The following is a 72,089-nucleotide window of genomic DNA, read 5'->3' as shown; positions in this document are numbered from 1 at the left end:
ACAATTCAGACCTAGTGATAAAACCAGCAGAAACGGGAGGCGGATTGCCGTGATGAATACATCCCAATATGAAGCTATGGTGTATGACCTATTGAACATTAACGCTATTCGTGCAATATCCCACAACTTTAATGCAAAACCATGTTTTGGACAAAACTAAAAAAGGCACTTGAGAGCTAGTGGACCTCCTTAACCCACCATTTTCAAAGATACCAACCTTCTATAATCTACCCAAACTGTATAAACATCTGGATAACCCGCCTGAAAGACTGACAGGGTAATTCATAGAATTTCGCAGAAAAGTGTCTCAAGCGGCTGGCGCAGAGTGTCCGCGTGCGATTGTCTGTGCCAGGCACGTGCGCTAAAACCGATTTCCGCGCACAGCGTATTCATGGATTTTAGGCTCCCAAACCAGCCGTGGCGCAGAGTATCGCAGCGACCCTGCAGCAGCGCCAGTAACGCCCCCAAGAACGCCCTCGCGCAAGGAAAAGCCATCAAAATCGCTAAATCATCGCAAAGGGCTGCGCTAACCCTGGACCAGTTTACAGGGCTGCCAAGCAAGGAACGCAAAGCGGGTAACCTGCATATCAGGGGTACGCGTGAAGTTATACACGCGATTAGCCAGGGTACGTGTATTACAGGGGTACGCGGGAAGTGTAACACGCGATTGGCCAGGGTACGTGTATTACAGGTGTAGGCGGGAAGTTATACACGCGATTAGCCAGGGTACGTGTATTACAGGGGTACGCGGGAAGTTTAACACGCGATTGGCCAGGGTACGTGTATTACAGGGGTGCGCAGGAATTATCACACGCGATTTGGCTGGGTACGTGTATTACAGGGGTGCGCAGGAATCATCACACGCGATTTGGCTGGGTACGTGTATTACAGGGGTGCGTGGGAATCATCACACGCGATTTGGCTGGGTACGTGTATTACAGGGGTGCGTGGGAAGTCACACGTGATTAGGCTGGGTGGGTCCTCACAGGTGTTCCCTGTACACCCTCCACGGCCCCTGCAGGCAGCCTACAAAACAGGGGACTACCCTGCACACCTGCTCATGTCCCCCTGCACCCCCACCCCCCAGCAGTGCAGGGGCAGCCTCCACCAGGCCCCCACCCATGTCTCCCACCACCCCCACCCCCCCAGTCACCAGGGGCAGCCTCCACCAGGCCCCCACTCATGTCTCCCACCACCCCCACCCCCCAGCAGTGCAGGGGCAGCCTCCACCAGGCCCCCACCCATGTCTCCCACCACCCCCACCCCCCAGCAGTGCAGGGGCAGCCTCCACCAGGCCCCCACTCATGTCCCCTATCACCCCCACCCCCCAGTCACCAGGGGCAGCCTCCACCAGGCCCCCACTCATGTCCCCTATCACCCCCACCCCCCAGCAGTGCAGGGGCAGCCTCCACCAGGCCCCCACCCATGTCTCCCACCACACCCACCCCCCCGCCACCAGGGGCAGCCTCCACCAGGCCCCCACTCATGTCACCCACCACCCCCACCCCCCCAGTCACCAGGGGCACCCTCCACCAGGCCCCCACTCATGTCACCCACCACCCCCACCCCCCCAGTCACCAGGGGCACCCTCCACCAGGCCCCCACTCATGTCCCCTATCACCCCCACCCCCCCAGTCACCAGGGGCACCCTCCACCAGGCCCCCACTCATGTCCCCTATCACCCCCACCCCTCCGCCACCAGGGGCACCCTCCACCAGGCCCCCACTCATGTCTCCCACCACCCCCACCCCCCCGCCACCAGGGGCAGCCTCCACCAGGCCCCCACTCATGTCTCCCACCACCCCCACCCCCCCGCCACCAGGGGCACCCTCCACCAGGCCCCCACTCATGTCTCCCACCACCCCCACCCCCCCGCCACCAGGGGCAGCCTCCACCAGGCCCCCACTCATGTCTCCCACCACCCCCACCCCCCCGCCACCAGGGGCAGCCTCCACCAGGCCCCCACTCATGTCACCCACCACCCCCACCCCCCAGTCACCAGGGGCACCCTCCACCAGGCCCCCACTCATGTCACCCACCACCCCCACCCCCCCAGTCACCAGGGGCACCCTCCACCAGGCCCCCACTCATGTCATCCACCACCCCCACCCCCCAGTCACCAGGGGCACCCTCCACCAGGCCCCCACTCATGTCACCCACCACCCCCACCCCCCCAGTCACCAGGGGCACCGTCCACCAGGCCCCCACCCATGTCTCCCACCACCCCCACCCCCCCAGTCACCAGGGGCACCCTCCACCAGGCCCCCACCCATGTCTCCCAACACCCCCACCCACCAGCACTGTGGGGCACGTGGCCAGCAGGCAGTCAGGCAGCAGCAGATGGCAGGTGGGAGCGTGCTCAGGGCTCTGGGGGGCAGTAATTTGGCCTCCTGGCCAGGAACGTGGTCTCTCGTGTGTGAACGCGTGGACAGCCTGATAGGGAGTGAAATCCCACACGTCAGCGTGTGAATCGAGGAAAGGCCCTTAGCGCGTAAAACCGTCAACAGCATATGCGCGCCTATAGTCACCTGCACGTGCAGGAAATTGTTGCGTGACACGTCCCAGTGTCAAAGCGTGTGATTGGTGAAAATGGATCTACACGCAGAAGTGACAAAGCGTGTGATTGGTGAAAATGGATCTACACGCAGAAGTGACAAAGCGTGTGATTGGTGAAAATGGATCTACACGCAGGAGTGACAAAGCGTGTGATTGGTGAACCTACACGCCGCGTAAGTGACGCTGTACGTGTGGGCCTGTATATAAGGTACATGTAGAACACCATTTCCTTGTACGTGCTTTTCGTGGAGAGCGAGTGGGTGAATTCTGTACTTCTTGTCGTTTCACACGCGATTTACTTCACGGCGTTTCCAGTTCCAGTACCTCTGACAGCTTTTTCTCTTTTTTCCTCTTGTACTGGTTTACCTGGGCCTGTTCCCTCAAACAGTGTCCCCTTCTACTGTTGTCCTGTCTTCTCAGACAGCATACACATCTTCTTTTGGCGGGGGTATTGCCAGCCAAACGCGCTCATTTTTCACGCTCTTTTACCTGGCAGACGGTGAGTCACGCACGTATCCAAGTTCTGTGCTTGCCCCGTGTGTAGCCTACCCCTTCAGAGGTAATTCTAGGCTGCGTGTGACACGCATACGTTCATTCTTGTGTTACTGGGTGCCACAGCGTAGTGCAGGTTTTTCTTTCTGCACACGTGGTCTAGGAGGGGTTGCGTGCACGTCATCTCCCTTATTTCGGCCTCCTGTGCGTTGCGTGACCCGTCATCTTTCCCCAGGGGTTACAATCAGCCGTGCTAGAGCACTAGGGTACAATTACCATCTGGTACCCAACCCCTTTGACCCCCAATTGCCCAGGACAATTGTCTACAGCCACTCCCATACGCACATTAATATCAGTGCCATGGCTGGGAGGCGAGGATTCCGTAAGGGTGGCAAAGGTGGAAGAGCCACAAGTGGTGGCCGTGGTGGATCCGGTAGGGGACGTGGTCGTAACTTGCAGGGTGAGCCTGTCCCCCCATGTGTGGAGGACCAGTCAAGGGCACCCATCATCCCCCCCTCCCCCCACTCCCCCCCTCCCGTTGAGGCTGAAGTGGCTGACACCATCCATGCTCAGCCCTTGTTGGACCAGCCCATTGTGGCACCAGACCTGGCTGACTCCATGGCTGACTTCCAGGTCAGCAGGGCTACGACACGTGCGCTGGTGCACGTTGATGCTATCATGCCACGTGGATCTGGGGCAGCAAGGTCATCTGCTGCCCCAAGTAGGCAGGGCGGAGCGGCTGCAGGGGCAGCTGCAGCTCCATCCACCCCAGCTCTCACACACCCAGCCAGGACAGTGTCCGTCCTAGTCCATTCTGCTGACATTCCCCATGACACCATTACACTTGAGCCAATGCCTGCACCAACTCCCATGCTGAGTGTGCAATCCCACACACCTGATACAGAGCCCACCAGGGCTCCTGCCCCTAGTGTCCAGAGCGGCGCAGGACACTCAGGATCACCACCACCTTCCAAGCGGAAGAGGAAGAGTGCTCGTCCGGCACAGGCTGATGCCCCCGACACGGCTACACAGTCCGGTCCGTCGAGGAAGCCCAGCTTCACGGATGTGGAACTGAATGCACTTGTCGAGTATGTGTCCGGACATGATAACGAGATGGTCATTGTTGCAGGATCCAAGACCACACCTGCACAACGCCAGGCACACTGGCAGACCATTGCGGACATCGTAAGTGCCCTTGGAATCGTGAGGCGCACAGCCAATGATTGCTACAAGCGCTGGAATGACCTAAAGCGCAGGGCAAAGAAGAAGCTGGCCTCAAGTCATGCCGCAACTCTAGTGACTGGAGGTGGGTCTCCAGTAGAAGACATGGAACTCACTCCACATGAGTCAGTCGCTGGGACCTACGTCACGGAGGAACAGATCCAAGGCGTGGGAGATCTGCCTGATTACGAGGCATTGTCCGGTGAGTGCACATGCATGTGTGTGTCATCCATGTGCATGGTGTGTGTGTGAGGGCATCTGTTTGTGTGCCAGGTGAGAGTGTGTGCGCCTGAGTCGAATGGGTCAGCCATGTGCTTCATGCAACACATCCTGGGCAGCTGCATTTCGCCATTGCAGTATCCCTTCTGCCAACAGTAGACATCTAGCCCAACAGCACCCAAGTTGGCCTTGAATTCTCACCTTGCCACTACATTGTTGATTATTTTCCTATGTTCAATCAGACAGATTGTATGCATTCCACCACTTATACTAGGCATTCCTCAGTCCTCTAGTCACATGTATGGCATGGCCATGGTAAAGTGGAGTTACTTTGTTACCTGGATATCATATGTTCACACATGTCCCTGTGCAATTGGACCATATTGGACTGGCAGCTCCAGGTGATAAAGCAGACCTGTCAGAATTAGAAAAGCTATTGCATGTGGGAACTGGACAGAATGAATAAGTGCTGCCCTCCTCTCCATCTACACTCAATAGCAATGGCACATGCCATCTGTGTGATGGCATGTGTGTGTCACCTGGCAATCACAGGGCAATGTGTGATGTCACTGCCAGGCAGCATGCATGAAATGTGTTCATCTTCCATCTTTGTGTAATGAGTGTGTGCCATTTGCCTGCCCTTCATACGCAGTGAGGGTGCATGCATGGGAGGGTATTAGTCATGTGGGACATGTGTCAATCAAGTACTGGTTCTCTTGTTTCACAGCCCTCATTGTGTGCCATGGTGCTAATGCGGGTTTCCATTTCTTTGTCATTATGTTATTGCAGGGGAAGACGCACCTGATACTGCTGGGGTTGTGGAGATGGTGCAGAGCCAGGAGGGGTCTGAGGGCCGACCAACCACCAGTGAGGGACGTGGTGTGCTGGTGGCTGAAAACCCACAAGTGCTGCAGGTCGTGCTCTCAAGGGGTGTCTCTGGCTGCACCTCCCCCGAGCTGTACTCAGCTGTTGACTCGGATGATGAGACCTACGTGCCGTCGCAGGTGAGTGTTCCAGGGAGGGAATCTGTTCTGTCCCACCCACCTGCACCAGGGTCAGAACCCTCAATGGGGATGTCAGTGTTGGCAGCTAGGCCTTTGGTGGTTACGGATGCAGGGTCACACTCCGCGACATCTGATCCTGTTCCTGGGCCAGCAGATCAGAGGGGGAATGCAGTCCTGCAGCCTCAGGCAGTGCCGGCACAGCAAGGCGCAGTCCGCCTTGCCCCAGACAGGTGTGGTGCCCGCCGACGTGGTGGCCGTACGCCACCTGGCAATACCGTATGGGAGCAATCCATTTACGGTATGGCTACCCAACAGGCAGCATCATCCGAGATGATGGCTCAGGCCATGGATAGGGTAGCCACTTCCATTGTCCCCCCTGAAAGGCTGATGGAGCGACTAGAGCAGGCAACCGACTCCATCTGCCAGTCACACAGGGAGGACATGTTGGCGTCCAACAGGGACAGGCGGGCGGCACTGGCGACTCTGCAGGAGGCCATCTCCATAGAGTCCCAGGGCCACAGGGAAGCCCTGAGGCAGGAGCTACATCAACTCAGGACGACTCTTGTTGAGCTAGAGGCTTCAACACACCAAAGGACAGAACAGCAGCTGGAGCGTCTCACCCGTACGCTCTCAGCTGAGATGCAAGCAACGAGGGCGGAGGTCCGGGCATCCCGTGAGTTGTTGCATGGGGACCTCCGCACCCTCATCCTCCAGAACGAGACCTACCACACCCGCATGCTTGCAGCCATGGAGGAACAGAGTAGGGCCTTGCGTGGGCTGCCTCCCATAGTGCAACCACCTCCGGATGCAGCTGCACAGGGTGATAATAGCGACAGCAGTGATACTCCCACAATAGGGTAGCCGTGTGGGCCATGAGCCCATGGAGGTGTTTTTTTTTCCCAGGATCCACACAGGTGGTTTCTGGTGTGCACCCTGACCTCGGACCTCCTGGGTGGCCTCCCCAACCCCCCCGGCCCCTTTAATGGCCATTTTTGATTTTCTTTTTATTTTTATATTTTTGTAAATTTTTATCTTTATTTTTATTTTTATATTTTTCCCAATTTTTTGGGGACACATTGTTGGCTTCCGTGGTTCCTGTGGGCATACGCTGCATTGTGGCTGGGCACATGCAGGCTTGTCATGTATTAGGTTCAGATGCCTGGGTTTGAGTCACACACACCCCTCCAGCTTCCCGTTTCCATGGGCTTGCAAAGGGTGTGCCCAAGTGACATTGAAGTACATGGTGACATTGGACTCCCACTACATGTGTGGGTAGTCTAGTCAATACTGTGTATACATTCCTAGTGCATATTGCTGTTGTGTTGTACACTGCATGTTGCATTGATGTGTAACTCATCATCTGTGTCTGCCTCCCAATTTGCAGGTCCCTTCCTCATGTCTACACAAGGCCCTCTAGTCTGGAGATGGGGTCCTTGTTGGCAGCAGTGCACCTACAACTCTACATGGCACCAACACTGTTCAGTTGGAAGTGGTGGGAGTGCAGGCATATCCAGGTGGTGAGACAACTGATTTATTACATTACTGAAGTCATGTTTATGGTAGTACGTGCTCAAGTATGTTGTTTGTCCTGCATTACAGTGAGCATTTCAGGTGTAGGAAGTTTCAATTGGGGACACTGTACATCGCAACACTTGTCACGTTGTGGGGATTACTTTGTTTACCTGCACATAGCATGACATGGCACGGTGTGTTGTGTGGCGGTGCTGGGGATGGGTTGGGTGACATGGCACTGTCCTCTTGTTGCATTTAGCAAGTGGGTATTAATTTTGGCTGCTTGAATGTGTTCCTTCACAAAACTGCATTGATGTAGTGTGTGGGTAGGGATGCACACATTGTAACACTTCCAGGTGAACAATCTCAGGCTGATATGCTTTTCACGGTTGAATCTCCAGATATTCAGGATCAGTGTCAGGTTGAGTCATCATTGATTGTCAGATGGAATGTGCCAGGCCAGTGTGCACTCCACAGGGGAGTGAATACTATGTGAAGTAATTAGCCACTAGCTGTGTACGGGCTGCCTCCCCTCGTGCCCTTTCCCCTCCCATGCGCAGCGGCTGTGCATGTGGTTGGGGATGTGGGGCCACCACCATGTCCACGGGCAGGCCCCGGCGTGTTGCAACGTTGTGCAGGACACATGCTGCCACTATGATCCTGCACACTACTGGGGGAAGCGTATAACAGCTGCCCGCCAGAACGGTCAAGGGAGCGAAAGCGTGACTTTAGCACTCCGAATGTGCGCTCCACTATGCCCCGGGTTGTAATGTGGGCTGTGTTATATCTTACCTCGGGTGGCGTGGTGGGGTTCCGAATTGGCGTCATCATGTGGGGGCTGAGAGGGTAGGCACTGTCCCCTGTGGAGGTGGTGATTGGTATCATTGGTGGGGTTGTGACCTTGCTCAGTATCCAACATGCATGCATGTGCAGTGGCATACATACTCACCGAGAAGCCATGTATCGCCATGCCGCCCAGCATCTATGTCCCGGCATAGGGTGGACATTCGGTAAATGAAGCTGTCGTGGGTGGACCCGGGATAGTTGGCATATACTGAGGTGATGATTCCCTTGGCATTACATACTACCTGCACGTTGATGGAATGCCAGTGCTTGCGGTTCCTATAGATGTGCTCAGATGCCCTGGGGGGACGTAGAGCCACATGGGTGCAGTCGATGGCACCTAGCACTTTGGGGAATCGTGCCTCTCCGTAAAAACCCAGGGCGGCAGCATGCCTTTCAGCAGGTGTTCTGGGCAGGTATATGTGCCTGCGGACTGATGGGCGTGCAGTGATGATGTCCAAGGCCTGGTGTAGGCAGCGTGACTGGGTGGCCTGTGACACCCCACCCACTATGGCACTTGTCCGCTGAAATGATCCAGTGGCTAAGAAGTGCAGTACATTGAGGACCTTCTCCAGGGGGCTGAGTGCTTGAGAGCACAGGGTGGGTGATGTGAGGTCATCCTCCCACTCACTCACCAGGTCCAGTATTATGTGTGGTGGAAACCTGTGCCTTCCATACACCTGGTCATCAGGCATCCCGAAAAGGCTGGTTCTGGGTGTGAATATTCTGGCCCTGACTCTCCTCCTCCTCCTCCTTTGGTAGCCCACTGCCACTGCTGCTAGGAACGGTATGTTCATCCTGGCATCTGGCTTGTTATTTGAAAAGTGCGCAAATTAATGCTTTGCGCGTGTTCTAGGCGAGCGTGTGACCCGCGCACCCCTGGAATCTAGTTCCCACTCCAATAGCGTGTGGAAATTCCCACGCAGCAGCCATACAGGTGCGCTGACGTACTTGCGTGTGTAAGTGCCCGCGCACCCCTGAAATACACGTACATAGGCCAATCGCGTGTACGCGCACTTTTGTCCAATTACACGCAATGAAATACACGTACATAGGCCAATCACGCGATGACACTCTGACGTGCAGTATTTCCACGCGTGTTCCGTCATCACGTGCTGAGTGGGGAACGCCCGTGCGGGTCACGTCAGACGCGCTTACGCGCTGAGGGACTCTGGTCCAATTGAATCGCGTATGCGTGCTGACGCGCTTACGCGCTAAGGGCCTTTCCTCGGATTTCACGCTGAGGTGCAGGATTTTCACGTGCCAAATCACTCCGTATCAAGCTGGCCACCCGAAAACACACGGAACACCACGCTCCTGCCCAGAAGGCCGAGTTACTGCCCCCCAGTGCCCCGAGCAGCCTCCCACGTGCTATCTGCTGCTGCCTGCCTGCCTGCCTGCCTGCTGCCACCGTGCCCTGCCATTTGGTGCCTGCACATCACCCATCTGCAGGGGTCCAGTTGCTGTGTCCACCCCTGCTGGAACTGAAGACTCCCAACTGGGATTACATCGCTCCACAGCCCAGCCCCAGGACCCAGTTGCCCACCCACACCTGCCTCTGGGGTTGCCATGTCGGGCACTTCCACATCTGGCACCAGTGGCAACCCCAGGCCAGAAGGGCAGAGGGGCACCAGCTTCACTGCCACCGAAGTTGGTGTCCTGGTGGAGCATGTCCTGGGGCAGTATGATGCCCTCTTTGGATCGTCCCGCGCCAGCAAGGAAGGACGGGAGAGGATCTGGGCCGACTGTGTGGTTGCCATCAACGCGGAGGGGGTGGCAACCCGCAACGTCCAGAAGATCAAGAAGCGCTGGGAGGACTTGAGGTCCAGGACCCTTGTGAAGGCCCGGCGCCTCGTGGAGGGGGGCCGGGGCCGCATGAGTTCCATCCAGAAGAGGGTCCTGGAACGCGTACGCCCAGCGCTCCACGCCCAGGTCCTTGAGAAGGAGGCCCGTCTGGAGTTGAGCGGTATGTGTCCAAGCATTACTGTGTGAGACAGGGCATGTTGCGGTGTGCTGGTTCTATGATACTTGCCTGTATGTGTGCCATGGGCCATGTATGCATGTATGTGTGCAGGGACATCATGGTAATGCATGTGCGACCAGTGATGTGTGACCCACATGGTTGTTGCATGTGTTGAAATGCGGCATGGGGAGCCCTATGAAGATTTTGGACATGAGAGCATGCCAGTCTCTGTACCTGGACATGGATGGGGGTGAAGGATGGGTGCTGATGCCAGGTACATATATGGTAGCCATGTCTGTGTGCCTGACCTGCGTGTCTGTGACTTGTGCATGCCATGGATGCATGACACATGTGTGTGACAATGCACAGATTCAGTGACGCACCCAACTTACCCTTGTTTCGCCTGTGTTCGGTGTGTTTGTGGCCAGATGGATGTGACTGAGGTGAAGTGTGTGCATGTGATATGCATGAGCCATGATGCATGTGAGTTACATATCATTGAATGTTTCTAGAGTCCATTGGACATGCATGGAAATGTCCATGGCATGCACCATGCCTGTTACTGTGTGTGTTTTGCCTGGACTGACCCATGTGTTGTGGAGGGACATGATGGAAGTGTACTTTGACAGTGGTGCTCATCTGCTATTGCTTCCTGTCTAGGGGACCATTGTACAGTAGCCTGATGCTTGTGTCCTTTGTCTCCCTCTACGCAGCGGCTAGTGAAGAAGAGGGCGGAGACGGCGCTGTGGAGCAAGGCGGCGGGGATGCCCCCACGGCTGCAGCGGAAGGGGTGGGTGAGCCCCCACAGGGGCCTGCTACGGCGGGAGACGGTGAGGAGCCATCCAGGTTGGTGGTTTGCACAGAGGAGGAGGAGGCCGACACTGGTGCACACATGGGGCCTGGTGGGAGCATCCCTGCTGGTGCAAGTGGTGCAGTCCAGGGCCAGGGGCAGGAGGCAGCACAGGTCACCGTGGAGGGGCCTGTGCATGTCACTGTCCCTGACCCTGTGAGTGCACCACCATGCACCAGCAGGGATGCCCCGTCCCAGGCCCGTCCGCAGGTAGAGGGGATGTCCATGTCACCTGACTCCCCTCCACCTGCGGACGTGGTAACCCCTGGCCGCGTGGAGAAGGTCCTGATTGGGGTCGCGATGCGCACGGCTGTGATTCGTGATGACGTGCGTGCTTCCCGGGAGGAGCACGCACGTCATCACGAAGTGCACCGTGCCGACGTGGCCCAATTGGGATCGGCCATGTTCGGGGGTTTCCTGCATGTGTTGGCCAATCTGACGGCCCTCTCCTCCTCTGTGCAGGCTATCCACCGGTCGTTCTCCTTGCCGTCTTCCGGCCCAGATGCCACCAGGGCCCCCTGTGGACCTGCCCCGACCAATGCAGCCAGCTCGGTGGGGATCCCATCCCTGCCACAGTTGGGAGTCGGAGGTCCAGCAGGGGTGGACAACACAGCAAGTGGACCCCAGCAGATGGAAGATGTGACGGCATCATCGGGCAGGGCACGTGCACGACGGCGTCGGTGGTTTCCATCAGCCTGGATGCCGTCGTGCTGGCAGAGGCAGTGGCGTCGGAGGCAGCAGCGGGCTCGACGTGGGAGGCATCATGGCTCGGGGCCATCAAGATCAGAGGGGCAGGCATCGGCCGGAGGGCAGGGCAACCCTGGGATGGTGGTGTGTTCCGTGTGGGAGGAGTTTGGCCAGCGGATAGGTGCGGAGCGGCAGCGGGCGGAAGAGGAGCGGCTCGCCATGGTCAGGGCGGAGTTCTCCATGCGTCGGGCATTGAGGCGGGCTGAGTGCCTCGAGGAAGCTCGCAGGGAGTTTGAGGTGGACATGGGGTTGTCCCTGCGAGACCTCGGGGCCAGGACAGAGTCCCGCCTCCAGGACATCGACATGGAGTTCGATGATGCCCTGGCCAGCAACATCACCAAGTGAGCCGCAGGACTTGCCCGCTGCCTTTGTATATAGTTATTTAGTTAGTTAGTGCTAGGTTTCCTTTATTTATTTTTATTATTTTGGACCGCTCGGACAATGGCCACTTTTTTGTACATATATTTTTCATTATTTAGTGGTAGGTTTCATTTTTGGTGTTGGGCTCATGGACCCTGGAACATTCCTGTATATAGTTTGTTTTTTTGGGAGATACATTTTTTTAATTTCTTATTGTTTTCACCATGACGTAATGGTTTTTCATTAATTTCCTATGACATGATATTGCTTTGGACAAATTCATTTAAATTTTTTATTCCTTTGTTTTTTTGTTTATCACTTTTGTTCTCGGACATGGACCATTTATTTACTTAGCCACATCGTTGTATGTTTTAAAAGTTCACTTATTTTTGGTATTTAATACATTTTTTATATTTTCTTACGTGTTATTTTCTCATTGGTTTGTTACATGTCATGATATGGGTTTTGACATTCACTTGCACCCATTGTGTATGTGTGTGTGACGGACATGTGTTCTTTTGCATACTTGGCATTGGGGTTGTGTCATGTGATTGCATTCACTATGTGGGTGGATGCAATCCTTGCCTGGGTGTTTGTGCTGGGTATGCTGGCCATTACTGCCATGATTGTGTATCGTCAGGACCTGGGGCCAGGGGGACATGTGTGGGGGCCTGCTGGCAGGTTCCCCACAGTGCTGGGGGGTGGGGGTGGTGGGAGACATGAGTGGGGGCCTGGTGGAGGGTGCCCCTGGTGACTGGGGGGGTGGGGGTGGTGGGAGACATGAGTGGGGGCCTGGTGGAGGGTGCCCCTGGTGACTGGGGGGGTGGGGGTGGTGGGTGACATGAGTGGGGGCCTGGTGGAGGGTGCCCCTGGTGACTGGGGGGGTGGGGGTGGTGGGAGACATGAGTGGGGGCCTGGTGGAGGGTGCCCCTGGTGGCGGGGGGGTGGGGGTGGTAGGGGACATGAGTGGGGGCCTGGTGGAGGGTGCCCCTGGTGGCGGGGGGGTGGGGGTGATAGGGGACATGAGTGGGGGCCTGGTGGAGGGTGCCCCTGGTGACTGGGGGGGTGGGGGTGGTGGGTGACATGAGTGGGGGCCTGGTGGAGGGTGCCCCTGGTGACTGGGGGGGTGGGGGTGGTGGGAGACATGAGTGGGGGCCTGGTGGAGGGTGCCCCTGGTGGCAGGGGGTGGGGGTGATAGGGGACATGAGTGGGGGCCTGGTGGAGGGTGAACCTGATGGCGGGGGGGTGGGGGTGATAGGGGACATGAGTGGGGGCCTGGTGGAGGGTGCCCCTGGTGACTGGGGGGGTGGGGGTGGTGGGTGACATGACTGGGGGCCTGGTGGAGGGTGCCCCTGGATGGTGGGGGCTGGGGGTGGTGGGAGACATGAGTGGGGGCCTGGTGGAGGCTGCCCCTGGATGGTGGGGGCTGGGGGTGGTGGGAGACATGAGTGGGGGCCTGGTGGAGGCTGCCCCTGCACTGCTGGGGGCTGGGGGTGGTGGGAGACATGAGTGGGGGCCTGGTGGAGGCTGCCCCTGGATGGTGGGGGCTGGGGGTGGTGGGAGACATGAGTGGGGGCCTGGTGGAGGCTGCCCCTGCACTGCTGGGGGGTGGGGGTGGTGGGAGACATGAGTGGGGGCCTGGTGGAGGCTGCCCCTGCACTGTTGGGGGCTGGGGGTGGTGGGAGACATGAGTGGGGGCCTGGTGGAGGCTGCCCCTGGATGGTGGGGGCTGGGGGTGGTGGGAGACATGAGTGGGGGCCTGGTGGAGGCTGCCCCTGGTGACTGGGGGGGTGGGGGTGGTGGGAGACATGAGTGGGGGCCTGGTGGAGGGTGCCCCTGGTGACTGGGGGGGTGGGGGTGGTGGGTGACATGAGTGGGGGCCTGGTGGAGGGTGCCCCTGGTGACTGGGGGGGTGGGGGTGGTGGGAGACATGAGTGGGGGCCTGGTGGAGGGTGCCCCTGGTGGCGGGGGGGTGGGGGTGATAGGGGACATGAGTGGGGGCCTGGTGGAGGGTGCCCCTGGTGGCGGGGGGGGTGGGGGTGATAGGGGACATGAGTGGGGGCCTGGTGGAGGGTGCCCCTGGTGACTGGGGGGGTGGGGGTGGTGGGTGACATGAGTGGGGGCCTGGTGGAGGGTGCCCCTGGTGACTGGGGGGGTGGGGGTGGTGGGAGACATGAGTGGGGGCCTGGTGGAGGGTGCCCCTGGTGGCGGGGGGTGGGGGTGATAGGGGACATGAGTGGGGGCCTGGTGGAGGGTGCCCCTGGTGGCAGGGGGGTGGGGGTGATAGGGGACATGAGTGGGGGCCTGGTGGAGGGTGCCCCTGGTGACTGGGGGGGTGGGGGTGGTGGGTGACATGAGTGGGGGCCTGGTGGAGGGTGCCCCTGGATGGTGGGGGCTGGGGGTGGTGGGAGACATGAGTGGGGGCCTGGTGGAGGCTGCCCCTGGATGGTGGGGGCTGGGGGTGGTGGGAGACATGAGTGGGGGCCTGGTGGAGGCTGCCCCTGCACTGCTGGGGGCTGGGGGTGGTGGGAGACATGAGTGGGGGCCTGGTGGAGGCTGCCCCTGGATGGTGGGGGCTGGGGGTGGTGGGAGACATGAGTGGGTGCCTGGTGGAGGCTGCCCCTGCACTGCTGGGGGGTGGGGGTGGTGGGAGACATGAGTGGGGGCCTGGTGGAGGCTGCCCCTGCACTGCTGGGGGCTGGGGGTGGTGGGAGACATGAGTGGGGGCCTGGTGGAGGCTGCCCCTGGAGGGTGGGGGCTGGGGGTGGTGGGAGACATGAGTGGGGGCCTGGTGGAGGCTGCCCCTGCACTGCTGGGGGGTGGGGGTGGTGGGAGACATGAGTGGGGGCCTGGTGGAGGGTGCCCCTGGTGACTGGGGGGGTGGGGGTGGTGGGAGACATGAGTGGGGGCCTGGTGGAGGGTGCCCCTGGTGGCGGGGGGGTGGGGGTGATAGGGGACATGAGTGGGGGCCTGGTGGAGGGTGCCCCTGGTGACTGGGGGGGTGGGGGTGGTGGGTGACATGAGTGGGGGCCTGGTGGAGGGTGCCCCTGGATGGTGGGGGCTGGGGGTGGTGGGAGACATGAGTGGGGGCCTGGTGGAGGCTGCCCCTGGATGGTGGGGGCTGGGGGTGGTGGGAGAAATGAGTGGGGGCCTGGTGGAGGCTGCCCCTGCACTGCTGGGGGCTGGGGGTGGTGGGAGACATGAGTGGGGGCCTGGTGGAGGCTGCCCCTGGATGGTGGGGGCTGGGGGTGGTGGGAGACATGAGTGGGTGCCTGGTGGAGGCTGCCCCTGCACTGCTGGGGGGTGGGGGTGGTGGGAGACATGAGTGGGGGCCTGGTGGAGGCTGCCCCTGCACTGCTGGGGGCTGGGGGTGGTGGGAGACATGAGTGGGGGCCTGGTGGAGGCTGCCCCTGGATGGTGGGGGCTGGGGGTGGTGGGAGACATGAGTGGGGGCCTGGTGGAGGCTGCCCCTGCACTGCTGGGGGGTGGGGGTGGTGGGAGACATGAGTGGGGGCCTGGTGGAGGGTGCCCCTGGTGACTGGGGGGGTGGGGGTGGTGGGAGACATGAGTGGGGGCCTGGTGGAGGGTGCCCCTGGTGACTGGGGGGGTGGGGGTGGTGGGTGACATGAGTGGGGGCCTAGTGGAGGGTGCCCCTGGTGACTGGGGGCGTGGGGGTGGTGGGAGACATGAGTGGGGGCCTGGTGGAGGGTGCCCCTGGTGGCGGGGGGGTGGGGGTGATAGGGGACATGAGTGGGGGCCTGGTGGAGGGTGCCCCCCTGCTGGTGATAGGGGACATGAGTGGGGGCCTGGTGGAGGGTGCCCCTGGTGACTGGGGGGGTGGGGGTTTCTGGGTGACATGAGTGGGGGCCTGGTGGAGGGTGCCCCTGGTGACTGGGGGGGTGGGGGTGGTGGGAGACATGAGTGGGGGCCTGGTGGAGGGTGCCCCTGGTGGCGGGGGGGTGGGGGTGATAGGGGACATGAGTGGGGGCCTGGTGGAGGGTGCCCCTGGTGGCGGGGGGGTGGGGGTGATAGGGGACATGAGTGGGGGCCTGGTGGAGGGTGCCCCTGGTGACTGGGGGGGGTGGGGGTGGTGGGTGACATGAGTGGGGGCCTGGTGGAGGGTGCCCCTGGATGGTGGGGGCTGGGGGTGGTGGGAGACATGAGTGGGGGCCTGGTGGAGGCTGCCCCTGGATGGTGGGGGCTGGGGGTGGTGGGAGACATGAGTGGGGGCCTGGTGGAGGCTGCCCCTGCACTGCTGGGGGCTGGGGGTGGTGGGAGACATGAGTGGGGGCCTGGTGGAGGCTGCCCCTGGATGGTGGGGGCTGGGGGTGGTGGGAGACATGAGTGGGGGCCTGGTGGAGGCTGCCCCTGCACTGCTGGGGGGTGGGGGTGGTGGGAGACATGAGTGGGGGCCTGGTGGAGGCTGCCCCTGCACTGCTGGGGGCTGGGGGTGGTGGGAGACATGAGTGGGGGCCTGGTAGAGGGTGCCCCTGGATGGTGGGGGCTGGGGGTGGTGGGAGACATGAGTGGGGGCCTGGTGGAGGGTGCCCCTGCACTGCTGGGGGGTGGGGGTGGTGGGAGACATGAGTGGGGGCCTGGTGGAGGCTGCCCCTGCACTGCTGGGGGGTGGGGGTGGTGGGAGACATGAGTGGGGGCCTGGTGGAGGCTGCCCCTGGATGGTGGGGGCTGGGGGTGGTGGGAGACATGAGTGGGGGCCTGGTGGAGGCTTCCCCTGCACTGCTGGGGGTGGGGGTGGTGGGAGACATGAGTGGGGGCCTGGTGGAGGCTGCCCCTGCACTGCTGGGGGGTGGGGGTGGTGGGAGACATGAGTGGGGGCCTGGTGGAGGGTACCCCTGGTGACTGGGGGGGTGGGGGTGGTGGGAGACATGAGCAGGTGTGCAGGGTAGTCCCCTGTTTTGTGGGCTGCCTGCAGGGGCCGTCGAGGGTGACAGGACCCACCCAGCCTAATCGCGTGTGTAACTTCGCACGCACCCCTGTAATACACGTACCAAGCCAAATCGCATGTGATAATTCCCGCGCACCCCTGAAATACACGCGGCCAGGCTATTCGCGTGTGGAAATTCCCGCGCACCCCTGAAATACACATACCCTGCTGTAATCGCGTGTGGGACTTCCCGCGCACCCCTGTAATACACGCGCCCAGCCTATTCGCGTGTGGAAATTCCCGCGCACCCCTGAAATACACGCGCCCAGGCTATTCGCGTGTGGAACTTCCCGCGCACCCCTGAAATACACGCGGCCAGGCTATTCGCGTGTGGAACTTCCCGCGCACCCCTGAAATACACGTACCCTGCTGTAATCGCGTGTGGGACTTCCCGCGCACCCCTGAAATACACGCGGCCAAGCTATTCGCGTGTGGAATTTCCCACGGACCCCTGAAATACATGTACCCTGCTGTAATCGCGTGTGGGACTTCCCGCGCACCCCTGTAATACACGCGCCCAGCCTATTCGCGTGTGGAACTTCCCGCGCATCCCTGAAATACACGCGGCCAGGCTATTCGTGTGTGGAACTTCCCGCGCACCCCTGAAATACACGTACCCTGCTGTAATCGCGTGTGGGACTTCCCGCGCACCCCTGAAATACACGCGGCCAGGCTATTCGCGTGTGGGAATTCCCGCGCACCCCTGAAATACACGTACCCTGCTGTAATCGCGTGTGGAACTTCCCGCGCACCCCTGAAATACACGCGGCCAGGCTATTCGCGTGTGGAAATTCCCGCGCACCCCTGAAATACACGTACCCTGCTGTAATCGCGTGTGGACCTTCCCGCGCACCCCTGAAATCCACGTACCCGGCCAAATCGCGTGTGAGACTTCCCGCGCACACGTATTTTTTGTCAGCGTGTCCGTGTTTGTGGGTACCCCTTTGCACCTCATTTGTCCTGGAGGGCCACAGTATAGGACATTCATCATGGCAGTATATGGGTGCTATTTGTTGGCGCACCTTTTGGCGCACATTTCTTACAGCCGCTGAGACGCTACCGCCTGCTTTCTTGTGGCGGTCGTGTTTGTGCCTGTGCGCTGGTTTGAGCGTGCGCTTTTTTGACCTATTCTATTCCATGAATACGTGTTGTAGGCGAGCGTGTGGGCGTTCTGCGCACTTTTACCCTGTGCTTCCCCCGTGACGCCCACATTTTGGCAAGTTGTTCCCCATTCCGAGTGTTACGCCCCGTGTTCCGCCTACTTTTGTTGCGTGCGCCGCGCTATGTGCGATTTTCGCTGTGGACTGTGCGATTTTCGCTGTGACCTGGCGCATGCCGTTAGATGGCCTGTGCGCCAACGTGCGCCGCGCACTTTCTTATCGCACGTCCGATGGTTTTCTCGCACACGGCCTTCCATGAATCGATGTGCGCTGCTTTTCGTGCGATTTTCGCTATTCCACTGCGATTTTCGCTATTCCACTGCGATTCGCACGTTTTTGGCCACTTGCGCCGCGCTAATTATTCCATGAATCGGCCTGTGATTGTCTCAGGTTGTGGTTCCATTTTAGAACCTGTCCGCAAAGCAATTGATTTTTTTCTTTAAACGGTTATGTTTAAACACATAGTTAAAATTGAAGATACCACATCAGTCACTTTAGACATCCAAGCATTATACATGAACATCCGCAGAGGATGCAATACAGTGCATTTGAAAAGTTCTAGATGAAAGCATTCTCCGATATGATATACCAATGGAGTTATTTATTACCTTAATGAGCTTGTACTTTCAAATAACTACTTTAAATACAAACAGACGTTCCACCTACAAGTAAAGGGTTGTGCTATGGGGGTGATTTTTGCCCCTTTCTTAGCTATCCTATAACTGTTCGAAAATGAAAAAGAGACTCTTGACACAGATAATTTAATATTTCCAAAAAATTGATTACATAACTACATTATGCTGTGTTGGTTCTGGTGTGCACCAAATACAATTATTACATTTCCAGCAATAGATACCAAAGCAAGGTGGCGGTGCCCACTCATATCAATGGTTCAACAGACGTCCATATACCTATATTGGTGAACTTGGTGAATGAAATGTTCGTACATGTGCTCCTTTGTGTTTTTCTGTATGCATTCTTTTGCACATGAAAATGTATGCCAGGTGTGCTTTTAGAGGGGCCAATGCAGTTCTGAGATTTCCCTGTTCTTAGGTAATGTGCGTGAGCTGTTTGGCTGTTGTCTTGCCTGATGTATTGGATAACATTTTGTCACTATTTAGGGAGTCAATATATGCTGTTATGAGGATTCTATTGGTTAGGTACTATGTGTGGGTTATTTGAATGTGTTATCTTGCCTTACTCTGTGGGTAAATTTGTTCTGCACGCAGCGAACAAGTGGTCTCTGCAAGCAGTAATGCATCTGTAATGATTGGCACATGTATAAAAGAAAGGCCAATCATACAATATTGTGTTTGGGTGAGTTGAATGCAAGTGCTGTGGCACAGCTATGAGAATGCCCTGTTGGGTAATATGTTAGGGTTGTTTTGGTGTGTTCTGTGTTGTGCTTTGAATGTTGAGGAAAAAGGATCACTCACGACTCCGATGGATTGGTGAACCCTTTATTAGTAGAAAGCAGTGACAGCAGGAACCCAACAACAACACGAGACACCAAATTCTTAATGTTCCAATTCCCTCTGAGGCCTGTGTCTTTATACCCAACATGTAACATGCTTGCCAGTGTAAGGGGTGATGCCAACAGGTCAATGTTATCATCTCCTCCGACATCCCTCTCTCTTACCCTCTCAACACTACTCTCAACAAAACCTCTTGCCCCTCCACCAAAGCGTACCCAGGACTGCCACCTTCCTTCTTTGTCATCCGGCCCATAAAGCGAGTGTCAATGGATGCCTTTGTCTCTACTTTCTCAGCTCCTCCCACTCTTGCGGCTGACTCACACTCTATTACAGCCCTCTCTAATCTGCATCTTTTTATTTCCAACACTCTGGACATCCTTGCCCCTGAAGCCTACCTCCAAGTGCAACTCCTGGTATGACTCCGACCTCACGGTGCCCTGAAACACAAATGCAGGGTGGTTGAGAGGAAGTGGAGGGCTTTGGGCGCATCCTCTGACAAACTGGCCTTCCGCCTGCTCCAAAGGCAATAAAGACTCTCTGTCCTCTCCAAGAGGAGGGGCCATATTCAAGCCTGCGTCTCTGCAACCTCTAACAATATGGCCAAATCTTTAAAATCTGCAAGGAACTGGCCAATCCTACTGCATTTTTCCACCTCTCGTGTTCCATGCCAAGCACTCTGCATGGCTCTGGTCTCTCATTTCACCACTAAAACTCGGGACATCCTGTCCTCGCTTTCCTCTTTCTCTCTCTGACCCCCTTTGACCGCCTCTCCCTCTCCTCTGCCCTTTGTCTCCTTATCTTTGAGAACACCTGACGATGTCTCTAGACAAGTCAGTTCTATGAAAGTGTCATTTAAACAGGTGCTCTCCTGCTCCTTGAGAACCATCAAGGACCACATTGCCACCCTCGCTCCAGCCTTGGCCGATTTCTGCGATCCCTCTTTCACCACTGGATATTTCCCCTCACCCCTCAAGCATTCCCTTGTGCGCCCCCTCCTAAAAAAGTCTTCTGCCGATCCTACATTTCTGGCAAACTATTGCGTGATTTCTATCACTGCTTTCCTGGGCAAACTCCTGGAAAAGCTGGCAATGTCTGAGCTTACCCTCCACAGTGAATCTGTTGGAATCTGAATCTGAAGCTGCCTCCATGACCATCAGTCTAGCTTCAGAGCAGCCAGAGGCACGGAAACTGCTGTCCTGAACACCTGTGAAGATCTGCTCTCTAGCCTCGACTCAAGCTCTCCCTCTGTTCTCATCCTCCTTGACCTTTCTTCTGGTTTTGACATGATCAACCACCCCACCCTGAATAACAAACTCTGTGTGAACCTGGGCATCATGGATCAAGCCGTGGTGTGGCTGACCTCCTTTCTCCTGGACAGTCCCTCCCAGGTCCAACTTTGGTTCTTTCTCTCTACCACCTTTTTCTCCACATGTGGTATCCTCCAGGGCTATATCCTCTCTCCCTGGCTCTTCAATGTCTATCAAGCCCCTTCGGCCCACCTAATCACCTTCTCTTCTAACGTTTAGTGTTATGCAGATGACACTCGGCTCTCCTTCAGGCCTCCCTCAGCCTCTCCTCCCTCGCTCATTCCGGACTGTCTTTCTGCAATTCAGGATTGGTGCACCTCAACGATCTTTGCCTTAATGCCAGTAAGACAGAGATTGTTCTCATTGGGACCCCTGCTCCCGCTTTCCCTCTCTCACTATGGCCGCTCTACTTGGGCCCCCTAGCCTCGTTTTCCTGCGAGGAAAGAAACTGTGGTGTCCTCTTCGACTCACCTCTCTCCTCCTCTCCTCACATCACAGACTGTGCCAAAAAGGCCCATTTCCAGCTGCACCTCCTCAGAAATATTCGACCTTTTCTCACTTTACCCCAGAAGCTCACTGTCTCCAGAGCCCTGGTTCACTCCAGGCTGCACTACTTCAACAGCCTCTTTCTCAATCTGCCTACCTTTACTCTTCACCCCTGCAACTAATCCAGAACAGGACTGCAAGACTTATCCTTGGCTTCAAGCCCAGAGACAACATCTCTCCAGCCCTGAAATCTCTCTGCTGGCTCCCAGCGGCTGCAAGGATCAAGTTCAAGACCCTCTGCATCGTCCACAAGGCTTTCTGGAGCCAGGGCTCGCACTAAATCCAACTCTCTTCTGAAATACCTTCCTTCTAGAGCCCTTCACTCTGCTACATCCAACTCTCTGAGGGTCAGACACTTCTCCAGGGAGAGAGTAGGAGTAGATCTCTCTACTCTGCAGGTGCCTCCCACTGGAACAGCTTCCCTGCCATGCTCAGACTTCAGTCAGACCACCAGAGGTTCCAGAAGCAGCTAAAGACCCTCCTTTTCTCCTCTGCCTTCTCTCTCTCGCTCCCTTTCTAATTTATCTGTTTGCTGCGCTGACTAGTTGCTTTGTTCCCTCAGTGGCTCACTGGGTACCAGGCTCCTACACAACCAGTCTTCTTTTGCATGCCTCCTGGCCTACCATGCACTAAGGGTCTGTAACTGTTACGCCTACAGCCCCCTGCCTCCCTGCACTTAATGAGAGCTGCGTTGGCCTGGCTGCACTTACTCAGAGCGATACTGCCCTAATCACACTTCCACTTTTCCTCTATCTTGCACTTCACTCTCTCCTTTCCCCCTGCAGTTATCACTGTCGCACTGCCACAATCTGAATGACACAAGGCCTAGCAGGATTGTTTCGCTTGTCCTCCCTAGGTCTTCCCTCCCTTGTCTTGTGGCGCCTAGAAACACTTGTGTACAGACACATTATAAATGCAATTTCATATCAGGGTTGCATACTAAATTCATCCTGCTAGCAAACAACAAAGCCTCATTATAGCAACCTTTGACACCAGCTGCGCTCTCATGTAACCCAGTGTTATCAGTGGGGTCACCCTCTCATAATTCAGTTAGTCATGGTGCCCACACTTCTTAAAGATTCCTATACACTTTGAGGCAGGTAAGAGCCTTAGCGATATGATGACTTTCACTCTCCTGTGCCACTCTTCTTATGAAAGCAAGAGCCTAGATCAGCACAGGTTTTACATAAACGATAGAAATGGCTTTTGCCCACCACAATACCGCCCCAAGATTATGACAACTATGAGCAGAATCTGTCCGATAGATGCCCCCAGGGATCCCAGTTTCCCTGCAATACATGTTCCCGAAGAACCAGGATGCCTAGTGTGCAGGAAGCTTACAGTGTGCCAAATGTTAGTAATTTGTCAGACATTAGGAATTTCAGAGATATTGCTTGCGTAATCTGGTATAAAAGTGCAGTACTCGCTCATTAAGACTTCACAGACCCCTCCCTGTGCGGCCATAACCATGTCTAACGCCATATGGTTCTGAAGAACCATGGTCCGGAGGGCTACCTGTTCTTGGGACAGCATAGAAAAGGAGGAGACTGTTGCATTGGCAATATCCTCCACCAACAATGAGAGCTGTGTTAACCAATTTCTATTTTAATTCTTAAAACCGGTATCAGGTAACTGTGACCTGCAACAAAGTCTTCGCTTAGGCTGGGCTGGTGTGGGGTATGTAGATGTGTGACGCACTGCAGGAAGAACAAATCCCATGTAGCAACTTCCTCCCCAATTGATGGGTAACAATGGATATGCTTTATCTCCACAGATGAAATACATCCTGGGATAAGTAGCATAGCCAGCCTGAGGAAATGTGAAATTCAGGTCAAAGGCAAATGTAACATTATTAATTACCACACTAGTGTTGGTGGACAGGTAATACTGCCATTTGCTGGTTCTCATGAACACAGACCCTTGGTGAGTATAACATAGCAAATCCACTGCTGGAGATGATAGGTAAAGCGACGCAAGTTTTTGGCGTACCAAGTTCGTCTCAGGGAAATATTGAGTACCCTTGAATCCCAATGGGGACTGATCATCTCTACATGGTTTTGAGCCTTGCACCTGAGAGATCAACTCTAGAACCAATCATAGATTCCCCACTGAAAGAGGATTGGTGCAGTAGGGAATCTGGATGACAAATCCTGAAGCAAGTGAGCATACACCCAACAGTTGGTCACATTAAAGATGCACGCATACTTCCAGGAGAGGTGCAAATATGTGTTTAAACTGTGTATGTAGGGCTTGGCTGAAGGCCTTTCCATCTCGTGACATGTTCAAAAAGCCTGTTTCGAAAGTAACCATAAAATGCATATGTATCAATACTCTGACAACATTTATGCTAACAGAGATATAGTACAACATTGTGCCATTGGTGGTATTTGTCGATGGTCCTCTTTGTGCTTTAAGCAACATCTTCGGGACAATAGTTTGTGGGTTGCAGACAAAGTTCCTTTCCTAGTTTGTCATGGGAGATGTATATAAAGGTTTCCTCCTTTGTTTCCAGTTCAGGTACATGAAGAGTATAGGTCCACAAGGATCATGGTTATATTTTCTGATTTTATTCTTCTGAATTCATCAATTGATGGAGTAACAAGTGGTGTTACTAGGCTACCAATTTAGAACTTGAAGCAAGTTCTAAATTGGTAGCCTAAGGTCGAAACATTATGGTGGTGTGGAGAATCCAATGGGATTCCCCCCAGAACATGGTCTGGGACACTTCTCATGTGGCCAGGGAAAGTCAGGCGCTCTCTGATCCCAACCCTGGGGATGGTGCACTGTGGGAGATTCACATGTGGGGGGAATCAGACCGGGAAGACTGGGAGGAACCCCTTTTTAACTTTCCGTATAACCCCTCCCTTCTGATGGCCTGTTGCCAAATTAAAGAAGTGAAAAAACAGATTTCTTTAAAATGACCTACGTGTCCCAGAATCCCTCGGGGACTGTGATGAAGAAGAGGGCTGAGGAGGCATGCAGAAGTAAAGGACAGGCAAATATGCCTAAGTGCCTTTGCCCGGGTCAGGCAATTAACATTAAGGGCCTGTACCTGAAGTCAATTGGCCCACCTGAGAGGCATAAAAGGCTGTAGCAGGAAGGAGCAGAAGGAAGGAGATGGCGCTGGAAGGTTGGCAGTAGTAGCAGAAGGAGAAGAGCACAAGGCTGGCAGTTCGCAAGGAAGTGACAAGGACAAGGCTAGAAGAGTGACAATACAGCTTTGGGATAACTACTGGAAACAAGAGGATGTACATAAAGGTGGGGAAGGGAGCTCGGTGCTTGTTATGTAAGTGATTTCAATCTGGCACTTCACCTAAGTCAATGCCTAGCGTGTAATGCACAACTGAAATCCTTATTTAATTATTTGTGTCTATAAGTTCTTTTATTCTGAAGGATGTACCACTTATATCACGCCCCTCTCTTTGAAACCGCCCCTCCTCCCCCCGGTGACACTGAACTAGGAATCAGCCTGGTTTGCAAAGTTAAAATATTTATTTATGTATTTCACAATATAACCACACTATTTTTAATGGGCATACAATAATCACTGATGCGGTGATATCACACTTAGCAATCTCTTTAATCACAAGGAGTAATGAGCAAAAACAGTGTATATTCAAATCAAATAGCAGTGTGGTTACTATTTCCCCCTGCACACCCTTCAACTCCCCAATATGCAATGTAGAGAGACAGGAGGAGAGAGAACAGGTTTCAGAAATGCAGAATTCAAGCAAATATATCAATCCCAATTTCCCCCCAGAAAACACAAGAGAGAAACAGAATTGATTGGCAAACTGTCAAAATGATTTAAAGTTGGCTTTGAACAGATGGGGTAAAACACTAAATCTGGTTTAAATCACTGAAATTGTTTAAATTCTAATGGGAGCCGCTTTGTATGGTTGCAGACAAACACTAGCAACAATCTGAGAGTAATAAGCAATGTGAAAACTTAATTTTGAGGTCGGGTGCAATGAAAAGCTATTTTACACGTTATAGATTTTGGCAAAATGAAAATTCACTGCAAACTTTTCCGTGTGTGGAAATCGCCATCGCGGGAGAACTATAGGGATTTGGGTTTCTGGATAGCTTAGGATGTTAGCTACTAGCAGACAATTAAATTTCATTTCTAGTATGAAAATTGAAGAAGTTATGGACAATTTCATGGAGGTCGTTTTTTTCAGATAGAGGCAAATTGTAAAACAAGGATGAGCTTTTAAAAAGACAAACAGGATTTCTTTACACTAGGGATGGACTATGAAGAAGCAATTGCTACACGACAGCACAGCCACTTGATCAGGGCAACTGCCAGCCGAGACGCTTGCCTTCTTCAGATGCAATATATCAGCGCAAACTTAATTTTAACAATATTAGTACAGACGGAATACAGGATGAGTTGGAAATTTCAGGCAATTCAAAACGATTTCTAACAATGCAGGTTTCTAAAGATAAGATAGGATGGATTTAGATAGGGATTACTATGGACAGTATATATGATAGTGGCACAGTCCTATCTATGGATACTCACTAAATAGGTTGAACCGTCGGGGATTCAGGTCAGGGATTCTAGGATTCTGCTGGGCACATCGGACTGGAAAGCAAGGCGCTCTGGTCTACAATCAGCAAGGCGCTCTGGTCACCATACGGTAGGACTGGACTGGATCTGCAATGGCTCTCTGGTCACAGCACGCCATGGCACAAGACTGGGTTTAATCTGCCCTTCTGGCTCTGAAGATAATTATTTAGCAGGCAAGCAGTACAGCACAGCCTGACTGCTTCTTTTGTTTCCCCTTTAAGTTTGTGGGATGGGTTCTGGAAGTTAAGGCCCAGCTGAAAGTGGTTCAGCTATGCAATGAGCCTTTCTGCTTGCAAAGTTTCTGGAGTCTGGAGTCTGGAATATGGATAGTTCTCCTTCAGGGTGCTTCGCCAAGATCGGGATGGTGGGTGGATCTGTGTGTTTTTCTAAGTCCTCAGCTGTCTCTATTTATGCATTTGATAAAGGGGTGTGTATGCTGAATTATCCTAAGCGCTCCCCCTAGGTAGGCTATTGGCTAGAGTCTGCTCTCTCCCTTGATTGGAGGAGAAAACAGGGTGTCACCATGATGATGTGGTTTTATGAGTCATGGAATCCTCCCCTTGGCTTTTGAACACAAAATCTACTTTTAGTGTAATACATATTTACAATTTTACAAACTTTATAACAATAACATATCTCGATCACATATTTTGTGGAGCAAAGGCTCTTCCAAGCCCCGTCGCGGTAGGATCTTGGGTCTGGATTTGACAGAATTTTGCACTTTTTGTCCGGGACACAATATCTAGTTTGTCCAAAAATGTGTACACATGTGCATATTGTATATGGGCATAAGCATGTGAAGTTTCATGCTTTTGACATAATTACATTTGGTGTAAAACTACAATTTCTACAGTTGCGTCCCAGAACATACACCGAGTTTTGGCTCCTCTTAACATGTGCAGCAAAAATTTAGGTTTACATATTTGTTTACAATTGTCCACAGTCAACTATCAGTCTTTTTAGAAATATACTTTCTGTCCATTGAGAATCAACAAAAGTTGTCTGTCCCTGCCTCCTTTTTCTCCTGGCAGGTCTGAAGCAATCCACCCCCTTCCTTCTGGAAGAGGCCATGTTTGACACTTCACAATCTGCATATCCTTTCAGCCAGAGACAGTCCATTGTCCCCTTCCCAGAGCAGCCCCAGTGCTCCTCCCCTGATCTAATTCTCACAAAGGTGTGATTTCCTGGCCTGGGTGGGAAGCAGAAGGGAGATGCCTTTTTTGGGGGGAGCTGGGGATCTGGTTTGGTGGCTTTGAGTTCAGCTTAAATTCAAAGTCATTTTATTACATTTTTCTTGGTTTAAAACAAAAATTGCAAGTTTCAAACAAGCAGCTAGAATTCTTATTCCAGCTTCTAAACCATGGAAATTAAATAGTTACAACCTAGGTTCCTCTTAATAACAGGTCACTTAGTTTCCAGACATTTGATTTCAATTGCACAAGTTTAAACTTCTGATGCAACTACTTACAGCTGTCATACAGGTGGCCGCTGGTACTGCGCCCATATTTTGACCTATTTCACAGACAGGCACCTTTTTGCTGTGGATATTTTGATGACAGATTCCGCTTTTTATGACATGTTATGTTCGTAATAATTTCTTAAATGAAGTGGCTGGTAACACCCAGCAAGGATATTGGATGTTTTATTGTGTTTGGACCGGCATTCTGTAGTTTCAGTAACCAAGAAAAAGGGATTTAAGAACAAGATTCCGGATTTCCTTCAGCAAGCACTGCTTTTCATGCAGGCTCCATTTTTACTGGTTGGGCAGCCCAATGACATGTTTCAGAAGTGCGGTCTCCATTCCACCACTGACAACATGCATGGTAGATTTGGCAGCCATCTTTTTGTGCTTTATAGAGCGCAATTTCCATAGGTATTGGCGCGCATGGAGGTTTTGCAGACATTTTGATCATCCTGGCACCATCAGGACACAGGGATGTCGCAGGGCAGAGCAGAGTGGGTTAATCCATCCCACAGTTAAAAGAACTGATCAACAAACTGTAAAGCTGAGACTGTTGAAGCTGAGATAGAGAAGCAGTCTCGAAGCCAAGGCAGAATCTAGTCGTAGCTGTAAGACAAACAGAAGAGGCAAAGAGGCTCCCCCTTTCTTATGCCATAGGGAGGTTTAGGGCCTTGCCTACCTGTAGAGGTCGAAGAGTATTGTCTTTAAGTTGCCTAATACGTTTTCAAAGAACCAAGTTGCAGCAGAGCTAAAAAAACAGTGATTGTCTGTAATATTGTTAGAGAACATTTATATTGAACGTGGTTGACGCAGTAGTACACTGTGAAGCACAGGAGCCTGCTTTCACAATGCAATTAGCAGAAGGGATTTGTCAAGAGATAATCAACCCCCTTAGCAGAAACATGACAAGGTATTCCAAAGATGCTGCAGAAGTTATAAAAAGATGGACAGCTGTTGAAGCAGAAGTGTCACACTTGTTTTGAACTGTGCAAGTCTATCCAGGAATGTGGGTATCCAGAATTACCATTGGTGCTGTTTTCTTTGTGGAAATTGGAAAGAACTGTTACCAATGGATTTTCGTTTGGGTGAACTTTTGTTTCTTTTGGAACTTTCAAGAATGGGTTTGAGACTACTTTTCTTCGTGTGAGATTGACTTTGAACATTCCTGGGAAAGGAGTCTTCCAAGACACTTACTATTTGGTAATGAATTATTTGTGTTGTTTATAATTTAGTTTGAAGGTTTTGTTGTTTAGTGTGAGGGTCACTTTTGTATATGCTAGGAGATTTTCCTTCAGAACCTAGACTAGGTAGGGAACTCCCTGGTGGAGTAGGCTTACTTAGGTTTTCTTTGCATTTTCTTTCATTAATGTAATCTCAAATACTGCATTACTTCCCCTCACTGGTTGTCAGATCCACCTACCAATCCAAACTGCAACCAACGATAATGCCAGAGCCAAACAAATATCAGAGTCACGGTAATGAAAAGCATGTCTAATACATGACAGCAGCGAGGTCCATATCCTGAAGACGATGGAGACTTTGCAGCAGTGGTGCCTGCTCTCCGCCATTGCCCCACCTCCTCAGAGAGACTCATTGTTTTGGAGAGACAAATCCAGAGGTGAGTAACTCGACCAGTTGTCACTTTGATCAAATGTACTGGCTCTTGGATATCCTCTTGGATATCTTCCCATGGGATCTCGGTATGTACCTCTGGATGGTTGCGTGGTGAGGTCCAGCACAAGTGACCGCTGGAGATGTTATGCCATTAGAGGAAACTGGCTCTGTGTCGTTCCTTCCTGGACCTTGACTGCCTGCCGGAGGAGCCATATCAACCGCATCCTCCGAGACCTTACTGCATAAAAAAGATTCAACCCTGGAAATATTTGACAATGGTGCACATTTGGCTGCATCACTGGCAGTGGGGTCATGGGGGATCATGGGCGATCTAGAGCCAGTCTGCGGCAGTTCAGTGACTGGAGAGGTGATGTAATCAGCGGGTGCGATGACCTTGCAGAAATCTGCCACTTAAATCCAGGTCAGAATGCTGGCGCACTTCACTTCTGAGTTGGCGGTTAACAAAACTTTTGAATGCCCACGCCACCTCGGCTAAAGTGCAGACTTTCTCTGATGGACTTTTACCAGGACCCAGTGTCATGGGCACAGAGAGTGGCAGAGTTCTGTAGCCAGTTCTGGCAGAGCTTCACGAACCTGAGAATGAAGCGAAAAGTTTTAATTAACGTGCAACAATATTTCATCAAGGTGTCATCCTCTGGTGATAGACTTTGCATATGGAGGACTGCTGGGTGTGCAGTTTCCATTCTCGTAGTTCGACCAGTATGAATCCTGTGAGCTGACAACCTATGTTTACGCTAAAGATTGTTTCTCATAGCAAATAAAACCAGGGACTGAGCAGGGGGCTATTTATTTATTTATTTTATTTATTTGGATTTGTAGAGCGCACATCTGCCCGGGGGCATCGTGGTGCTAAGAAGTCTTACTTGTTACAGGCATACATGGTGAATATACAGATATACAGATTAGCATAGACACGTTTTTTCATACATTTGCTGTTATTTCCATAATTACAGTGGTGAGAATACAGGTGAGGCGGGGTTAGTGGAACAGCGCCTCCTTACACACTTTAGACATCCTCAACTTGAGGTATCCATTTCAGCATTCTACATGTGCGCTGGAACGAGTATGACATGTCTTATCCCTAAGGCTTTACATAGCTCCCTGATAAGCTCGTCCATAAAGTGGGTACCTTGGTCGCTATCTATACATAAAGGAAATCCAAACCAAGGTACAAAGTCGCCTAACAAATACTTGGCCACAGTGTCTGTCTGCTTTCCTACAAGGTTAGCCCTCCACCCACCCAGAAAACACATCCACTACGACCAGACAATACAGATATGACATGCACATGGGGAGCTGGATGAAGTCTGTCTGCACGTGTAAAAATGGACCATCTGGTAAAAGCCGTTCCGACAGCTTCGTAGGCACCGCATTCCCAACATTTTCAGTTAAACATATAATACAATTCTCGCAAAGGTACTGAGCCATAATGGCTAACCCAGAAGCCATCCAATCTCGTAACTGTACAATCATGGCATTTTTTCCTGAATGGGCCACAATGTGCGCTTCATGCACTAAGTAGGGGAGAAGTACCTTGGGTGCCACCAGCGGGCATCTGGGGAACTCCACAGGGCATCTCCTCCCAGTCTACACTTACGTCGCATCTACGTCACCTTATCTTCAGGGGCTTGATCTTTGAGTATTGTCAGACTGGCCATGGAAGGTATAGATGACTGTGGAAATACAACACAAACAAGACATTCATTAGGAGGCCCTCTGAAGCCACTGAACGAGCTGCACCATTGGCCAAATCATTTCCATTAGCTATAAATGACTGTGAGTGATCATGCCTTTTACACTTCACGGTAGCTACTGCTGCGGGGAGTAACCATGCCTCTCATAATGCTGACACACATTTTCCATTTAGGATTGGGGTACCTGTGGACGTTAAATATCCCTGCTGCTGCCACAAAACTCTGAAGTTGTGTACCACCCCATGGGCGTACTTGAAATCGGTATAGCTTGTGGCTGATCTACCCGGTGCCAGAGGACATGTGTGGGTGAGAGCCACGAGCTCGGCATCTTCAGCTGGCTAAACCACAGGTAACTGGAATGCTTCTACTACAGCGTGGGGGGTAGATACAGAACACCCTGAAAACAATTCCCGTTTCCAGCACAGGGATGCATGATAAGTCCACAAAAAGAATACGATCAGGATTAAGCAAGGATACATGAGACAAGTCTACCTGGGGAAACGAAAGTGTTTCTGCAACAAACTGACAGTCATGGGGCGACCCTTCCTCTGGTGTAGATAACAGTGAAGCAGTGTTTAGAATTGAACTACTATTTAGGGTGACATTGGCAGCAGAGCTGAGCAATTTCTCATAATGTGTAAGGCAGAAATTTGACACAAGTGACAGTGAAAATACCTCATGAGAAGCAGAAACTGTCATGGGATGGCACTGTGCAAGGGAGTCTGTTTTCTCCACCAATAGTGCATAAGCCGTGTGGGTTTGGGGCCTAACGCTATACTTTCATAAGATACAGGCCGATGCTTGTCACTGTGTAAGTGAGCCAACACACCTTGAGCAAACCCCCTTATATTTGTCACAAAACAAGACGGAGGGTTTGCTATAATCTGGCCGACCTAAAGCAGAAGCCATTGTGAGCGCCTGCTTAATGTGACAAAGGCATTTCTGGCTTCCTGAGTCCATAGCAGGGGTTCTGGGATCAAATCATGTGTGAGGTTTTAGAGGGGCTTAACTATGGACACATAAACCAGGACCCATTGCCTATAGAAACTTACCATCCATAGAAACCCTCTCATCTGCTTCTTGGTTTGGGCCTAGGGACCATTGGGATCGCTGAATTTTGATCCTGGGAGAAGTGCTTTCCCCTGCAGAAATCTCATGGCCCCGATACCACACCCGGGGCAGATATAACTGTAATTTCTCTATAGAAGCCTTGTGACCTTTTTCAATAAGTGCTGTCAACAGAACCATTGTGTCTTCATCGCATGGTTCCAGGGAGGGGAGAGCTAGGAGCCAATCTACATATTGCTTCAGCGTTGACCCTCCTGAAAACTGTACAGAATCAAGGTCTTTCTTCAAAATTTGGGAGACCAACGTTAGGGCTTTCCATGTACTCGTTTGGAAGCCTCTTGAACGTGTATGAGTTGATTTATGGGTGAATGAGAAAAGATACTGACTGTCAGGGTGTATAGGTATAGGGAAAAATGCTGAACACAAATTCACAACAGTAAAATATTTGGCTGTATACTGAGTACATGACAAGAATATATATGGGTTGGGGACAACTGGAAAAGCCGGCATCACTGCAGCATTAACTGCATGCAGATCCTGAATAAAACTATAAACCTCTGTACCTGGTTCCTTAGTAGGCAAAATAGGAGTATTAAAGGGGCTGCAAGTTGGGACAATAATACCTTGCTGTAGAAGGAATTCTATCACACGATGAATACCCTCTTCAGGCGTTTGGGAAACGGGATACTGCACTACTCAGGGCAAGGGCTGGGCAGGGTTCAGGGTAATTTTAACTGGCTCAGAATTGATGATATATGCAGTATGATTTGTATGGGTTGGCCATAATTTGATTGGGACCCGGTCTAACAACCCCTGATGTGGATAGGAGTTGGCAGGCCAGTCCTCAGAGTCCAAATGAGTAATCTCCCGTAATACTGCCAGCACCTTGTGCTCCTTGTGAGCTGGAATGTCAAGATACACACCAACTGGAGAACAGTAAATGGAACTGCTCAGTTTACATAACAAGTATAATCCAAACCAATTCACTGGGGATCAATGGGTCCACAAATAAGCATGTTGATTGGTAAAGGGTACTATTGTAACTTTAAGCGGAGTGGATACAGGATGAGGTAATGTAGTCCCTTCTATGCCTACCACGTTAACAACCTCAGTAGAATGCATCATTTGTGAAAATTCAGAGCTTTTAAAGTGGAGCGAGATGCTCCTGTGTCAACCTGACATTTTCTGACCTGCAACAATACAGTCAACATACGGGGCAGTATGATCAATCCAAATAAGCAGTACAACAAGTTCAGGGACCCCTTGGCAATTCTCATCATCGGTCGATAGCAGGGCGCTGGAGGCGGGATGCTGAGGCCGATATGGACACTCGGCTTTCCAGTGATATGATATATATTATTTATAGCGCGCCCAAACTCTTTACAATAGAACCCTTTACAGTAGTTGCATTGGCCACTACTTGCGTTGGTTTACTACCTTTCTCGTGTCGCCACCCTAGACCACCCATTGCGGGGCAGCACCCTCCCCTTTCATGGGGAGGTTGCAAACTCTGTATTTGCAATGCCATTAACTTGACTTTAGTAGTTTCGGTTTGTGCCTCAACCTTTTCATGAAAGTGCTGTGCGGCCAACACAACTTCCACTAATCCTTTTCCTTATGTGGTGGATCAGAAGGAGGACATTAATTCTTTGTGACCCTTTCAGTGTTGGTTTTGTTAAAGAACAAACAAAATGCCTAACTGTCCCTATTTCCAAGGGATGTTTCCTTCCAAACTAAGATGTGTGTCAGTCATCAGTGAATGTCCACAAGAAAAGTGTCCACTGTCCAAACTAAACCTAACTGGCCCTACCACTATTCTAACAAGTAAGGGTAGGAGAAAGACTTCTCTACTGGAGCTTCTTTCTTGTAAGTTTCTTCTTCTTTTGTTTCTCTAGTACAATATTTTTAAGTATTCCCTTGTGACTCCTTTTATCGGTTCATATTGTTCTTTCAGGGCTGTATTACAATCCTTCCTTTTGTTAGAAATTGGATTCTTGGGTCTTGAATATTTACTCAGTACTTATATGGGGGGTTTCCCCTTTTCCCAGGGTATTGATACCCAATCTCTGAGTTTCTCTCTTTATATCTCCTTGCTTGAGTAAAATAGTCTGTCGTTTCAGTTTATCCAGACTTTGATAAATATTCATGGTTGCCTTTTTTACAAGGCATGTTTCTCTCAGTTCTGCTGAGTTTTATAGTCTCTATTGCATTTATAAATCTCTCACTAAACACTGGTTCTCTCGTCAGGTGTTTGCATTTTGAATATAGTATTTTTTCCAATAGTTCTAGTATTCTGGTTTTTATTATCATTCTAATTCGTTACTCTGCCTGTTATACTACTGGGATGAGTATGAACGGTCCCCTAATGATTACTCATTTCTCTTGTCATCATTCTTTTTCTTATTCTCCTGTTTTTATTATTGGGGAAAGTGTGGATGGTCCCGTAATGATCCCTCAAATCTCTTTTGTCATTATCCTTCTGTTTTCTTATTCTCTCTTATATATTACTGGGACGAGTATGAATGGTCCTGTAACAATTACTCAAATCTCTCTTATTCTTCTGTTTTTTTATTCTCTTGTTTATATCACTGAGACGAGTATGAATAGTCCCATAATGATTACTCTCAATCCTCCAAGGTCTCCCAATTTTCTTGTTGCCTGTATTTGCCTGGGATAACATCACTGGGGCCTTTTTCCGCTCTGGGTATGCTGGTTTCTTCATTCTCTTGTGGTCTCGCTTCACTTCAGCATCTCAATATCTATATTCTTTCCCAATATGGCTTTTCAGATCCTCGGATAAACATCTGGTAGGCGGTGGGCTTCACCTAATGGTTTCGACACTGTTTGAAGGGCCCTTAGTCCACTATCTGGTTTCCGTGATCACGACACCACAACTGCCTTCTCTCCCCTTGCTTCTCGCTGGACGCTCCGTGCCCTGGTTCCTCTTTTCAAACTCCCAGGTTATGCCGGCTGTAGAGTCTTCACCTATCTCAGGTGTTGCATCTGCCTGGCGCTTCCCTGGCTGACATACGTGGATCTTTGTCTCAGATGACTGATGCACCTGCTTCCACTTCAACTTCTTCATCCCGTTTAAATTAGAATTTTTATTTAAAGAGGCACATATTTATTTTCTATAAATAATGAATGGTAACATCTTTTTCCCAATTCTTACATTGTATGCCCTTTATGTTTTCCAATATTCCTAAGTAGGCCATAACGAATTTGGGAGTTCCTAAGAGGAACAATAGTCCTTGTCCCGAGAAGGGGACTCGGTCCTGGTGAGCTACCGCTTACCTCAAGGGTGTTGTGGAGCGGGCTCATATCCCTAGCCTCGGGGGGGCTTTCTCTTTGGGCAGAAGGGACAAATTCCCTTGGTTCGTCACACTTCCCATCTTATCAACACTGCCTTAATTTCATAAGACACTTTCTGTTGCATTCCCATCACAAACTGGGTCACCACTACTTTCAGTGCTAACAGCGCCTCATCCACAATCCCAGAATACTGTTCAAAACATCTCTTTAAACGTTCAAGATAGTCCGCTGTTTTTCTCCCTTCGATTACTTGCATGCATTGATCTTTGACCAGTCTGTCTTTCGAGGATAAATTTGAGTAATAGCTTGCACCAGCTTCTCAGTAAATGCTTTCAACTCCCTAGCGGAAACCAGTTCTTCCACTGTCCAATTTGTGTGTACTTTAAGCAAAGTTAATGTATCTGTGGGCAGTACTGCTCGTAACAACTGATTCAGATGAGCACAAGTGGGTGATAACAGTCAATAACAACCTTCAATTCCTCCTGGAACTTAACATGGTTTCTTGTATCTTTGGAAACCTTTGAACAATGTTAAACAAATCAGTAGCACTCCATGGGGCATGTATCATCACTAGGGTATCTCCCCCTCCTGGGAGCTGTCTGAGCGGGAATGTACCCACACAGGTATTAAGTGTTGTGATTGGAAACCCTTCAAAATTGCCTGAGGATGGGACGAATAGTCTAGAAATCTGGGCTAGTATTTCAGGAGTAAAGGGACCTTCCATAGGATGCATTAGGGTAGACTAATTATATGTTGGCGATTCAGAAAAGTCCAGACTAGCCAATCGCCTGTCATTTATTTCATTAAGAGTAGCTGTATTAAATGTGTCCAAAATATCTTCAGGACTTTGCTTTATCAGGGGATTCCCTTGGAGTGCAGGATATAATCGTTTTCAAAGCTTTTACTTGCTCCTGGAGCTTCTCTTGATTGTTTTTCAATGCCTGAGTCGTAGATTCAGTCTGTCTTTTATAAGTTCTGTTATACCAGTCGAGATAACTGTCTCATTGGCGTTGGTGTATACGTGCACCTGTCTTCTCTAGCATCTTACACACATTTTTTATCCTGTCTAAATCAAATGTGCCTTCCTGGGGAAAGTGTCTAGGTGACTCACTCTGTGTATGTTCGTGGCATTGATCCAGATACTTCCATGCTTTTGGCGAGTAGGGAGTAAACACGAAGTGTGCTGGACCTCCCTTAGGGGGAAGTGGCACTTGTCTAGGCTGCCCTGAACCCATTCTCTCTGGGTAAGACAAGATATGGTTTATTAAGGATCCAGCTCCATTCCTAACTCCGTCTGCATAGGGACGCTATCGACTCCCATGGCTGGCAACGTGAGCACGGCTCATCAGTTTAACCACTCTGTCTCGTCTATGCAGAGGCTCCGGTATCACACTCAACCTCCGTTCCTCCCCAGTACAAAAACGTCAGAAACACCCACAGGTGTTGTCAGATTTGGATGACTTCTGATGCACAGCGTATATCCCCCCCCTTAAGCTCCCCACAATGCAGAGTGGTAGGCAGCTTTTCGGAGACACACATGGGTAAGAGTCAGAGACAAAGCATAATCCGTAGAGAAACATCCTATTACAGCTCCTATACTAGATAGAGAAGAATGTGAAATAAAAAGCAGGATAGCAGCTAAATTGCACATTTAGGGTTTCCAGTAACGAGGTATGGGTTAAGCCAAGGCAATCATGGGGTTCTCATCCAAAATATTTTCTTTGCACTCATCCAAAAAACATTCGCCCTAATCCCTGATCACTCCTACACTACTTTGACCAGAACTGCAGTCTTATATTCACTTACGTCAGTAGGGACCATGGATTAAACTGCAGTGGCCAACCAATTTCATTATTTCCTTATTCAGATAAATAGTCCTACATGTAGGGTACTTTCCCTCCTGTATCCTCGGGTAATCACACCTCATTTCAGATTTTCCAAATTAGTTTTTCTAGATTCCAGAGACCAACATCAACCCCCTGTTTCAGACTCTACTATACAAGACATGAACGTACATTGACACCATTACCTGTGTTCACCAACCCACAATTTTTCGGTCGGCTCTTTTTTCCGTGCTTGCTTTAGCCACACTCCTTGGACCCCCGGGCACTCTGGCCTGTTCACCCCTGATGATGTTTTCTCTCTTTGACCTACGGGGATCACTGGGAAGTGCACCTGCCGGCCTCTGCACTTAACCGCAGAGCAGCGAGAATCTGATGTCTAACGGCACCAGTATTGTTAAAGAAAAAGGTTCACTCCCAACTCAGTGGATTGGTGAACACTTTATTAGTAGAAATCAGTGACGGCACTAACCCAACACCAATATGAGACACCTCATTTTGAGTGTTCCCCTTCTCTCTGTGTTTGTGCCTTTGTAGCCAACAGGACACATGATTTCCAATGCAAGGGGTGGTCCCAATAGGTCAAGGTTGCATACTAAATTCATCCTGCTAAAAAAGAACAAAGCCTCATTATATCAACCTTGGACAGCAGTTGTGCTCTTTCATGTAAGCCAGTGTTATCAGTGGGTTCACTGTTTCAGAACTTAGTCAAGATGCCCACACTTGTTAAAGATTTCCATACACTTTGAGGCAAGAGAGAGTGTTAGCGATATGACGGCTTCCGCGCTCCAGTGCTGCTTTTCTTAAGAAAGTGAGAGCCTAGCTCCTGTTTGCGTATGCCAACAGGGACACGCATCAGAAGCAAGAGATGAGAAAGCGAGCATTCCAACAAGTTAGGCAAGAGGTTTTCATGCCAAAAATATTCCTTCCAAAGATATGCGCAGTACATCCTGCAGTCTCTGCCTCACATTAGCAAGAAACACTGTTTATACATGGTAGGTTGCAGGGCCTAGTCACTAAAATACTGCAGTGCCAGGCAACGGGAGTACATCACATTTTCATTTCCCAATTTTCCCTTCACAGATGCAGTGTCTTTTTTTCAGTATTAGTTTTAAATGTAATTTGGTTATATGATTTGTTTGTGTAGGGTGCGAGAGAGTGCTGTGGGTGGTTGTGGGAATTCCCCACCATGAGCCAATGTAGTGCAACATTTTGCGTCATGACATTTGTCTGCGAGGAAGTGAGTGGTTATTATGTGTGAACATTTTTGTTTCTTGTTTGTTTAATGAGAATGGCATGTTATTTTACCAATGGAGGTGCAGGCTTGTTTATTTGCTTCCATGTGTGTGCATTTTGGAAGGTTGCTCCACAAGTTGTTCCTTGATGTTTGCCAGAGATAGAATCTTTGAGCCAGCTTCCTGCCATAAATATCTAACAGAAAAGAGAGAAACAGTTGTAATGTGTTTTGTTAGAGTGTTTGACGTAAGAGTACATGAATATATATAGTCATGCTAATTAATTAGGCAGATGAGGTTGTGGTACAATTAGCTTACCCAAAGAGTGTGGTCTTGAATTGGGTGTGTCAATGGCTCTCGAATGTGTGCGGTTACCCTGGAGCCTCTCTCTGAATGGGCAGTTGCTATGAATATGTCCCAGGGGAACTAATACACATTCCTCCCCATGAACTAGCCAGAGGATACACATCAGGACACACTGGCCGGCTAATGGGGCAAAAGGGAGGAAGGAACCTGAGTAACACCAGGAAGCTGCTAGCTTAAAAGGAATGCAGACTGGTTAGAATTTGGAACACAAAAATGGGCTCTGTTACATACACCAAAAACAGCAAAAGACTTACCTGTGGAGTGGACAAGCACGGCATGACGCAGGACAGCAAACAAACAGCAGGGAACCAGCATTAAAAGGGGGTGGAGGGTAGGGTTCTCCCAAGCAGAATGAGGGAGCAACTAGGTGGAGGGCGATTCCCGGGTGGCACGAGGGCGCAAATTTGAAAGGGGAGAAGTGAGCAAGGGACAAGAGCCAGAAGAAGTATCCGTGAGGCAATCCAAGTAAGTCCAATATCTAGAGAGCCAGGGGTTAATCCAGAAGGGAAGTCCGGGTCCAACACCAAAATCCAGTAATCACAGTTCAAGGGTTTTTTTTGAACTACACATGCAGGGTGGAAAACACCTAAAATAAACCTAAATCTAAGATGGGAACAAGCATTGACCATCAAATTAAAAATAAGGCAGTCCTAGTGGCGTTGTGTCAAAATGAAAGACCCTATACTAAGAAAAAACCTATTGCCAATTCCTTGCAACTAATTACAGAAAGAGTGTGGAATAGGGTATCAAAACTAAGGAGAAATGTTTTCACAAATAACAAGTCAGGATGTGATTGCCTCGAGGTCTCCCTTCCCCCCTGTTTTTAATATGAGACAAGGTGTGACTTTGGAGCACAGCACACCCTCGAGCCTTCCCTGCACGAGCTAACAGTTCCGTATCAGGTTCTTTGATGGTTAAGTCTCTTCATAATGAAAAGTCTCTTGCCTTCGAGGCCTGATACTCTCAACAAACATAAAGTTCTGTTCTACAAACACTTTGAGTGATGGCTTTAGCCTTGGTTCCCCTTCTTCTGGGCACTGACCACTCGGACGTATTGCACAAATTAACAAGACAGTTCCTTTTTCAGTGAACTTTAGGTGGTAACTTTCCCCCCCCTGCATCTCCCTCAGCCGGGCTTGGACCTCAGAAGACAAGGGGAACACTTCCTTTTCCCTAGTCTTGCAATATTCCCGCTTTCATAAATCCAAATGTCTTTTTAACCAGGGTTTTTGGCCTTTGCCCCTGATTTTCGGCTTCCCTCAGCCCAGTTCACTCTTGCCTACTTTTGGTTGTCGGCTTCCCTTTGCCGTGTTCACTCTCGTTGACTTTTACCAACATTTCCTTATGGGACTTTAGGACTTTGTCCTTTTTCATTAGGATCCCTCGCCCGGAGTTCACTCTTGCTAATTTCCACGATACACAGTTCATGTGCGACTTTCCACGAAACACAGTTCATGTGCTAATTTTCAACATTGGGGATTCACTTCCCTTAGCTTTCACAGTTGTCTGCCAGTCAAAGACTTTCGACGGTACAGAGGATTTTTCAAGACACCTATATGACCACTTTGACCGTTCTTTGCTTCTTCCCAAGGCCTTCTGGTTACGGTAGTCTTTTTACCATTGGGTAATCGCCCAGTTAACTGTTTGAACACCCACGTGGTGCCATACTCCTCTGATTCTGGTTTTCCCTCTTTCTCAATAGTATCCTTTGGCTTTTCAAAGTTCAATGTATCCATTGCTACTTTTCCTTCAACACAGTTTGGTTTCTTATCGACACTCCCCTCGACTCACTGGCTGTGATGAACCGCTTGGCTTTGGAGTCAAGGTTGGTACCACTAAGATGAGCGTCTCTCCCCAGCTTGGCTATCCCCATCTTGACTATCAGCGGAGGACGGTCTCATGTACCATAGACATCTGCTGCAACACACACTGGCCTTTGTTCGCAGTCCTATATTTCCATCTGAGGAAGTTTTACGGGCCTGGACCAGAAAGAGCAAGGTCCCTTCTATACTTGTCACTTTATTGGTATTCTTCATCTTTCGCCTCCTCTTGAACTGCCGTGCTGAGTTAGCCTTCACGTTGTGAGGTCTGCCATGCTCGTATTGTGCTCTTGTGCTCCACCTTTTATCCCTGGGGGGAAGGAGAAGGGCCGTCAGGTGTACTTGATTCGGGTCAATTGCCTGGCTCTGCCTGACCCTTATATTGGGACATGTCAGGTAAATGGCTTTGGTGTTAGTTTGTTGTCTTCCATGCTGTGCAAAAGTGTTTGCATCGGAAAAGGGGGGCAGTGTTTTTGGAATATCCTACGTGGTACGATGGGGAGAAGGTGTTGAAGAAAGGGGGATACTGCGTCTCACCCGTCGTTGTCCCACTCCTACTCCCTAAGGTCCCCTCATTCAGGTGATCTTCCCTCACTAGTCCACCCCCAGGAACTGGATCCAATAGCGATGGCCGTGTCCTGGCGACCTGGATGACAGATCCAGCCAGGGAGACAACTTCAGGTTTCTCGCAGAAGTATCAGTTTGAGTGCCAAAGAAATCCAAATTCAGGTCAAAACAATGGGTCCAGAAACCCAGCAATCTAAACAGCAAAAGGACAGTAGCAAGGAACATGGCCAAACACTGTGGAGCAGTTGAGAAGCACTGTTCCTGGGCCGTTTTTCAAGTGCTGAAGGAAATCAGATGGCTGCACCTAGGCGTTGCATATCCAATCAATGGTTATGTTGCTGACATTTCAGGAAGAAGCCGGCGCTTCCGTGGGATGCTGCCCAGCCTCCAGGCAAGAAGCCCAAGGGGGCGTGACTGCGGAAGCAGCTCCATGGAGTCAGCAACCGGCTGTGGAGAGGCGGAATATAGCAGTGCTGATTGCCGGTATGCTGAAATGAGCCTGCAATGAGGAGCAGTGGCGCTGGTCAAAGGTAAGTGCAAGGGGGTGCGAAGAGTGCATGACAGCAGTTGGCTACTGACTTGTATGCACAGATGTGCTGTGAGCCGCACATCCTTTTTTTGTACAGTGGTGTGGATAATACATTACATTCTACCAAGGAGACCTTTCAATATACAGTCAGGATATGTGCATATCAGTGACTTTGTTGGAGTACGGGATGCAGCTACTTTCATTTTGAGGTTTTGGTTGTCAGTTGATAGTCTGTATAAGTTATAGTGATTTTTTTACTTTTTTAGTTTGTTAACATGTCCCATTAATTGTGGATTTTTCGGGACTCGGATTCACTTACAGTGCTTTCCTCTAAAGTTGACAATCTTGATAGCAACATGTCCTCTGATCTATGTCCAACTGTCCCTCTGTCATTAATTATCGGATGGCTTTGCGCACTCAAGCTTGTATCCGCCTTTAAGACCGAAGCTTTGCTCAGAACCCACTTCTGGGCATACTCCTCCCATTCGAAGTCACCTCAACAACACTGTAAAAGATTCCAGTCAGGCGTCACACACTGGACCAGGACACTTGGTCTTCGCCTGGGATGTGGTGCTCAATAGCAATGCTTTTTCTTTAATTTCAACTAATTCAAATTGAGCCGTTACCCGACCCATCTCACACCCCCTTTTACAATGGACAATGAACCAGGCCGGTTGCTGAAATACAATATTTATTTATTTTTAGAATTCACAAAAATCACACACATTTTAATATTGGGCAGCAATCACCAATGGGGTGATAATTACAATTAAACGACTGAACTACACTTGGTTAACCTTCTACATGAACATATTCCAAAGCACAATTGAATAGGAACACTTTTTCAATTAGGATAGATAGCACCCAAGTTAAGGTTTCCCCCTGCAATGTACCCTCAACCCACAAATAATCAAATTCTGAGTGGATAGAAAGAAGCAGCAGGTAGTCAGGGGTAAAACAGAATCAACATCCGACCTTCCCTCACAAAATAAGAGGCAAAGGCCTAAAATGACACTAGGATTTTGACAATTAATTATATTTATGTTTAAATAATTATATACATTTGTTTCATCACAGAATCAGGGATGTTATATCACTAGCAACCATCGGGCATGATATCACAAAGGCATATAGTTCACAAAGCAGGTTGAAATTGAAAACCCGGTGCAGCCGAATTCACACATGGAAAAGTTGCATTTACACTTTTTCAGCTTTAAATGTCAAATGTTTTTTTCAAAAAAATGGGTGAAAAACACTGAATTGGAATGAGGTTTTAGGGCAGGATAAGAGATGCACAGCACAGGGACAATATGGAAATGAAAGGAGGGCTATAGGTGAAGAATTAAGAGAGATTAGGAAGGTAGAATGAGATTTGTTTTTAGGAACATAGAGCAGTTAAAAAGAGAAAATTGCTTTTAAAATGAAAGGCACATTTTACTTAAACTAAATTATCTAGACTATATTGTTAAAGAAAGCCAATGTTCGTTCAAAGCTTGATTTGCGACGTCAACCTTTTCCCGCCGTGTTCAGATCTATGTGGGAATTGATTTTAAATTATTCCAAATATGACTAAGGAGTTACTCGAGAAGATGGATGAAAGAATGGCGCTAACAACAGAAAAGCAAGAACAAGGTGCACAGAAAATTAGAATAGTCTATACAAGTTATCAGGGTATGGATAGGGTTGCTTAGAGAATGGAACAAAGACAAAAGTCAAGATGGGGTAGACTATGTGTTATCGGATGTAGGATACTCACAATCCGCTCTTAAATTTGGGATTAGGAACAGTCAACCGGTTTCTGGACTCCAGGGATTGGGTCACCAGGTAGCAGCGGACTCTCCTAGCAGAACAACAGCTGGGCCTGTCTGGTCACTGGATAACAAGTGCCGCTGGATGGCAAGGTTGCAGCAGGCATGCAGTTAATTGGCAAACACCAGTCTGGTTTCAGAATGCTTCCCAAAGAATACCATTGGTTAGTGGGATTTTAGTGGGATCTCTGGATTGAGGCCTTGCTGGGATGGTCAGCAATTCCTTGGCCTTGCTGGGATAGGATCAGCTATGCTTTGGCCCTGCAGTGGAATCTGGAATCTGGCAAGATGAATGTAGAAGATCAGGAACGCAGGCGCAGGAAATTCAGGAAAGAGTCTTCAGCCACCCTTTTTATAGAGCATGGTGACATCATACAATTATAATTTTACCTTGGCATCATGTACACTTTCCATGGATTACCCAATTCTCTGCCATTTCTGTTCCCAAGGTGGCAATGAAGGCTACAGCGTCTTAAATTACAATCCACAAAATTACATTAAAACTGTTCACATTCCTCAAATTTCTGTTGCAAAAATAACCGTCTTCAAACTTTCTTAATAAAATAGTCTTTTGAAACAAATGGCATCCTTTGTCCTTCCCAGGGACAATTTTTTCTTCTCTACAGCTACCACTAACTGTCAACTCCCCAGTGTGGGGAGGGGATTTCCTAGTTTGATTGAAGGTTTTATGGCCACTTCCACTTCACAGATTGGTGTTCCAAAAGTTCCATTGTAAGAGGACTCAGCCCAGACCCAAGTCTGCCAAGGTAGCAATTAGCACTTGTGTGTTCTAGCATCTACTGTGAGGGGCCTTCTGTTACTAGTAACCCCCCAGCAAAAACCTGTTTGGGGCTGATTTCCCCCCATGTAGCCAATGCAATTTAATTCCCTATTTTATTTATTTTTGTTATAAATCAGAATAAAACCTGTTGAATGAGATCTCTCATATGTTTCACAGCACAAACACCTTCACCTTGCTAGATAATGACAGGGCCTTATCCAACATACACTTTTAAACAAGTATTTGTCTTAGTTTCCAAAAGTACATTTAAACATGTGGTAACTGCTGGCATTTTTCTTTGCAACTCCGGTTTTTTTCTTCCCTTTGAACTCCCACATTGTTTTGCAGCCATAGTTAGTTTCTTGGAGGCAGCAATTTGTTTAAACACTAAGATGCACTGAAATTGACCTAGGCCCAGAAAGCCAGGGCCTCTTTGACGCATTGATCTTTGATATGTTGTAGCCCAAAAGTAAAGCGTTTCCTGTCTAGCTGAAGTAAAGCTTCTTTTGATTCCTTCAGAACTGAACAACAGCCTGTCATTCAGGGATACTGCTCTTGTCTGCTGCAGCACAATGTGAATGTGGATAAGCAGGGCAGGGTCTCATTAATAACAGTAATGTGATGAGAAATCAGAGGAAAAGAGCGTCAGAGCGGCATCATTTTAAATGTAAATATTTCCCTTTTTCAATGGGAAACTGGGTTTGCAGCAAAGCAGCGCTGCTTTTTCACTCCTTTTGTACATGTAGGAAACACACCAGCAGACTTCCTCAGTGTTCCCCCCTTGTTCCATCCTGCCCAATAGGTGCTTGGCAAGATGGTGCAGTCCCAGTCTTTTTGTAGCTGCAAAACGCAGTTTTGGTGTGAGTCAGTGATGCTCAAAGGAGCCAGCGCAGCCATTTTGCTGTTTCTACTGAAGTGCAGCTTGGTTATGGATGGAAGTACTGCTGAGTGGGTAAATATATCCCACAACACATCAACGGTGATGGCTGGAAGATTTTAAATGACTCATAACCTCTAGCCATCATCTTTGTGTTTTGCTAAATTCACAATAACTCACAAGGGTATGCCCAGACGTGGGTCCAAAGCTTGCTATGCCTAGAGACCCAAGCTATACCTCATTAACAATGACCCAGGAGCCTAAAACATGCCTGCTGTTGCTTGTGGTCTCTTGAAGAAAGCATGTGAGCCAGTGGTTGAAGTGTGCAAAAAGAAGTAATGGAACTATGTTTCCTGATGGCCTGTCTCAGCTCCCACAAAACCCATCGCCACACCCCCTCCGACACGTAATTCAAACTCCCAAACAAACACATCTGCTGTTGAAGGGAATGTTCAGTACAGTGAAGAGCAAGTTTCAACTTCTTCCTACACTTTTATTTTAAAACGAAACAATTCTGGAACAGTTTCTTTTTAAAATAAAAGTATAGGAAAAGTGACAACTTTTTCTTAAAAAGTAGAAGAACACCGCTCCCAACCGCTCCTATTCACTTTGACCACTGTGACCTATTATTTCGGGAGGGACTGCCCTTCTAGTTGGTCTTTGCAGCTGCAGGTTATGGGTACTGTTGGCTGTAAAGCATCTGTTTCCAATTGTCCCACACGTCAGGACACTTCCTTGACTGGGTCTGAAAAACAAGGGAGGCGGCAGCGGCTGTAGAGACTTTATCCCGGTTGGTTTCACCAAGGTAATTGAGATTGCAGCAGGTCTTGGTCTCTCACTGGTAACTAGGAAGTCCACTTCGCCAAAGTACCAGACAGAGGTTCAGTATCAGGAGATTTTAACTATTCTTGCAGCTTCTTTGCTAGGACTTTTTCACTTTGTCTTAGGGTATGTGTCATCTTCAGGCAGAGCATCCGAATGTGTGCCCTCTTTAAGCTCTGGGGAGTGATGGCAGAAGCAAAGTGGGGACTCTTCAAGAAAAATAGTCCCAGTTACTTGTGCAGTGCAACAAAGGCAAAGCTTCGGTCCTAAACAAAACACCAAACACGGGTAGTGAAGTGATTGCAGGTTTTCAGGATGCTGGAGAAGTATAGGCATTGAAAGGTTGATATGGTGCGCACAAGATATGCTGGGTGGAAAGCAAGACCGTAAATTCACCCTAGGATTTTCATTGGTAAAATCGGGATGTAAAAAGGTTGACATTGGGCATTAAACAAGGAGGACTTGCTTGTACACTAGAGTCTTGTGAAGCGGGAGGGATGGAGCCAGGATGATGTTTGGATGCACTTAGAGTCCCTGCCAGGCAAAAGGTTTCCGGCTGTGAAAAACCAATTGGTATGTGCCACAGTGAAAGCAGGTTGAGGTTTGCGCGGCTGAAGGCGCACATATCACTTTTAGTTCGTTTTGACACATAATAGATACATCATGCAGCAACATAGAATGAGCAATACATGTATTAATGTTGCGGTTGCATAGGTTATAGATAGGGCAGTGTCTTATAGGCCCAGTGCTAGTTCGCAAAGTTACATTTTCAGTGAGGTGCAAGGAGGGAGCTGAAGTAGGTGAAAGATGCAGTCATACAGGTATTGTGATAAGAGTGTGGTCAGCGGGTCAACATGGCAAGAGTGCTGCCATATTGGATTTTAAGGCTTAGTACACGACAAGGAAAATGAAGGCATAGACGTGGAGCTGCGGCTATGTGTAGCGGAGTGCCATGACAAATCCCTTTTTCCATTCCCAAGATAGAAGCCAAGCTCAGAGGCACTTGCATTACGCTGATAAATGCTAATTGTATGTAGCTGCAGAGCCTGAAGCTGATAGGAATGGAATGTTAGCTTTGGGGAGGATAGGTAGTGTAAGGATACCATGGTTATCAGAAGCTCTACATACGCAAGGAGTATAATCCAATGGTGTTTATTAAACAATGTAAGGGTGAGAAAAACACCTAATCTCAGCCTAAATCGAAAATGGGAGCAAGCTACAACCATCAAAATAAAGAAAACGCTGTCCTAGTGGTGTTGTGTCAAAACAAAATGGCCTATACTAAAAAAACCTATTAGCAAATCCTTATTCTGTTTAACAAAAGGGTGTGGGACAATAACATGTATAACAAGAGCGTCTTAAAAACTCAAATGTCCAAAGAGTTTCGATAGTTCAGGACTACTGAATTAGTTTACTCCCTTCCCACGTTACATCACGGGACAAGACGCAATCGTGGCATGACTGTGAGCACCCCTTGAGTCTATAGTCATCAGGAAGTAGTTTCTTCAGAAAAGACAGCATCCCTCAAATCAGTGTGTTTTGCTTGGCATCACAAGACTCTCCCAAACTCTCACCATGCAAGATTCCCCTCTTCCTCAGCTTGTTCATGATACCCCCTTTGTTGGATTCACCTTTGTCTTTACACCACTGTTCAATCACTTTAACAAAATGCACGATTCACTTTCCCTTGCTTTCACTTGGCATCCCTCCTTCAGGTTCATTAGAGCCTTAAAATCACAATGCGGGAGTCACTCACCTCTCTATTAGCAACCCTACGTCAGGTTCACACTTGCATTTGCAACTTCATCACAATGCGTTACTTTACAATTGTTGGCTTTGTTTCCCATTTGTCTAAAACTTTCAGTTGTACAAGGGTTTTGCTTGCACCTCTGTATGATCACTTTGACTTTTCTTTACTTTAGTTGGCCTCTCCTAAGGCCTTATGGTTTTTGCAGTCTTTCCAATTTGGTTGAGGATCCTTTTGAGAAGGTAATACTCTATTACTGGACCACTCCGTTATTCCTAGCATATGTCAGTCTTGAACATATTCGCAATATTGAAGGCTTCTCTTGCAGTTTTCCATAAAATGCGCAGCTTCTGCATTCAACGTTCTGGTTACAATGTACTTTCGCTTGCGGTTTCATGAAACCCTGCGAGCCTCATCAAACTTGTTGGTATCTTTCACTCAATAACTCCAACCAGTCTCACAGTGTGGTACCATTCATCCAGCGTTTCCTTGAATCCAAGGCAATCGGCACAGCATGACTCACCTCCTCCCAACTCCGTCGGTCACCCGAAGAAGGGCCCGCCTTCACCTTGTGCATTAGCGGGTCTATTTCCTTTGAAACGTCTGTGCGACCTCCACTCTTCAGCTGGCCGGGCCACAGCCCTTCTCTCGCCTCTTAGTCCCTTCTGCTCTGCTTCCAGGGTCGCTCCAATTTCATGGGGCTCTGTTCTCCTGCTCTTTTGTGGTTCTGGTAACCTTGCTCGCCTTTCTCACCATGCCTCCTAGCTGCTCTCATACTTTGCCTTTTATTCCAGTGGGGTAAGGGAACAAGATTCACGTGTGAGTCTTCAGGATTAAGTGCCTGACTCTGCATGACCCTGATATTGGGACATGTCAAATGGACTGTATGTGTTTCAGTCTGTCTTTCATTGAAACGCTTTGTCCGTGCAGCAGAGTGTGTGAAGGAAAGGGGGGTATAAGGTCATCCCATTTGAATTACAAGTAGATACACAACCAAAGCAAATAATTCCCTGGCATTCAGACGTAAGAGTGGTTCTCTGGTCACGTCATTCTTGGGCACCGGGGGCTTAAAGGAGATAAAGGGGGAACCGTGTCTGGAATATTTGTGATTTGGGTTAGGAGAAGCAGAGGTGATGCCAGTAAATTTAGTCCAACGTCGGGGTGCAGCTTGTGTGCGCCACGGCGTCTGATATAATGAGAAGTCCTATTGTCTTATCAAAGCAGTGTTGGCCTCACCAGTCTCACATTAAACATGCATGTGTCGGTGGAGTACACATCACAGAATGGTCACGATTTATTGGTGTATCAACATACCTGGTAGCCAATCATGTACTATGATTTAATAGTGACGATGCAGTAGACCACATGCATGTGGGAATGGGCTTACATAAGGGTTGGCCAATCGGCCTAGGAGGTATAGGGGGTATTAGCATCTCATATAGATGTCAGCAAATGAGGGTGGTGGGATGGCTGTTGTAAGCTATGTATGCTAGAATGTGTTTTTTTGGACATAGAGAGCTCTGTGCCAGTTTGATTCTACGGGACCATCTGAGACCTTTTTACATGTAATAAACCTTGTTTTCCTTTGCAAAGTCGGTGCAGTGGTTATTTGGCCTTTTGGATTATTTTTTATTGTACAGATTTTGGGATAAGTCTCTACAAAATTGGTGACCCCAACGTGTTCCTAGACTCTGTGAGGTCGGGGGTGTCCCAGTTGTGCATCCTATGTTACGGTGTCCGTCTGCAGTGACCAGTCCGCCAGGCAGAACTTGAAGAGTTTTGCAGGCGCTGTGTTGCCAGAAGGCCTGCCTGCTCCTTGGAGCGGGGTGCTGCACCAAGTTATGGTGGCGTATTTATGGGGACCGGGTATCGGAGGTACTGGGGAGAGCGCATAGATGTAAGTGCACCTTTGCGGGAGAAAACAAGGGGAGTGTGTGTGGAAGGAATGGATTGTGAGTGTGTGGGTTGTAAAAGACCATGTGGAAATATATATTGTTTTTTTATATAGAGGTGGCCAGAGGGATCCCCTCTGTTGAGAAGAAAGGGAATGTCACAGTAGTATAGTATGGGGAGAAGAGTGAGGAAACAGATCTTCTCCATTGTTGGGGAAAGGCAGCGCTACAAGTAGAGTAGAGGTACAATATATGAAGGACCTGATATACCTCCACTCGGCATAAGGTAGTGGTAGGAAGGGAAATTCCCTCATCCCGAGGCAAGGGAACAGGTCTAAACCATTGTGTAAATAAGTGTGATTCTGTTGTGTAGGTCCATTATATTGCAGGCTTGGGATCCCGTCACACTGCATAAGGGGGCGTAAGGAGGTAAATTCCCTTGTCTCGAAGAGGAGACTGAAGAAGGGTTTAAACCATTGTGTATATAATTGTGTTTTATTGAATTGTGGTTAAAGGTGTTTATGGGATTGTTGTAGTGTGGAGTGGTGGTAGTTTTGTTGCGAGAAGAGAGATGTGGTGTGTGGGGTGAGAAGAAAGGGGAGGGGCAATAGGGAATGTGTGTAGTGTTGGGGGAATGAGCTAGAATGGGGGCAATGGATCCGTGTTTAGGGAAACAAAAAGCTATATAACGAGTGCATAACCAGAAGCAAGTAGGAACATTACTACCCTGCTCAAATAAATGTGTACTGCGCTTCCACAGTACCAGAAATAGATAGTTAAATACCATTGTGAGTGGGTCGCTGACACGAGAGGAGGGATGTATAAATGTTGCCCTAACGAAGGGGCAAATAATAAAGACGTGTTGGATCATATGCACACACATATTTGGCTGCAAAGTATAAATGGAGGAAGTTGAAAAATTGACAGAGCTATCTTGAGCCTTGGAGGATGGTTGAGGATTTGGAAGATGTGCTGATGACCCTAAGGGATGAGAAGCTGTAACCCCAACACCCTGTGTTACCCCACATCCTGTAAAGTTCCTAGAGCCCCCACAACCCTGCCGCAACCATAGGGGTGTTACTCCATGCAAACAGCTGCAGGTTTTACCAATCTCGAGTATGTGACCCCTGCAGCCCCATGAAAGAGAGCCCCCGCCAGCTAAAACATTTCCCACAGGCCCCAGCAGTTTATGCAAAGTGCAACCCATTACTTATGGAGACAGAGAACATTGCACAGGGAGTTAGAAAGAGCGGTTTGAAGGATAGAGGCAGAGCTTGGTCCAGTAATGCTGGCACATGGGGAGGGGCGAAGAGCACCAATTGGTACAGATAAATGGAGAGCAGGTGATATCTTATTTTGAATTGATAGTAGGGGGATGTACACGTTGAAGTGAAGGTTGATGGCTGCAATGATGAAGGGCATGGAGTGGGGCTACAGCGTGCTGACAGTTTAGACTAGAGTCAATTAGAACAGACATAGATGCCAGAGTATCGGAGGAGGAGAAGTGGACAACAGAGGAACAGCAGGGGACGAGATACCACCCAGGGTGACACCAAGAGTAAAGAGTTTATGGGGTCCAAGACCCAGAGTGTGACCAAGTCGCATGGCAGTGGCAAAAGGGAAGAGAAGGGGGAGAAATTTACCAGCCAAGCAAATGGGAACACAGCTTCTATTACTACATAAAGGCCCAGAAGAGCACAATACATTCCCTGGCTGCTCATGGGTAGAAACAAATTGATGACGGTACTGCCATCGCTCAAAGCAGGAGCAGGCAAGTGCATATATATGCACTTGAAAAGCAGACAGCAGGCACTACACTAGAGTTGAGATGGATTTCTGAACTCTGACCTGGTGGGCAGAGGTTCAGAAGGCCAGCCTAGTTTCTTGGAACAGGCTAACCTTCTGGACAAGCCAGACCAATCATGGTAGCAATGGCAGCGGTCAAGACTAGGTCTCAGGAGGGGTGAGGGTAATCAAAAGCCCACAATGAGCACACACAGCAAGGAGACTATAAATTATTCTGTCAGGTGTATATGAAAAATACATATACATTTATTAAAGATATTTTAAATCAAACACAAGCAAAGATTGTCAGTAATACTTAAACCCACACAACACTACTATAAAACATATGCGCAGTTATAATGGCCTAAAGGAATGGCACACAGTAAGGGTTCACAACCTGCAAGGAAAGAGAGCATTCACTGCGAGTATGCTTTAGGCAGTCCTTCACTTATCAAACCCTAACTAAGAGGCAGTTCATTCCCTAAGAAGAGTGGAGCCTAGCGCTCAAAAGTACTTTTAGTGTAGACACATGCGATTGTGCGTTACAGCGAAAATGGGGTCTCTTGCAGAGGTTATAACGACTCAGGAAGGTGGGTGAAGTAGTGAAGAATAAGTTTGCTCTATTCGAGGAGGGTCTCCCCAAAAGGGCATAACAGGTTCCAAGAATTGGGAATAGGACAATAGCACAGGCTACCTCAAGAAAAATGAGTTGCCCTCAGGAGACACTTGTGCATGAAGATGGATGGATGTGCCAGGAACCACTGCTAAGGGTTGCAAGTACTCACCAACCCAAGGCGCACTCCGGACCAAACTTCAGCAGTCGAGTCCACTTCGGTTGTGGGATCAAATGCTGCAATTGTGCGGCTCTGTAGCTTTCAGCGGCTGAGTTCCAGGGATGATTTAGTGGCAGGGCAGTGATGATTTCTTCTCTCCTGGTGAAGGGATCAGCTCGATTTCACTGCAGCACATTTAAGGGCAAAGGGGGCACAGCAGCAGTGCATCCTCGAAGTTCGTCACCACAGCTGGGTGACATGGTGATCCTGTGCACTCGGGTTCAGGTGTATTCTCCTAATTCCAGACCTTGGAAGCTTAGGTGTACGAATCTCAGCAGGAGAGTGCCTTTTTACCAGTGCTTACACTCTCTAAAGTCTCAAGTGTCAACTCAAGACGGCGGCTGTTCCAGAGCAAAGATCCTGTGCAAGCTGGTCGGTTCACTGGTTGACCCAGAAACACTGCCGAGAAGGCTTGTTTTCAGGTTAAGGTAGAGGTGCCGTGAATAGTTGGTCCCACTATTCAAATGGGTCGAAGCGCCTTTGCAGACGACATATGTTCGATCATAAAAAAGGGTGTCCTGCGGGGACCACAGCAGGTTCAGGGTGCCAAACCTTCTAGCGGGTCACCAGAGGTTCCTCGACTCTGCTTCGTAGTTTCAGGATGCTTGGATCCTATCCTCAGTTCATTGTGAATCCAAGAGATTGACCTAGTATGGGTGTTTGGAGCCTTCTCTTATCCAGAATCTCTTTTGCGCCAAAACGGACAAAACCCAATGTAAGATCTGCTCACATACAGGCACACCAGACGTGGACCAATCACGGACCACAGTGGTCCCAGTCGTTCGCAGCACACCAGACTCTCTGGCACCCATGATGTGTATCTAGACAGTCCAGGCACACAGGGCACGCAGAAGCCCTCGAAAGCATTGGGTTTCACAGGAAAGTGCATGACCAAATAAGGGTTTTCCTGGATCTTCTCAACATGGGGAAGGCAAGGGGACAAGATGGCCCAAGGACAGAACAACAGACCTCATGTAATGGCCATTTTGGGGCCAAGCCCCTGTTCTGTGCTGAATGCGGTAAACGCAATATGAAGCACATGAAAGAGTTAAAAATATATGAAAATAAGAGCTGCCACCAGCTCTTTCCAAGGCACATTTGTACTTCTTCCGAAAAATCCTATGAGGGTTTCTAGGGCCTTTAGAAAGGAACACCCCAGCACACTGTACTGTACTGTACTTTGTGCACTGGTAACATGTTGCAAAGAAATTGCAACAATGGAAAATGCTAAGGGAAACAAAGTCTCACAGTACTGGCTGTCTTAAAGGGCATGTCAGTTTTCCAATGGCAAAGTGAGCGAAAACCCAGTGGAATGCAGCAGAAGACTGTGCTCCACTGGCAAGTCAGGCTAGGCTTGTCAGACAACAGCAAAAGGTTGGGGGATTCACAACTGGAGGCAAAATTACACATACATGGAAATCTTTCCTAAGACTTCTATTGCTACATAAAGGCCCGTAGAGCACAATACATTCCCTGGCCGCACATGGGTAGAAACAAATTGATGAAGTCACTGCCATCTCTCACAGCAGGAGCTGGCAAGTGCATGTATGCAGTTGAAAAGCAGACAGCAGGCACTACAATAGTGGTGGGAGATTTACTCGCTGCATTGTTAGGAGAGCAAGCAGATGACATTTGGAGGAAAGCAGGGTACCCAGTGGTACAAATGGGTAATGATAATCATGATGGAGCACACTTTAATGGTTATCGGGAGAAAGTATGGGCTGCCTTAAGGGCAGCGTACCCTGACACACCAGATATAAATTCAGTTATGGCACGCACTATGAAATCAGACAATGACCCTGCACAATATATAACCCAGATTCAGGAGATATGGAGGGCTGAGCCAAGGGAACCACATTTTAAAGACCTGACTCCTGAAGGATGTACAGAATGATCTGGACAAAGTGTTGGGAATTGAGGCTATGGGATGGGCAGAGATTCAGACAATAATGGTATACCATTGTAGGCCAAGGAAAGAGAAGCTAAGTTAGTGCAGAAGAGATTAGCAAAGTTGAGTTTAGAAGGAGCAATGATTACAAGCCCACCTGTAGGACAGGTGGTCATGAGGATGGCACCAGATTGGTTGGAAGGGTACCAGAGTTATTCTGATAAGAAGGAATCGGGGAGGTTAATGAGAGTGGGGGGATTTCAAGGAGGAAGAGGAGGCAGAGGAGGAGGATTTGGAGGACCAGGGCTGTGTTGGTCATGTGGGAGAATAGGCCAACAATGTAGAAATTGACAAGCATTCTTATGATCCCTGTGCCTACCCCAGCGGTCCAGCAGTCCCAATTACGTATCACCCGCCATCGGGAATGATGCCTTTGAGCGCCCTGTATTGTCCAGGTGACTCAGCATGGGCAGCAGTATCAGTAACAGGCATTATTACCACAACAAATTCAACCCCAACCCCAAATGCTGCACCAGCATATGTGCAGCAGCAAATGCAACAGTCAGTATCGCCACCATGGAATAAAAATGCTTTACCTCATGGCACAGTGACACATTATACATGGACGAGTGCAGTGGCAGGAAACCTCTTCCTATTTCCAGAGTCAAACATTTATCCAGATTAGGAGAGCCCCGACATGCCCAGTCCTGTTGATCAATGCCGACCCAGAAGAGGAACCTCTGGTAGGTTTAAAGATAGGTAGCAAATCATTTGTTTTCATGGTTAATACAGGTGCAACAAAATTGTGCATTAAAGAAGGGTGCTTCCCCTTATCAGGAAAGGTAATAGACATTCAGATGTTCTCTGGGGCAATAAAATCGGTTCCCTTTACAGAAGATATACCCATCAAGGTATGTACTCAAGTGGTGTTATCCCCGCTATTATTTTTAGCAGACATACCAGTGAACTTGTTAGATAGGGACCTGCTACCCAAGCTCGAGATGATGATTTCTTTCGCAGAAGAAGGGGTGTTATGTTCAAAACCAGGGGTTTGTTATGCCAGGGTTGTGGCAGTAACAGAGGCATTAAATAGCAACTGAGCTATTAGAGGATTACCCTTGCACCTGTATTTGTTCATGTATGGAGCGACAGTGTTGTTGATTTTGGTGCTTGGCATCCGAAACAAACCATGGAGAGTGCTGCCTGAATTTTTATTTAGGCCAGCAGTTGCTCAAAGTAGTGTTGATGGGGACTTATGAGGAGGGAGATGAGTGGCGTACAACGTTGTGCATTGTTCCGGCCCAGCCACTACGTGGGGTGTCAGATGGACAGCTGTTTGAAGATGTTGACAATGATGGAGAAATGATTTTCCAAATGTACATTCCTTGCCAAATTATGGTTCAGCGTAGACAGGTACCCTTTCCTGCACTTATTGCCAGATATATACCCACATACCTACAGGAAGATATGGCAAAGGTACCCAGCACTTTATGGATGGACAATCCTCATGATGTGGGGCTCTTGAAGAGCATAGGAGCAATGCCTATCAAATTGAAGCAGGTCACACTGTTACCCAGAGTAAGACAGTATCAATTATCTAGGGAAGCAGATGAGGGAATACATGAGACAATTGTGGCATTATGGAAACCGGGTATTCTAGTACATTCAGAGTCTCCATGAAAAAATGTGATATATCCTGTGAAAAAAGTAAAAGGATCGAGTAGCTTGATACAGAAGCTCTGCCCATTGAATAACATCGTAGAAACAAAATATCTATTTGTACCGAATACTACCAAGATTTGTTGCAACATACCCACTGAGGCCACATACTTCACTGTAATTAACTTTAAAAATGAATTCTTCTCTATTCCACTGCACCCTGATTCTCAATACATCACCACATTTTCTATTTATCGTGGCAAAGGTTCCAAAACACCAGACTTCGCCAGGGGTACCGCGCGTCCCCCAGCATTTTCAAAAGAGTACTCCATAAGGACCTGGGCAACATACATGTACAGAGCATTATCTTTCAGTTTGCAGATGACCTCCTAGTGTGCAGCACAACCAAAGACCTGTGTATAGAAGATTCTGTGACATTTTACTGAAACTACTCACAGATGAAGGACACAAAGTAGACGGGGACAAGATGCAAAACTGTGAGAAGAAAGTTGTATATTTGGGACGGTCATCCAAAGGAAAAATAGTTCATCCAGAGAGAGCAAGTACAGTGCAAAACACCACTGCCAACCACAGTTAATGAAATGCAGCTGTTTTTGTTGGGGCTGTGTAACTATTGTAGGGCATGGATTTTTGACTATTATAGTTACACAAAGCCTATGCTGCAGGGACTCAAGGAAACACAGAAAAGCAAATGAACACTTACATGGACAGGAGAAATGGTTACATGTTTCTAGGAACTTAAGAATACCATAAGGAATGCACCAATACTAGTGACTCCAGATTCTAAGAAATAATTCTCTTTTGTTTTCATATTACAGTGGGAAAGCGATGACAGCAGTGTTGACACACAGCAAGCATCCATGGGACACAAGTCCCTGGCATCTTACAGTTGCATATTGGACTTAGTGATGAAGGGTCAATTCCCTTGTGAACAGGCATTGGTCGTTTGCAGCCTTTGCAATTGAAAAGTCCTCCACAATAGCAATGGGCTGTTTAGTAATGTTACATGCTGAGCACACCATGTTTGCAATTCTTGAGCAATTCAAATCTACTTTGACCACACAAAGGGCTTCTGCATGTGAGGTCAAGCCTGCTTATTCACATTTTCACATTGTAAGGTGTCGCAAAGTAAGCTTTGTCACATTCATTGCAATACCTGTTGAGCTAGGAGATGAAGTGCATGATTGTGTTACATATAAAGGTCCTGAGGATGATTTAATACAGGCAATTGAGGATGCACTTGAAGAAGGGGACATGTCATTGACACTTCATCAGGAGACGGGACAGAGGCATAGAGGAACAGCAATGGTGCGCCTTGTAGAGGGGGAGTATGAGGTTCTGGTTAAAAAGAGGTTACCAACACATTATTCGGGACAGGCAGCAGAACTGATTGCATTAATTGAAGCATTAGAAGTGTCATAAGGCCATTTAGTACCCATATACTCTGACTCCGCATACGTTACATCCACTGCACATTCATTGTTGTCTAGATGGAAAAAGAGGGGTTTTCGGAGGTCGGATGGCACGCGCGTGCCGCATGCAGCCCTGTTGGAGAGATTAATTTTTGCCTTGTCCTGCCCATCACTAGTGGCAGTGGGGAAATGCACCACGCACACCCAAAATACAGACGCTGTTTCATTCAGCAAGGATGCAGCAGACAGGGCCGCCAAAGAATTAGACTATACACGAGAACCTGATGCCATTGCATACCCTGTGGGGTCCATTCAACAGTTGCAATTAGCAATACCATAAACAGCAGTACCCCTGCATAATTGAACTACAAGGTCACGCTGCCTAGAATGCAAAGGATCTGTGGGTTTAAAGGGGTTGTTCATTTTCACCAACTGACTTGGTATGGAGACAAAACATTACAAGTAAAGTAGTAATGCCATGGAATTGCCTATGGTTGCTCTTGAGCAACTGCATTACCCAGCGCATATTTCTAAGCAGCATATTGCAGCTGATGTTCAGGAGGACTGGTTTGTGCCCAACTTGCATGAATATGTTAATTAATTTGTGGCAAATTGTACTACATGTCACCTTTATAGTACGGGACACACCCTCAGGACGTTGTGCAGCATATTACCCCGACCAACTGGACCTTTCTGGGAATTCCACCTTGACTACATGGACTTTTTAAAGAAGTGCAGTAATAGCCGGGATCTTATTTTAGTTGTTTGTCCATTTTCCCAATATGGATTAAGGGTGGTCCTTGCGCACAACCAGATTCTAAATCAGCAGCTACATTTCTAGTTCACAAGATTTTCCCTCGCTGGAGAATATGTGAAGTTCTAAAGTCAGATAATGGGACTCACTTTTTCAATGATTCTTTTAAAGAAATTGCATCCCTACCGGGGATACGCCATAAGTTGGGCTCAATTTACTGTTGAAAATGAGATTGTCTAAACTTTGTATTATGTTAGGGAGGAATTGGCTGCAGTGTTTCACTCTAGCTCTGTTTAGCATGAGAACACAGCCAAGTAAGGACCACCATTTGTCAATGCACGAGATAGTGACAGGGTGAAGAATGCCTACACCTCACACCTACTCCACACCATCAGATGCTCATAGGGCAGCAGAAGTATTGAGGCAGGAGTTTCGGGGGTATTTGAGGGAGTTAGCAAAAAATATTAAGATTGTGTCTTGACAGATTACTCCTAGAAGAAAAGATGCAGCTGCAATATCAGTGGATCCAGTAACCAGTGGACTTACCAGTGCCACACCTGTACCCTGGGGGACCTGGTGTATGTTCGGAATTTTTTGACGCGGCGCACGAACATCTGATCCAGGCCCCTACCATATTCTATGCCACCCCGTTTGCAGTTCATGTGAAGGAGTTGTGGTACTGGGTTCACTTGTCTGATGTTTGGAAGGTACCCTGTACCGCTCCACCTTCTCAGGAAAATTAAGAACCCATTAAGTGATGTAACAGTGTACATAGCATCCTGTTTGATTACAATGCTGCAAGTGATCAGTCCCTGTAAATTGATCAACTTAGTTGATTTTTCTGCATTTTTTTCTGTTACTTTTACCCCTCTGCAGGTTCTAGAATTGTAGCATTTTGTAATATATATAATATGCTGCATATATAGTTTTACTTTTGTTGTTTTTATATTGTTTGTGGTTATTTTATATGATTGGGGCATATAAGGGGGCTATGGGAATACGCGGATGACATAGACTAGGAGGGAAACGGAGACAGAGGTAGAGTAAAATCAGTTAAAAGGAGTAATTTGGGATATATTCACATGCGTTAAGTGGGGATGGCAAGGTCAAAATCAAGAGCTGCTATGTATGCTCTGATACCGAACGCGACGGGTACACCCAAGTTGTTTGTACCTCAAGAAGTGCTGCCTCTTAAAGCCCAATGTTTAGAACAACTGGCCCTGTGCAGAGCATGAAGTCGTTTCTAAGGGCCCACAGTCCATGCAGTTATAACGGACAGAGATGATGACGAGTGTGCCAAGAAAAAAGACCATGCCCGTTGTAAAAGACCATTGTTGAAAATGGAAGGATCATTGTTTTCCAGCAATGGATGGGTGATGGGAGTAGTGAGATGTGCAGCAGCGGGCTTACTGTGGTTTACCGAGGACGTAGTGGCACGTGTCAATCAAAACTGTGGCAGAATGTGGATAGATTATGTGCTAAAGCTGACATGGATCGAGTTAAGAGAGAAACCAGCAAAAGTGCAGATACCAGTGGATTTTTCCTTTTGTTTCTAAGGAAATGGCACTTTACCTGTAGGGGTGAACACTTGTTACAAAAAAAAAATATTTATTCCTGATCTGACTGAAGACACAGCAGTATTGATGCATGTTTATTGGGTGTGTGGACAATACACATACCTCCACCACCTGCCCACTTGGAGGGACACCTGGCAACTGACCACATTGCATTCAGCAGCCGTGGTAGTTCCCGATTCCCATCTGACAGTAATGTGCCAACCCCAGGAGCAACTAAGCCCCTGTAATAAAAATGCAAGCCCAGCACAGTATGAAGGAATGTACTTATCAGCTGAGAATAGCGCTATAGAAGGTGTGGAGTGAAATAGTCCTTGGATGCCAGAAATCAAAAGATCAGAGTCATTGGTGTGCATGCCCCGAAAAAAAAGGCCAGCACAGAAATTATGTCTAACATAAGGCCTATTGAAAGAAAGGGTGCCCAAATTGCAAAATATGGAGAGGTGCGCAATTCCTTTCATGAAGGAAACAAGAGACACTTGGAAATAACATTTTGACAAATCCATGGAAAGCTGCACTGATATCTCAAGAAAACCGCAGTGCACAGTATTTTAAATGAAACACCAGATCGTGCCCCAGCAGCTATAATGAAACAGAGTTCATTTCATGTGTAAAATAAATAAAATGTAATTTCGTTTTTCCCTCCAAGGTGACAATCTGCAAAGCAAAATGTTCACCAAAACCACTAACAGTGTGAATATGATATTCTTATCTAACAGCTGTATGCAAGGGAAAACTTAGTAGTGACACTTATATATATGCTGAAACTGTGCGCTTTCTAAGCTCTTATTTAAAAGTAAAATGTGAGTTAAAAGGCCATTTGCAGCAAGGTGCATGGACAATCCTTAGAAATGAAAGTGACCTCCAGCCTTCTTCCCCCTGTTGTCATGGAGACTCCTTAAATATACAAGAAAATAATGACTTTTGAGATCGGAAATGCGATGGGGACCAGCTAAGCCATGTCTGTTCTGGCAGCACTGGTGACCTACGGGTCGCAAGTCTCATAAAACGTACATTAGCTTGGTCATTAGCCCTTGAAGGGGCAGGCTAATATAAACACAGATACCTCTGCTGGCGTCATGTGCCTGAAAGAGGAATGAAACTTAAAAAAAAGGTGGGGTCTATTGATTGAGCAGTGCAACTGTACATTGCTTTAAAAGGGGAGAAATGCATTTCATTGTGTAAAATGGACAGTGTACATCGCACAATGGTCATTCTAGGCTTTTATTAAAGGTGACGATGAACCCTTCTAACCATGCTAAAACTATTTTGGTGGGATATACGCAACTAAAGTTATTGATGAAAATGTGAGTTGGGCCTTCCTGTGATCCCTAGAGATGCGAAGAGTTGATAAAGCATGCCAATTATAATTCATATGACACCCATAAAACAGCATATTTTTCACTGATATGGTTCCTGAGTAAATGAAGAAAAACTGTATCTCTGCACCAGAATGACATACAGACTCCTGGTTAGTCGCATTTGATTCGCCTTGACATGTAGTGCTAACAAAATGTATTCATACATGTCAAGATGTGAAAATTAAGGGTACTAGCCATGTGCTGAGATTTTCATGTCTTAGTGCAGACCGAGCCCATCTGTCAAAGTGGGATGATGAAGTTCTTTCCTCAGCTAGCTGTCCCAAAGCACTCCCCTATCCCCTTGTCCTATCAGCACACAGGTGGGTTAGTGACACTCCACCAATCCCTTTTGCAGGAATTATGACGAGTTAGTGATGTCATTTGCCATATAAATAAGCCAGCTTGCCTCAGAGCTGGACTTCTCCCACTAATTCCATGAGGTGACCTGCTGCCGAAATCTGGCATGAACATCCCAGCAGAGAGAGGCCTAATCTTGCAATGGAGACAGGAACCAGGAGACATAGAAACTGATTGTGGCCCTTTGCAGGAAAGAGAGTAGACAGTTGACTTACCCCCTTTGGCTGTTCAACCTCTCCTGCAAGTAGAAATACTGCAAGCCATAGATTGTGTATGCCATGTATTTTTTCAGCATTGTTTTAGTTATGTCCCCATTGAAAAATGCCCAGTTTGCCTATGTAGATCCTTAGCATATTTACCAAAGTATCCTTAGCATATTTACCAAAGTAAATCAATTAATTCCCCCATTTAATTCACAGGATCTGTATTGTTGGCATTCTAAACCAACAATCTTTTCCCAGTGTGTTGTGAGCCGGTATAGTTGTAAATATTTGCCAAAAGAATTAACCCCCAACCCTATTCCAAGGGTGTGTACAGGGTGTGAAAAACAAAATGACACATTGATCCCATTCATAGTGCATGGGCATATGTTAAGTACAAAACAACATTGTCCCTGTGTTCCCATTGTGCAAGGTAAAAGATGAAATTGTCCCCGTGTTCCCATTGTGCAAGAAAAAAAACTAAATTGGCCCTGGGTTCCCATTGTGCTCTGAAAAATGAATTTCCATTTGCATTTATTTTTCACATTACATCTGTCATACCAACCCCAAACTGATTTTCTCATTCAGTCCTGACCATAATCCTAAAGCCCATTGTGTTCCCACTCCCTGCCACTGCCTTCAATTCAAAAGAGTCAAGCCTAGTGGATGTTTGGAGGATGAGGGTTGCTGGGACAGAAGTATAACACTGTTTGCCTTCATTTTCATTGTGCGCTTTGAACTTTACTTTGCTTGTATTCGGCGAATACTGAAGAATGTTAATTAGCAAGCCTTAGGGAACGCATGGGTGCAGGAAGTGACAATGGAGACCAGAGACCAACACCCTTTTGTAATGCAATATGTCAACTTGGTACTAACGTGCCTCCTTGGTATGAAAGGGCAGTGCATGTCCTGTCTGGAACCACTCCTGTCAGAGCAAGGAAGTATGTGAATTGTAGGAGGCAAATGTCTGCCTGCAACCCCCTTCTTCAAAGAGGCCCATGTTGTGACCAAGCGGTGCATAGGGCCCAGTTAATTAGGGAGACATTTTGATGTAAAGCAGACAGAAAGATGGGTGGGACTTAAAAGTATATGTTGTCATTGTCATGACCCTTGCCCCTGGCCCTCACTGGCAAATCAGCCTTCCAGTTAGGGCCAGGTCAAAGGCCTTAAAACCTCATCCAAGACTCTCTTGGAGTCAGTCCTGGTGCCTTTGGCGCCAGGCTCATAGCCATCATGAAGACCAACATTAGAATGGGACTATTTACTTGGGACTATTTAACTTGGAGGGGTTCAGCCAACATGTAGGCACACACATAGCTCAGTTAGAAGGAACTGAGCTATGCGGTCTAGTCTTTTGGGTGTGGCAGGCCTGGGACTACTTTACCTGGACTACTTTGGGTGTGGCAGGCCTGGGACTATTTTACCTGAGACTATTTAAACCACACCCAAACAGCAGAACATGCTTTGCGTTATTCTGCTTTGGGCAGCGTAACACTCACCGTGTCCAGTTCTTTGATGCCAGTTTACCTGAAACCAAGGACCTGCAGAGAGAGAAAGAACAGTACGAAACTTACCTGGAACAGTATCCTGTCTTCAATCCATCGATGAATTCAGTTCCACTCACCTGAAGGTACGAACTCCATCATCTGGCACCGCATGCATCCTGGAATATCATAACCTGGAAAGAGGAGAAAGAAAGACAGCATTAGTAAGCGTTTACTCACGTTTGCTCCCGAATGAAGAAAGCCACACAATTCTTACCTCGGTAGTCATCTCCTGGTCAGTATCATTGCTGGAACATTACGGCGGGCGGCGAGGCATCGCAACCTGCAAGGAGAGAAAAGACACAGTTTGGCAATATAAAAGGCAAAATAGCGCCGCGCATCGCGCATTACTCATCGGACAGCATCACGCACACCACGCTTTTGTCTACCGGCCCATGCTCATCTTCAAACTGCATGACAACACCAAAATACCTTTCCATACCTAAACGGAAAGAAGCAAGACATTATTATTCGAACTAAGAGGAACATAAGAACTGCATATAAAGACTGTAAAGCAGCAAACCTACAGAGTCGCAGCAGGCCTGGATTCCCACAGGGGGGCTTGCACCAGTGAAGTATCTTGGTCGCTGCTTGCCCCCCACATCTTCACGCCCCTGTCACGAGGAGCAGGACGGAGAATCCACCTTTTACAATATTAAGGTGAGGAGAAGGCCCAAGGGGGAGGAAGGAGTTGAGGCCAAGGGAGGTGGGAAAACAAAGACAATCTGGTATTGAATCCAGCTCTCCTATATTGCAGACCCATCTTTAACCAGAGGCCTTACCAAGGGGCCGGGAGAGGGTTTGAGAGTGCAAATCATCCAACCAGGGCTGGGTGGCGTCCCCGTGGATACTTGGTGAGCGTAACAGTCATCCTCCCCCTGTCTGTTGCTTGGGTTCTGACCGGAAGCATCACTGAAGATTGTTGATGTGGACACAGGTTTGGTTCATTAAGGTGGGCTTAGCCTACACCAATCGCTGGGACCCATTTGGCTTTAAAAGAGGGCTGAGCCCCTCACTGATCAGATCATCTGAAGACTTTGCAAGTCATAAGAAGGACTCATTTGGACCTGAGCTGAAGGTACAGTCTACCTTACATCTTCCGCAAGTGAAGGAAGGCCAGGACTTCCAAGAGGGAAGCAAGATCCCTCCCTAAACCTCTCACAGGGAACAGAGGGAGATACCGCGATACCGGAGGACTCAGAGGACCGATCCAGCAGCACAAGGACTGGTACCCAGCTGGTATACAGCGAGCCCCTTTCAGAAGACAGCAGGCTTCCTAGGTGGGAAGTGCCAGAGTCTCTGGACAAAGGACAAGGCCGTTGCCTGCTAACACCCTCCTGAGCTTTGGGCCGTCTGCCTTGAAAGGACACGAGCCCTGCGAAGAAGTTACGAGGAGTGCCACACAAGCATCATCCAGCATCCATCTTTTTAAGGACAATTGAGTCCTCGAACCACATCCAGCTTCACTGCTGACTGTGTCATGGCCCAGTCACCAAACCCATCTGAGACACCTCGACCAGCATTCCAGATCTGCCAACCAGCACAGAGACAACGATTCATGGTCCGAGCCGCCGCTCCAGACAGCCTGCAGATGTCCGTCCAGCCTTGCTTGCTGAACTGCCTGCCGCCTGGTACCCGCAGCTGTCTCCCGCCACTAACTCTGTCTCATGGGTTGCGATGCACCCTGGAACCACCTCAACGCTGTCGAGCACCAAGAACTTCTTCAGCATCAGGTACATAGTGTTTCTGCCCCCCCAGGTTCCTTCTCTGAAAGCCCCTAGAGACAGTTACGACCCTTTGCCCCTTTGGTTCTTGAAACCAAATAATCTTGAACTATAAGACTGATTACTTTACCAACTATCCTCCTATCAGTATCCAGAGTGCATCCCTTTCCTTTGTGAAACTGTTTGTGCTCTGTGTTCCTTTACAGTGTGGTTTGTAATTGTAAGTGTGCTAGAACTGTCTGTTGTAGTAATAATAAAGTGGATATTTAAGCCTTGACTGGACAGTCCCTTTTATCATTGGGTAATAATTGTATTTTCGCTGTGTTGCAACTAACCAATGATCCATGTCCTTGTGGAGATAAGCCTGCTGTTCCGTCCACGTTACCAAAATTGGACAAAGAGGTCTTATAATTTACTTGTATTCCAATCTGTTCAGATCACTTCTGGTGTAGTAGAGGTGTGTGGTTGATTGATGGATTAGAAACTGATATTCATCCCTGGACCAGTGGTGGCCCAGAAGTTGATTCGTCACAGTTGTGGGAATTGGGGGTGGATTGTGACATCACATTATTGTAATTGAGGGCGGTGTGGGAAGTTTCATGGACCCAATGATCAATCACAGCATATGGAGTTCTGTATGGGTCTAAAGTGTGAGGGCCAATCATTTCTGTGTGGGAATATTTTTGCTATGTCACACGATCAAAAATGCTAATTATTTTGCCTTGTATACATTTTTTCATCTTAAGGATGGTTCTTTGATGCAGTTCTGTTCCGCGTTCTGTTAAATTTGCTGTCCCAGCTGCGTCTGGGGCCACTAATAAAATGGTTACTTCTTGCACCAGCGTACACTCATTTTTGACAACTTTTGTAATTTTTTGGGTGAGATCTACAAGGCGACTCCCATCCCACAAGCGTGCCTGCCGCTCATCACGGCTGTCGACAGAAAAGATCCAATTACTGGTCGCAGGACTCATCCAACAAACTCAAGGCAATCCCAGACCAGTTTTGTTTGTTGACCAGTACAGAAACATTCTTTGCCTCCCTCCTGGTGCAAAGTGTCCAGACTATAGCAAATGCCAAGTGGCTGCAGATAACCAATTGGGAGATGTTTCAATGAGGGAACCACACAGAGCAGGGTCTCAATTCTATTAAGACTGAATTACGGGCTTTAAGACTCATGACCCTCCAGAACAGAGAGGTTCTGGATTTGTCAAAGCTACGAAACGGGACATGTGCAAGAAAATTGGCTTATTTTGTTGCACTTACATCTCCCCAAATGATTGTTAATGGGTCCCTGAGTCATGCGATGGGGGCCCTTCCCAATCGAGAGTTGCCATGGAGAAGGAAGCAGGAGTAAATGCTGATGATTGGTTTGATTCAATGTTCTCGTGGGCCCCCTTGTGGTTGGAAATCGCAGTAATGTTACTGGTTCCTATCGTGGTTTTTCTGCTTGTGATTTTTTGCTTGTGCCAGATGATTTTGAGATGCTGTACAAAGACCCTGCCGAAGAGTGTAAGTATGATAGTGTCTGTCACAATGGGTAGAGCTCCTCATCCACAAAACACGTGTACACCCAGACTGATAAGTGGGATGGCATTGTAAAGCTAAGTATGGTGAGACTAGAGCAGGATTTCGGATGCCCAAGTACACTGACCTCCCCTCCACCTGACCCTTAGAGCTATGTAGAACATTGAGTTGACTTAGCAGGAGATGTGGGTTGTTTTATGACATACACTCTGGATAAACATGCCCGGGAAGAGGGGGGTTTATGCCATTTGTGTAGGTCATGGGTACCCAAAGAGGATGACTATAGAAAAAAGGAAGCAGCTGAGTTAGTTAATGAAGTATTAACTGCAGAGAAGAATGTTGAAATGAACTTACAGCATCCCAGCAAGTCAAAAAGGTTCAGGCTGAGAAAACCCTATTAGACGGCAGAAGTTAAGTGAGGACTATTCAAGATAAATAATCCAGTTGATTGAGCACTGTAACAAAGGCAACACTTCAGTCTTAAAGGTAAACAAAACAACAAACACTGGTAGCGAAGTGATTACATATTTTCAGGATGGTGGTGAAGCAGGTCCTCTGGAGAAGTATAGGAATGAGAAGATTGATATGGTGCACACAAGGTATGCTGGGTGGACAGCAAGACAGTAAATTCACGCTAGGATTTTCATTGGTAAAATGGGGATGTAAAAAAATGGCATTGGCCATTAAACAAGGAGGAATGTTTTGTGAAGGTGGTGGGGGTGGGGGAGGGCAGGATGTTGTTGGGATCCACTTGCAGCGTCTCGGCCAGGCAAAAATGTTCAGACTGAGAAAAACCTATTAGTACATGCCACAATGTAAACAGGTTAGGTTTTTTGTGGCCGGAGGCGCATGTATCACTTGTAGTTAGTTTTGACACATAATAGATGCATCATAATGAGCAACAAATGTTGACGTTTCAGAGGTTATAGATGGGGCAGTGTGTCATAGGTAAGGCTTCCAGTTTTATGGTATTTATTTTTCTGCCATTTCCGTCTGTATTTATGCATATTTATTTTTGGGCCTTTTCTTCTGTATTTATCCACATTTACTTTTTGTCACAATAAAAGATAACTTGCAACCCGTATTTTTCTGCATTTATTGTAATAAAAAGTGCATTTATTAAGTGCACATTGAGCCATATAAGAAAGATATGCTAGCTCCATTTTTTCCATAACAACAAACATTGCTTCTGTGACTGCTGCTGCCTTAGGATAAATGTTGTCAGCAATTTGAAGAACTTTAATGATATTTGTATACAACTTTACACTCTCCATGCTGCCAATCTGAAAAGTGATTGGCCTGCGATTTATGAGTGACATCATCAAGAACCAGACAGTAAGATCTGTTTTTCCGTTTTTTCCATTTTTATAATAAATGCAGTCAGAAAGCAAATTGATTTCTGTCTGTATTTGTGTAAAAATCAGTAAAAATTGATAACTGGAAGCCTTAGTTATAGGCCTGGTGTTGAGAAGTTAGGTGTAAGGAAGGAACTTAAGTAGTTGGAAGATGGAGTCAGAAAGGTATTGTGGTAAGAGTGAGGTCAGCAGGTCGAAATGGCAAGTGTGGCACCATGTTGTATTTTAAGGCCTAGTACACAATAAACTGAATGATGGCCATGATGTGGAGCTGCAGATCTGTTTAGCGCAGTCCCAAGACAAATCCCTTTTTTAATTTCCCAAGAGAGAAGCCGAGGTCAGAGGCACCCATTTCGCACAGATGAACACTAACTGTATCAAGCTGCAGAGCCCGAAAGTGATGGGAATGGAATGTTAGCTGTGGGAAGGATAAGTAGAGAGGGCTTGTGGTGCCAATAGTCCAGGTAAAGATTTAGAGCACTACTGCCCTCACCCAACGGGCGGTCCTCCCATTTGAATTACAAGTAGAGACACAACCAAAGCAAAAGTGGTGTCTTGGTCATGTCATTATTGGAAACCTGGTGCTTAAAGGAGATAAGGGAGGGGGGGACCGTGTCTGGAACATTACATGATTTGGCATAGGAGCAGCAGAGGTGAGGTCAGTAAATTTCATCCAAGATCAGGGTTGCAGCTTATGTGCGCTGCAGCGTCTGGTCTAATGAGAAGACCTATTGTTTTATTAAAGCAGATTTAGCCATGCCAGTCCCACTTTGAACATGCCTGGATCAGAGGGGTACACATCACATGACCGTCAAGATTTATTAGTGTATCAATATACCTGCTCTCCTATCATGTAATATAATTTAATAGTGACAATGCAGTGGGCCATGTGCATAGGGGAATGAGCTTAGATAAGGTGTGGCCAATCGAACAAAGGACTATAGGGGGGCTATTAGCATGTCATATAGGTGGTAACCAATGAGAATGGTGGGGTGACTGTTGTAACCCATGTATGCTAAAATGCATTTCGAGTGGATTGTGTCCTCCAACGTATTCCTCATCTTTGATGTATTCCATCCAGCTTCAGCTGCTTCGGAAAAGATTTTCGGCAGACGGCGCCATGCGTCGATGTCGTCGAGTCGATGGTCCCTCGAAGGCCTCCGTCGAGGGTCACGGCATCACGTGTCCCTGTTTATAGGATGCTCCATGACACTAAGACAATGCCTTCCGTGCGTCTTGCGTTATAGTCACCGCCCGTTCCTCGGGTCTTATTTGAGATATGATATTGAAAAGACTCTTTAGATTCAGTATGTGTGAGACGAATCAGTAGCTGTATGAAAAAGGCCATGCATAGGCACAGGACTTAAATTAGCAGCCGCACAAAATGTACTATTCCTTAAACACAGATACATGAGACTGATTGAATCTACAAGGAAAATATAAAAATGTGGACTTACCAGAAAGGCAAACTCATGGTTTTAAAGCGATGAGGCAATGTCTAGAATAAGAAACAAATTATTTTGTGGTGTGAAATATATCAATGGCCACTATTATTAACATGAAGAAATACTATACTCTGTTAAACCATGACTCTAGCTTTTTTGAAGAGTGTACCCTGATAACTAAATTGCTGCCAGGGCTGACAAATTTAAACTCTTTAGGGACTGGCAATATTTAACAGGTTATGCACTATAATTCAAAAAGAGTTGCCCAGAATCACACACTATGGTTAAGTGGTGAAGATTGCATTTGACTTCGATCTGCATTTTGCGTACTTGACCACAATGTTTCGCAGTTATTTTCATAAAGATAGGTACAACTGTTTGTGAATGTTTCCTTCATTTTAATTAACTGAAATAATAACCCTTTGAAAACCTAACTTTAGAAAGTACATAAACCACATGATAACCCAACATGAGAATATTTAGGAAACCTCCTTAGAGAAAGATATTATGCAAAAATAGAATGACTGTACTATAGTTTTTATTTATTCTTTCCTCAAGGAAAGTATTCAATCAGAATTTTACTACTGTTTTAATACACCCTACAAAATAAACTTTATGATAAGGTCAACTAAGTATATTTATTTGACACAGAATTGTGGATTGTTATTTATGATGTGAAACCATTTAAAATTGTGCAAAAAAAAGCAAAATTTGTTTGTGTCAAACAGCCCTGAAAGTGAGATCAGAAAGCTGCAAAATGTGATCCGCTGTCTCCTGTCTAGTATGCCTTCCACTCAAATGACCTACATAAAAAGAAATAGCAAATAATGGGCTAATCAATGCCACTGGAATATGAGAAGGCAAACCTTTTCACAGAAGAAGGCACTGTACTATGCAGTGAGCTAAAAGGATTTGTCCAGGATCACATTATTGTACAGTGGAAAACACCCCATATGAGCCACAAACTGTAAGTAGTGTAGAAGAGCAGCCGAATGCCTCTACAGAAAGTGCTGCCCCTATTCTGTCTCTATATTGGAAACCAAAAATTGCGACATACCTATACCGTGAAGAGTCTTTGAGATGAGGTATCCATTAAGAAAACCCTATGTCAAGTATCCCCGAAAGACTGATGATCTCTTGAGAAAAGCGCCTGAAGAAGTGTAAAGGTGTGAAAAGGAGATGTTGGTAACGTCATGAAGAACGAGAATAATGCACTGAAATGGATGAACAGAAAAGTGATATAGAATCTGATGGCAAAGTAAAGAATTGAGAAGTCTCATGTGCAGAATGAAGATTGCATGAGTGTGAAGAACACTGAAGGAAATGCAAGTTGTTCAATAACTGTACAGACGCTGTAACGCAAATAGTCGAAGTATTCATAAGGCTGGCTATATATAGTATATAGACTGGAGGTGGTGGCGCCAACATATATGTATATAGAGTTCTGGACATTCAATAACCTATTTTAATAAGCAAGTCACCATGAGGGAAGACAGATTTGTTGCAGCAAAGAATAGGCTTGAATTTCAAGCAGGATCAGAGAGGCTGTCTGGCGTGATGTCAAAGACTGGAAGCAGCCAAGAATTGGTTATCAGCGTGCGAAGAACAGTATACATGAGAAGCCAAGGCATCCCTTGTTAAAGTGGCTAAGAAGGAACACCATGGGTGCCAAGTTTCTTCATTATAGATGAATAAATGCTATAATACGAGCAAATTCATGGTCTCTAATCACGTGAGCTGAGGTTGAAAATATGTGAAGAGCATGGTGCACCGGACTGAAGATAGCAAGTGCTCATATTCCCATATATTCCCAGAGACGAGGAACTACTGCAAGGCCAAGTTCAAAGACAATGTGAATGGCAGACGGTATGAGTCATGAGAGATGGGTGGCGGGCTAATTGGATGGGAAGATAAGGGCAAGTCCACCCACCAGCACCTGGGGTTTCAGTTTACGTGCTGCTAGAGCATCAAATGTTCCAGAAGGGTACAAGTGTGCCAACCAATTATAGAGGGCCGTATAATGAAGAGCCTTATAGTTTAAGAGCTAATTATTGTTGAAGATGACTTGCACGAAGGGAGGGCATGAGTGGCCCACCTGACTATAGAGACCCAATCACAGTCCCATCCCCTACAGACGTATACTTAGATGTTCCCCTTGAGGCAACGATGATCCCATGTAGGTTTTTTCTCAATTTGCCACATAGTATGACATCATTAATGACGAGTTTCTGATATAACAGTGTGATTTTCTTTTTGTTGGTAAGAATCGCTGAGATCATGCCTTGTGATGTCTGTTGATGTCCTTTGTACTCCCTGTTTTAGATAATTGTTAATAAAACAGTGATAATTGCCAACTTTCTGAGTCTGTCTTTGCGTAGTTTGAGAAGTTATTCTCTGTCCCATCCCTAGTATGACATGTTACCTTTAGTAAAAGGGTCTAAGGGTTCACGTGGTAGCATGTCGAATGGTTCAGAAGACCCATCAACCTAGTGAACTCTATTGTTTCGGATGATCGAGTGCCCTTCGCCATCTAGCCGGAAGATCACAAGGTTTCCTGTGGAGATGGGCGATATAGACATTCTTGCAAGAAAATTGATACAGGTGGGACAAGCCCCTCTTTCACGAAATCCCTTCTGGTTTCCACAGACGCTGAGCAGATGGAAGACAAAAGTATTCTATTGGAGAGGAGAGTCGATACCTAAAGCCTCGAGCTGAAAAAGTGAATGGTGAGTAGACTAAGGGGAATGGCAAATTGAGAGAATGGAATTGTGGTCAAGTTTTAAAAGTAACAGGGGGATTACGAAAATCATGAAGAAACAGTGATGAGTGATATTCTTTGTATATATAGATAAGAGATGAGCCGAAGAGTCCTGGTTCAAGAGAATTACAGAAGAAGTCATTATACACTTCAGTCGAAGTAAACTAGGCGACGCAGAGGTGAGGCAGCTCCAATGAGCAGGGACTTTTACAGCCATTCTTTCAGCCTGATTTTAACTGCAATTTTGCTGCTAGCCGATTAGCAAATGTGAATTGTGCATTTTAAACTGATTTGCTACTTTACACCTGTGTGGGGTTTTCATTTTACAGGACGCCGCATTTGTGGGCAGTCCTCTTTTTACTTTGTTAGGGGGCGGGCTTAGCCTCCCCTTCCTCCATTCACCAGCCTTTAGTGCCGTACTGCTGGCGCACAGTTGGAGAGTTGAGGCAGCTCCTATGAGCAGGCCATTTTAAAGCCACTCTTTCAGCCACTCTTTCAGCCTGAATTTTAACTGTAATACTGCTGCTAGCCGATTAGCAAATGTGAATTGTGCATTATAAACTGATTTGCTACTTTACACCTTTGTGGGGTGTTAGGATGCTGCATCTGCGGGCAGTCCTCTTTTTACTTGGGTAGGAGGCGGGCTTAGCCTCCCCTTCCTCC

The 72,089-nt window shown here is 48.1% G+C and overlaps 1 long non-coding RNA gene across 1 annotated transcript; it reads right to left on the bottom strand.

Moving 5' to 3' along the window:
- Window positions 1-24,759: 24,759 nt before the first annotated feature.
- Window positions 24,760-30,538, bottom strand: LOC138576206 (uncharacterized). The gene is made up of 2 exons (XR_011303960.1): window positions 30,404-30,538; window positions 24,760-29,443 (listed from the first exon to the last, which is right to left on the bottom strand). It is a non-coding gene; the product is annotated as an uncharacterized lncRNA (long non-coding RNA).
- Between the last annotated feature and the right edge of the window lie 41,551 nt (window positions 30,539-72,089).

Source organism: Ambystoma mexicanum, chromosome 1p (genome assembly GCF_040938575.1).
Source record: "Ambystoma mexicanum isolate Mex_15411 chromosome 1p, UKY_AmexF1_1, whole genome shotgun sequence".
Taxonomy (NCBI): domain Eukaryota; kingdom Metazoa; phylum Chordata; class Amphibia; order Caudata; family Ambystomatidae; genus Ambystoma; species Ambystoma mexicanum.
The sequence above is the reverse complement of the archived record's forward strand: the minus strand, read 5'-3'. Positions and strand labels throughout refer to the sequence as shown.